This window comes from Moschus berezovskii, chromosome Y (genome assembly GCF_049115385.1).
Source record: "Moschus berezovskii isolate FMDL1 chromosome Y, NW_MosBer_1.0, whole genome shotgun sequence".
NCBI classification, from domain to species: Eukaryota; Metazoa; Chordata; class Mammalia; order Artiodactyla; family Moschidae; genus Moschus; species Moschus berezovskii.
Genome location: NC_142489.1, coordinates 13,739,866 through 13,811,954, shown reverse-complemented (window position 1 = coordinate 13,811,954; position 72,089 = coordinate 13,739,866). Strand labels below are relative to the sequence as shown.

The window sequence follows — 72,089 nt, the reverse complement described above, 5'->3', positions numbered from 1 at the left end:
AGTCAGCATCTGCAGTGATTTTGGAGCCTCAAAAACCAAAGTCTGACACTGTTTCCACTGTTTTTCCATCTATTTCCCATGAAGTGATGGGACCAGATGCCATGATCTTTGTTTTCTGAATGTTGAGCTTCAAGCCAACATTTTCACTCTCCTCTTTCAGTTTCATTAAGAGGCTTTTGAGTTGCTCTTCTCTTTCTGCCATAAGGGTGGTGTCATCTGCATATTTGAGGTTATTGATATTTCTCCCAGCAATCTTGATTCCAGCTTGTGTTTCTTCCAGCCCAGCATTCCTCATGATGTACTCTGCATATAAGTTAAATAAGCAAGGTGACCAGATACAGCCTTGGCGTACTCCTTTTCCTTTTTGGAACCAGTCTGTTGTTCCATGTACAGTTCTGACTGTTGTTTCCTGACCTTCATACAGGTTTCTCAACAGGCAGATCAGGTGGTCTGGGATTCCCATCTCTTTCAGAATGTTCCACAGTTTATTGTGATCCACACAGTCAAAGGCTTTGGCATAGTCAATGAAGCAGAAATAGATGTTTTTCTGAAACTCTCCTGCTTTCTCCATGATCCAGCGGATGTTGGCAATTTGATCTCTGGTGCCTCTGCCTTTTCCAAAACCTGCTTGAACATCTGGGATTTCACGGTTCACATACTGCTGAAGCCTGGCTTGGAGAATTTTAAGCATGACTTTACTAGTGTGTGAGATGAGTGCAATTGTGCAGTAGTTTGAGCATTCTTTGGCATTGCCTTCCTTTGGGATTGGAATGAAGACTGACCTCTTCCAGTCCTGTGGCCACTGCTGAGTTTTCCAAATCTGCTGGCATATTGAGTGCACTACTTTCACAGCATCATCTTTCAAGACTTGAAATAGCTCAACTGGAATTCCAGCACCTCCACTATCTTTGTTCGTCATGAGGCTTTCTAAGGCCCACTTGACTTCACATTCCAAGATGTCTGGCTCTAGGTCAGTGATCACATTATCGTGAGTATCTTGGTCGTGAACATCTTTTTTGTACAGTTCTTCTGTGTATTCTTGCCGTCTCTTCTTAATATCTTCTGCTTCTGTTAGTTCCATGCCATTTCTGTCCTTTATTGAGCCCATCTTTGCATGAAATGTTCCCTTGGAATCTCTAATTTTCTTGAAGAGGTCTCTTGTTTTTCCTATTCTGTTGTTTTCCTCTATTTCCTTGCATTGATCACTGAGGAAGGCTTTCTTATCTCTCCTTGCTATTCTTTGGAACTCTGCATTCAGATGCTTATATCTTTCCTTTTCTCCTTTGCTTTTCGCCTCTTTTCTTTTCACAGCTATTTTTAAGGCCTCCTCAGACAGCCATTTCGCTCTTTTGCATTTCTTTTCCATGGGGATGGTTTTGGTCCCTGTCTCCTGTACAATGTCACAAACCTCTGTCCAGAGTTCATCAGGCACTCTATCAATCAGATCTAGTCCCTTAAATCTATTTCTCACTTTCATTTGATTGAGGTCATATCTGAATGGTCCAGTGGTTTTCCCTACTTTCTTCAATTTAAATCTGAATTTCGCAATAAGGAGTTCATGATCTGAGCCACAGTCAGCTCCCGGTTTTGTTTTCGCTAACTGTATACAGGTTCTCCATCTTTGGTTGCAAAGAATATAATCAATCTGATTTCGGTGTTGACCATCTGGTGATGTCCATGTGTAGAGTCTTCTCTTGTGTTGTTGGAAGAGAGTGTTAGCTATGACCAGTGCGTTCTCTTGACAAAACTCTATTAGCCTTTGCCCTGCTTCATTCCGTGTTCCAACGCCAAATTTGCCTGTTACTCCAGTTGTTTCTTGACTTCCTACTTTTGCATTCCAGTCCCCTATAATGAAAAGGACATCTTTTTTAGATGTTAGTTCTAAAAGGTCTTGTAGGTCTTCATAGAATCGATTAACTTCAGCTTCTTCAGCATTACTGGTTGGGGCATAGGCCTGCATTACTGTAATATTGAATGGTTTGCCTTGGAAACGAACAGAAATCATTCTGTCATTTTTAAGATTGCATCCAAGTACTGCATTTCGGACTCTTTTGTTGACCATGATGGCTACTCCATTTCTTCTAAGGGATTCCTGCCCACAGTAGTAGATATAATGGTCATCCGAGTTAAATTCACCCATTCCAGTCCATTTTAATTCACTGATTCCTAGAATGTCGACGTTCACTCTTGCCATCTCCTGTTTGACCACTTCCAATTTGCCTTGATTCATGGACCTAACATTCCAGGTTCCTATGCAATATTGCTTTGTACAGCACCGGACCTTGCTTCTATCCCTGGTCACATCCACAACTGATATTGGTTTTGCTTTTGCTCCATCCCTTTATTCCTTCTAGAGTTATTTCTCCACTGAGCTCCAGTAGCATACTGGGCACCTACCGACCTGGGGAATTCCTCATTCAGTATCCTATCGTTTTGCCCTTTGATACTGTTCATGTGGTTCTCAAGGCAAGTATACTGAAGTGGTTTGCCATTCCCTTCTCTAGTGGACCACATTCGGCTGTGGTCCATGTGATCAGATCGGTTAGTTTCCTGGACTGATTCAGTGTGTCTGCCCTCTGATGCCCCCTCGCAATACCTACTGTCTTATTTGGGTTTCTCTTACCTTGGTCATGGGAAATCTCTTCACAGCCACTCCAGTAAATTGCAGCAGCTGTACCTTACCTTGGATGAGGGGTATCTCCTCAAGGCCGCCCCCCGGACCTTGAACGTGGAGTAGATCCTCTCGGCCCTCCTGCGCCCGCACAGCCACCGCCTGTTGGACGTGGGGTAGCTCCTCCCTGCCGCTGGCCCTGGCCTCAGGCGTGGGGTAGCTCCTCACAGCCGTGCCTCTTTGCGTGGTTCTTTGCCCCAGGGCCGGCGTCTCTCGCTTCTGCCACAAAGCTACAGTCATCAAGACAGTATTCTACTGGACAAATACGGCAATATTGATCAATAAAATGAAGCAGAAAGCCAAGACATAAATTCAGACAGCTATGGACACTTTCTCTTTGACAAGACGGCAAGAATATACAATCAAGAAACAACAATCTCTTTACCAAATGGTGCTGAGAAAACTGGTCAACCACTTGTAAAAGAATGAAATTTGAACACTTTCTAACACCACATTAAAAAATAAACTCATAATTGATTAGGTATCTAAATATAAGACGAGAGAGTCCAAAACTCTTAGAGGAAAACAAAGGCAAAATATTTTCTGACATAAATCACAGCAAGATAGTCTATGAACAACTTCCCAAAGTAATGGAAATAAAAGCAAAAAATAAACAAATGAGAATTAAGTAAAGTTAAAAGTTTTTGCACAATGAAGAAACCTATAAGCAAGGTGAAAAGCAGCCTTCAGAATGGTAGAAAGTATAGGAAACTAAGCAACTGACAAAGAATCAACTTCAAAAATATACATGCAATACATTCAGCTCAATTTTAGAAAAATAAACGATGCATTCAAAAAGTGGGCCAAAGATCTAAATAGATCGTTATCCAAAGAAGACATACAGACAGCTAACAGCCACATAAAAAGATGTTCAATATCCCTCATAACCAGAGAAATGCAAATCTAAAGCACAATGGGGTACCATCTCACACCAGTCACAACGCCTGCTATCAAAAAGTCTTCATACAATAAATGCTAGAGAGGGTACAGAGAAAAGGGAACCCTCCTACACTGTTGGAGGGAATGCAAACTAGCACAGCCAGTATGGAGAATGGTTTGAGGATTCCTTAAAACCCTGGAAGCAGATGTGACATATGACCCAGCAATCCCACCACTGGGCATAAGACACACTGAGGAAATCAGAATTGAAAGAGACATGTTCACCCCAATATTCAGTGCAGCACTGTTTACAAAAGCTAGGATATGGAACCAACCTAGATGTCCATCGGTACACGAATGGGTAAGGAAACCTGGTACATATACACAATGGAATATTATTCAGCTGTTAAAAACATTTGAATCGGGTCTAATGAGGTGGATGAAACCGGAGCCTTTTATAGAATGAAGTAAGCCAGAATGAAAAACACCACTACAAAACACTAATGCATATAAATGAAATTTAGAAAAATGATAACAATGAGAGACATTGCTGTCCCTATGTGTGAGACAGCAAAAGGGACTCAGATGCAAAGGACAGACTTTTGGATTCTGAGGCAGAGGATCACATTGAAACATGTATATTGCTATATGTGAAACAGATTTCCAGTCTCGGTTTCATTCATTAGACAGGATTCTCTGTGCCAGTGCACTGGGACAATGCTTGTTGGTGGGATGGGGAGGAATGTGGGAGGTGGGTTCAGGATGTGGGACACATGTGCACACATGGCAGATTCATGTCATTGTATGGAAATAAGCACTACAATATTGTAAAGTAACTAGCCTCCACTTAAAAAAATTAATTGAAACAGAACAAAACAAACACTAATGGTACACCAGAGAGGAACCCCTTCTGACAGGAGGAGGGGCAGTAGAGAAGAGCCAAGGTAATCTCAAACTCAATGAGTGGCAGGAGGCCGTAGATTGGCAGAACCTGGGGAATACTGATCCTGACAAAGGTGCTTAATTCAACCTGCCTGCATCAGGATCACCTAGGACTCTCATGCTATAACTAGAGATGCTTTGTGTGAGATTTGGACACAGGAAGTCCCCAAGACCCCCAACACAGACTGTCATCATCTACCTTCATGATCCGAATCCAGGCTCGGCAGCCATCCTGCATGAGTCTAGCTTCCCCATTTGGGAAAGGAGAATGTCCCAGATTCTACAAGTCTGTGACTTCAGGGACCACCTCCTGTTTCTCTCAAAACCTGTGTTCCTATCAGATACCTTTAATGGCAGAACTTTCCTCCCAGGGGTAGTACTCTATGGGATCGACCCACAGGTCATCGGAGACAAACTGCTGGCAACATGAACAAGGGTAGAATACGTCTGAAGAGGCCCCAAACCTTCCCATGTGTATCCAAGAACTCCAATATCCATCTCCAATTCTGGGGAAAGCCCAGAGGGATACCACATCTGCAATCTTGATCAATCCTGGTCAGTTATGGTTTGACAACCAGTTGAGGAAGTAAAGGCTGCTGATGTCCAGACTGAGGCTAGGAGCTCCCCATCCATAATCCCAGAACCAGTGGACTGGAGTGGAATGATATACCCTATACCCTGGAAGTGGACAAGTGGGACAGGGAAAGATCACACAGGAGGAGCATCCACTCCCTCCACCACCCACCCACAGTGACTGGGAGCCACATCATACCAGTGATGTAATGGTAGTACTCCTTCATGATGACTGCATTCCAGAAGCAAGGGTTGTCACAAAAAGACAAGATCAGCTTGCAATTGGAAAGGGGATGGACTAGTTCCTGCAAATGCCAGGACCAGGAGGAGGGAAAAGGTGCAAGCTTCTAGGGTCCTCGGCTTGCATGCCAGGAAGGCATCACCGCATTCTGCTTCTCTTCTCCAAACACTCACATTGCACATGCACAGATAATATGATACCCCCCCTTCCCCCACCCTCCCTTCCCAGCACCCCCATCCACCTGTCTTCAGCCTTCCTCACTCACCTTCATATTAATCATGTCCATAAGGAAGTCTTTATCTTTGTCACTGATCATGAGACACATCTGGGGGTGGTTCATAATGTGCCTTAGATCAAGGAGCCAGTACAAGAGCAAGTACAGTGGAACAGACATCGTCAAAGGATGTGGGCATTCCTGCTTGCTGGACTGCCCCACTGGCATCTCTATCCCCTGGCATACCATCAAATATGCTCATAGTTCTGTGTTCCCTATGGTCCTCTAGGTCCCTTCTCTACATCCACGAAGGGAGGGTCTGTGTCTTACGGTTTCTGATTTCTGCCTAGTCTGTGTGTGCTAGGTAGTGGCATGTCACTGCTTAAAACATCAGTATCTGCAGTCCCTGTGGCATGCCTTGTCTACAGGCACGTGTATCCTGTGTGTTGGTGCACGTGTGTGTGCATGTGAGTGTATGTGTTTTGCAAGAGATCCCTAGGACTCTGAACTGCTCCCTGTCTGCACCATAGGGCATGCGGATATGTCTGAAGTGGTGTGGCCCTAACTAGGGATGAAAAGAGTGGCTCCTTCCTGCTCCACCTTAGGTGAGTGGACAATGTCCTACTTTTACACAGCAGTAGTTGGAACAACTACAGGGGCTCTGAATGACCAGGATGGGTTATGGGACTCTGAATGTCTCTGCTGCTTTCCCAGATAATCTATAATTACGGTAATAAGTCTTAGAGAATGCTGTTCTGGCATACTGTCTCGGGTCACACAGAGTTCCAGCCCCAGGGTACCACTTCCATTCAGATGCAGTCCAAGAGGAGTCACCCACAGTCATGGCTCAGACACACACAAGTGGAGACATGCCCTAGCTTTGCTGGCACTGTGACTTTGGAGCGTGCCACTCTTCCCAGCCCCCACTTCCTTCCACCCCATGGGTTTGCCTGTGCCCTCACCCACATTCCTCCTCCTGCTCCTTCTCTCCTCCTGAACAACAGACCCTAAGAAGCGTTAGTAAGGATATGACTTTGCCCCAGGATGCAGGAATGCTCTGGATGATTCCACTTCTCCGAGACAAGCGACAGTTTTCCTCTGATGGTTCTTCCACCTGAGTGGAAAGTAGGCCCTGCAGTAATTTTCACTCCTACAGCTCAGCTCTACCTGTGGGAAAGCCAGTGCCTCCACTTCCCAAAGTGGGGGCAGTGGGAGCCAATCTCTTAGGGCTCCATGGTTTGGGTGTACCTGGTCCTGCTCCTCTGGGTTCTCCTCACGCTCTTGAAAGGACAGCAGCTCCTGTTCCTTGCCAACCGACACCAGCTTCACCTTCTCCATGATGTCTTCCACCAGCGGCTGGAGGTCTTGCTGGAACCGCACCATCTCTCCTTCCTGCAAAGTTTCTGCTTCCTCCACCGCCTCCATCCTGAAGAGGGTGCCCACCTTGACTGGCGCCCCCTGCCCCCCGCTCCCTGTAACGTCCCTGATTGCTCCACCGAGCAGGCAGGTTGCAGGGCCCATGTGGCCTGAAAACCAGTCTCACAAGTAAGAAGATTCAGGCTCCCAAGAAAACTTCAGCCTTCCACTGGTCTTCCTTTCCTTGTGGCCCTTACCATGTTCCAGGTTTGTGAAGGAGGTGGGCCTGGAAGCACAGCAACTGGATGGCACAGTGGGCCCACAGGCTTCAATCACTCCCCACCAATGGATTACTTGCAGACACTACCAGAAGGGAAGGTGAGACACACAGGAAGATCATTGTGTCATCACCCATGTGTAGTAAGTTAGTGGGAAGGGCCTGGCTTATACAGGCTGACCTTCCAAACACTTCAAGAGCCAATCAAATGGAGATTAAAGGCATTTCCTCAGAGGCACTCTGGCTGCAGTGAGCCTGTGCCCATCTCTGATCAACACAGTTCAGTTCAGTTCAGTTCGGTTCAGTCACTCAGTCGTGTCTGACTCTTAGCGACCCCATGAATCACAGCACGCCAGGACTCCCTGTCCATCAACAACTCCTGGAGTTCACTCAAACTCATGTGCACAGAGTCGGTGATGCCATTCAGCCATCTCATTCTCTGTCATCCGCTTCTCCTCCCGCCCCCAACCTTTCCCAGCATCAGAGTCTTTTCCAATGAGTCAACTCGTCGCTTGAGGTAGCCAAAGTATTGCAGTTTCAGCTTTAGCATCAGTCCTTCCAATGTACACCCAGGATTGATCTCATTTAGAATGGGCTGGTTGGCTCTCCTTGCTGTCCAAGGGACTCTCAAGAGTCTTCTCCAGCACCACAGTTCAAAAGCGTCAGTTCTTCGGCTATCAGCTTTCCTCACAGTCCAACTCTCTCATCCATACATGACCACGGGAAAATCCATAGCCTTGACTAGACGGACCTATGTTGGCAAAGTAATGTCTCTGCTTTTTAATGTACTATCTAGGTTGGTCATCACTTTCCTTCCAAGGAGTAAGCGTCTTTTAATTTCCTGTCTGCAATCAGCATCTGCAGTGATTTTGGAATCCAAAAATATAAAATCAGACACTGTTTCCACTGTTTTTCCATCTATTTCCCGTGAAGTGATGGGACCAGAAGCCAAGATCTTAGTTTTCTGAATGTTGAGCTTCAAGCCAATCTTTTCACTCTCCTCTTTCACTTTCATCAAGAGGCTTGTGAGTTCCTCTTCTCTTTCTGCCATAAGGGTCGTGTCATCTGCATATCTGAGGTTATTGATATTTTTCTCAGCAAACTTGATTCCAGCTTGTGCTTCTTCCAGCACAAGTATCATTTTGAAGCGTTCCTCATGATGTACTCTGCATATAAATTAAATAAGCAAGGTGACCATATACAGCCTTGACATACTCCTTTTCCTGTTTGGAACCAGTCTGTTGTTCCATGTACATTTCTGATTGTTGCTTCCTGATATGCATACAGGTTTCTCAAGGGGCAGGTCAGGTGGTCTGGTATTCCCATCTCTTTCAAAATTTTCCAGTTTATTGTGATCCACACAGTCAAAGGCTTTGGCATAGTCAATGAAGCAGAAATAGTTGTTTTTCTGGAATTCTCTTGCTTTCTCCATGATCCAGCGGATGTTGGCAATTTGATCTGTGGTGCCTCTGCCTTTTCTAAAACCTGCTTGAACATCTGGGAGTTCACGGTTCACATATTGCTGAAGTCTGGTTTCGAGAATTTTGAGCATGACTTTACTAGCGTGTTTGATGAGTGAAATTGTGCGGTAGTTTGAGCATTCTTTGGTATTGCCTTTCTTTGGGATTGGAATGGAGACTGACCTTTTTCCAGTCCTGTGGCCGCTGCTGAGTTTTCCATATTTGCTGGCATATTGCGTGCAGCACTTTCACAGCATCATCGGAGCAGCTGTGGAGAGATATCCCAGGACCAAGGTAAGAGAAACCCAAATAAGATGGTTGGTATTTTGAGGGGACATCAGAGGGCAGACACACTGAAATCATAATCACAGGAAACTAGTCGATCTGATCACATGGACCACAGCCGAATGTGGTCCACTGGAGATGGGAATGGCAAACCACTTCAGTATACTTGCCTTGAGAACCCCATGAACAGTATCAAAGGGCAAAATGATACGATATTGAATGTGGAATTCCCCAGATTGGTAGGTGCCCAGTATGCTACTGGGGATCAGTGGAGTAATAACTACAAAAGGAATGAAGGGATAGAGCAAAAGTAAAACCAATACCCAGTTGTGGATGTGACTGGTGATAGAAGCAAGGTCCGGTGCTGTAAAAAGCAATATTGTATAGGAACCTGGAATGTTAGGTCCATGAATCAAGGCAAATTGGAAGTGGTCAAACAGGAGATGGCAAGAGTGAAAATAGACATTCTAGGAATCAGTGAATTAAAATGGACTGGAATGGTTGAATTTAACTCGGATGACCATTATATCTACTACTGTGGGCAGGAATCCCTTAGAAGAAATGGAGTAGCCATCATGGTCAACAAAAGAGTCCGAAATGCAGTACTTGGATGCAATCTTAAAAACGACAGAATGATTTCTGTTCATTTCCAAGGCGAAGCATTCAATATTACAGTAATCCAAGCTTATGCCCCAACCAGTAACTGACGAAGCCAAAGTTGAACGGTTCTATGAAGACCTACAAGACCTGACTGATCAACACAAACATGCCCTAAATGGAAGTTGTTTTCATGAGCAACAGTGTCAAAGTGGAAATAGGGAAGGCAGGTATTTCTGTGGCTGAAGACCCAGTGATTCTTATGAAATATAGAGATTTCCATATTCCTTACAGGAAAATCTCATTTCTGATCTTCAATTGTGAAATATAGAGAAGCCCTACTTCCATGAAGGAGGATTAACTGAGATATTGATACAAGAAATACAGAGAATTCCGTATTTCAGGGTGAAAATTTGTTCTCTTTATATATATTTGAGCAATACCAAGAATTCCATATCTCTTGAAGAAAGAGTGGTGGCCAGATTTTCATTTGCAAAATAGAGATGATTTCAATTCCATAACGATTCTCTGTATCTTAAGAAAACCAATGCCAAGGTTTTCATATGTTAAATATAGATAATTCCATATTTCATTTACGAAAATCACTACCCAGATTTTCGTATATGATATATGGAAAACTCCACACTTGGGGTAAGAAAATAGCATGATACAGGATGCTTGGGGCTGGTGCACTGGGGTGACACATGGGATGATATGGGGAGGGAGGTAAGGGGGGATTCAAGATGGGGAACACATGTAGACCCGGGGCAGATTCATGTCAATGTATGGCAAAACCAATAAAATAATGTAAAGTAATTAGCCTCCAATTATAATTTAAGAAAATTAAAAAAGAATATGATGAAACATGATTTAAAAAGGAAGAAAACCAATGCTAAGGATTTCATATGTGAAATATAAAGGATTCCATTTAAAAATATCACCACCCAAATTTTCATGTATGATATATAGAGGAATCCACATTTTGGGTAAGAAAAATAGCATCCAGATGCTTATAACGTCAAATGCCAGAAAATTCAATGTATTGTGGAATAAAATCAGCACCAAGATTTTCACATGTAACATATACAGAGTTTGATATTTAATTGAGTAAAATTGTCACCATAATTTTTTCAGATGTGAAATATACAGAATTCCATATTTTATGTAGGACTATGACTGCACTGATTTTGGTGTCTGAAATGTATAGAATCCTAGATTTCATGTGGAAATGATTTTTCATATGTGATGTATATAAATTTCAGTCTTCATCTAGGAAAATTTTAGCAGATATTTTTGTATGTGATATAGAGAGTATTTATATCTCATGTAGATAATGTGTGGTCAGATTTCAAATGTGAAAAATAGAGAATTCCATATTTCATGTGGGCATTTTCATATACTAAATATAGAGAATGTTTTCCATGGTTTTTGCAGTAATACCTGGGACATGATTTCCATATGTCATAAATGAAAAAATTCATATTTCTTGCCTGATAATCAGTTCACACATTTCTATAGAAGACATGGAGACTTTTCCTACTTCATTAGGAAAGGCTATCTCCAGATTTCCATATGAGAATTATAGAAAATTACATATTTATGTCAGAAAATCATAATACAGATTTTTTATCATGAAATATTCAGAATTTCATATGGCAAGGAAATATACATATGTATATGTATATATATATTTTCTAACTGTCATCTGTAAAATAGACCTCATCCCATGTTTTCTTTAGGAAAATCTATACTTTGATTTCCACATGTGAAACATATCGAATTCCATATTTCACATTTGAAATTGAATGCCTCGAAAACGCTAGCTAATATTTAATTGTGTGAAGTATAGAGAATTCAATATTGAAGGCAAGAAATATGAATGCCCATATTTCCAATGGTAACACAAAGAATTACATATATCATGTAGGGAAATATGCACACAGATATTCATAAATGTATGTAAAGAATTCAGTGTTTAATTCCTCTATATACCATATCCACTATATACCATACCATAACTCCATATTTTATGCAGGAAAATCTGTGCCTGGATTTTCAAAAGAGATATTTAGAGAATTCCATCTCATTATCTATTTTCCTTAATGTAACATCACCCATATTTTCAAGTGTGAACTGTAAAGAACCACATATTTCAAAAACTAAACCTGTGCTCATATTTTGATAAGGGTCATACAGAGAATTCCTTATTTCATGCAGGGAAGTCTACACCCATCGTTTCATATGTAACATGTAGCAAATTGTGGAGAAAAATCAGTGTCCAGATTTCATAAATGAAATTATAAAGATTTTATATTTCATGTCATTGTATCTGAGCTATTTCCATTTTTGATGAATAGAAAATTCCATATCATGTACAAAAGCTTCACTCAGGTTTTCATATCTGTATGATACACAGCCTATGTGCCTTGTCAGAAAATCTGCACCCTGTTTTTTTTATGTAAAATGAACAAAAATCCATATTTCTGTGACAAAACTTGCTGAACAGGTTTTTATATTTTAAATATAGAGAATTCCATATTGCAAGCAGGTAAATCTGCTTGCAGATCTAAACAGTGAGATACAGAGAATTCCATATATCAGCTAGAGATAACTGCACCTAAATGGTGAAATATGAAATGTAAAGAATACCATATTTCATGTAGCAAAGTGTGTGACTTGATTTTATATGTGAGATTTAGAGGATTCCAAAATGCACATGAGACTATCTACACCCATATTTTCCTGAATGAATTACAGAGATTCTATATTTCATGTGAGAAATCTTCGCTCAGATTTTCAAATGAGAAATAGGAATGATTCCATATTTCATGCAGAGAAAATGACATCCAATTTTCGTATGTGAAATATACAAGTTTCCATAGTGCATGCGGGAAATCCAAAACCTAGAAATCCAATTGTTACTATAGCAAAGTTCACATTTTCATGTAGAAAAATGGCACCCAGATTTTCATGTGTGAAATATAGTTGATTACATATTTCTTTTTTTCTGCTTTATTTCTTTTTTTAATGTAAAGTAATTAGGCTCCAATTAAACTAAATAAATTTAATAAATAAATAAATATTACATATTTCATGTTATGAAATCTTCACACGGACTTTCATAAGAGAAATCCAGAGAATTGTAAATTTCAATAGGGAAATCAGGGACAAGACACTGATAAAAGAAATAAGTTGATCCTTTATTTGATTGCGTGCCCCAGATCTTATTTCCTGAATCATGGACAATTCCAGTTTTAGTGTGAAAATCCTGACACAGGTTTTCAAATGTTAATAATAGAAGCTCTATAATTCATATGAGCAAACGTATCCTCAGATTTTCAAATGTGAAAAATACTGAATTCCATATTTCATGTTGGAAGACCTTTACAGTGAAATATAGAGAATTTTATAGCTCAATCATGAAAATCATATTTTCTCAAATCAGACAAAGGATTCTGTATTTCTTGTAGCAAAATCGATGTCGTTTTTCAAATATGAAACCCACCGCATTCTGTATTCATAAAAGAAAGTAACACACAGATTTTCAAATGAGAAATGTGAAATTTACATTATAATTACATTATGTGATTGAACTCTGGGAGTTGGTATTGGACAGGAAGGCCTGGCGTGCTGTGATCCGTGGGTCGCAAAGAGTTGGACACAACTGAGCGACTGAACTGAACCTAACTGAACTGAATTACATTTAGATAATTGCAATGTCAATATTTTCCAATTTCATGACAAAAGTTCTGTGTGCATACTTTCATATGGTATACAGATATCCCCAGATTTTCGTATGTGAAATATAAAATTTCATATTTCATGTAATAAAATCTGCATACAGAGTTTCATATGTGAAGCTGAGAATTTCGTCTTTTATGTAGTACTAGATTTCAATAAATGAAACATAAAATTCGATAGAGCATCCATAATCATATGATATTTCATATAAGAAAATGTACCCCTAGATGTTCACATTTGAAATGTAAAATATTCCATGTCATTTTTCATATCCATATTTCATGTCAATAAATTTTTATTCAGATTTTGATGCATGAAGTGTTGAAACTCTTTTAGTTTAAGAGGGAAGTTCTGCATGCAGATGTTCATTAATGAAACAGAGAAAAATTCCTTGTTTCAAGCAGGAATATCTAATTTTTCTATGGAAAATTCCATGTTTCAGGTTCGATTGATATATGTGAAATAAAGTCATTGATGTTCAGTCATTCAGTCATTCCTAACTCTTTGCACACTGTGGTGTCCAACCATCTGATTCTCTGTCATCCAGTTCTCCTGTCTTCAATCTTTCCCAGTAACAGGGTCTTTTACAGTGTCAGCTGTTCATATCAAGTGTCCAAAATATTGAATTTTCAGCTTCAGCATCCGTCCTTGCATTGAATACTCATGACCAATTTCCTTTAGGATTGACTGGTTTAATCTCCATGCAGTGCAGGACTGCTGAGTCTTCTCAATACTATAGTTCAAAAATGTCAGTTCTTCTAGTGTTCAGCTTTATGGTCCAAAATCCACAGCCATACATGACTCCTGGAAACACAATAGCTTTGACTAGATGGACATTTGTCAGCAAAATATTTTCTGTGGATTTTCAATAATGTCTATATTTGTCACAGATTTTCTTCCAAGGAGCAAGCGTCTTTAATTTCACTGGTGCAGTCGGCATCTACAGTGATTTTGGAGCCCAGAAAGCAAAGCCTGACACAGTTTCCAGTGTTTCCCCATCTATTGAACATAAAGTGGTGGGACCAGATGCCATGATCTTCATTTTTCGAATAGTCACTTTTAAGCTACCTTTTCAACTCCTCTCTTTCTCTTTCATCAAGAGGCTTTTTAGTACCTCTTCACTTTCTGCCTGAGAGTGGTATCATCTGCATATCTGTGACTATTGACATTTCTCCTAGCAAGCTTGATTCCAGCTTGTGCTTCATCCAGCCTGGCATTTCACATGATGTAGTCTGCATTTGAATAAATTGGTGACAATATAGAGCCTTGAGGTACTACTTTCCCCAACTCTGGAACCAGTCTATTTTTTCCAAGTCCATGATACTGTTGACCCTTGATCTGCACACAGATTTCTCACGAAGCAGGTCAGGTGGCCTGGGATTCCCATCTCTTGAAGAATGTTCCAATTTTTCATGTTCCACAAGTCAAAGACTTTGGCATAGTCATTAAAGCAAAAACAGATGTTTTTCTGGAACTGACTTGCTTTTTCAATCACACAATGGGTGTTGGCAATTTAGTCTCTGGTTGCTCTGCCTTTCCTAATCCAGCCTGAACCTTGAACCTCTGGAAATTCTTCATTTGTTGAAACTTTCCTTGGAGAATGCCAGGCATTACTTTTTGCTCTGTGTGAGATGAGTGCAATTGTGCATGAGATCAAACAGTCTTTGGCATTGCCTTTTTTGGGATTGGAATGAACTGATCTTTTCCAGTTCTTTGGCCACTGCTGAGTTTTCCAAATTTGCCTGCATAATGAGTGCAGCATTTTCACAGCATCATCTGTTATAATTATACATAATTCAAGTGGATATTCATCACTTCCAACAGGTTTGTTCTTGCTGATGCTTCCTAAGGCCTATTTGATTTTGCATTCCAGGATGTCTGGGTATGCCAGGATGCATTCAACTTTAAGGAATACAATATATTGTCTTCTCTGTGTTCTGTTTCTCAAGGACTCTATGTTCCTTATCAGTTCCTACAATGCAGGAAAGATCAGAGCTGCACGCAGTTCTCAGGACTGAGATCATGGGAAAGGACACCTGCTTGGATTCCCTGCAGTGACTCACTTCAGTGACTCCCTTCAGTGACTTTATACTGAAATGACTATCCACTTTGTTGCAACTGGTGGAATTTCAGTCTTTTTCATAGCTGAGTAATCATTTTACTGAAGATATAGAAACATGTGTTTCTTCAAATAAAGTACCCTTGTTTCACTCAACACTTGGGTCCCCTGCATCCTTTTCATCAACTCCAGTCCCCAGGTCCTGGTCTACGCTGACGGTGACAACTGGTGCCCTAACAGGGACCTGGCGAACACCCTTGGCAAGCAGACTGAGTGACGTTAGGACCTATGGAGTTTGGTAAGTGTGTGGTTATGAGAGAAACGGCTGGAAATCCCCACCACCTTTCTACTTTGCTTCATCATTTATTTAAGTTTTAACGACTTTTGGTTTCTCATCAGCAGATAAAAGCTTGTCTCCAAACAGTGCTTGAATAGGATCCCTGGTTCCCTGATGAAGGCAGTTTGGATTTAGAAATTTGAAACCTGGTTAAAGAAAATGTTGAATGAGACACAAGATGGGGAGTAAATAGTCCAACAAATTTCTGACACTTGTGGGCCCTCATTAAAGCCATGATCTTTTCATTCCAAGGAATTCTAACCACAACCCCTATATTCATCAAGAAGTTAATGCTCATTACACTTATACAAATTAGATGATGAGATTTTACAAAAAGCCCAATTAGAGCAACATAGAATGTTTCAAAACTTTCCTACCATCCCTTTACCAGCTGTCCCAAGCGCTCCTCCTCCTCTTTTAATGGATACGAAACAGAAGGTCCCCCGTTTCGAGGACAAGATGAATCTGATGTTGATATTTCTGATGCTGTCTTTGACACTAAAGCCAACTATATATGTATATGTGTATGTGCATGTATATGTATGTGTATATGTATATATAACAATGATAACCAACCCCCTAACACAAACTCTTATTTACAAAAGCAGATGATCCACTCATTCTCCTTCACTACAAAGGCTTTCTGATTTACTGGATTTGCAATTACGAGTCTCTGAGGCTGATGATCTTTTTCTCTATCCTGTGTTAAGAAATGGTAATCCTCAAGGGTAACTAATGCCTCAATACAAAGGCGTTGATTTTTCTCACATACAGCAAATGAAAAAGGCTGTAAATATGTACAGCCCTCCCTCACATTTTACTAAAGAACTTCTAAACACTATGGCATCTTCTATGGGAAATTTTATTTTATTCTTTAGACAGACTGGGAGTCGTTATCTCTTGTAGTGTTGTCCAAAATGAGGCCAAAATGCAATTTGAAAAACTGCTTGTATTTGGAGAATGAAAATCAGGAATGTGAGAGAGACTGATTGTCACGAATCACTCTGATTTGTGAGACCAGGAATGTTCTTGATTATTTGAAGTCTTGTTGCAACTTAGGGTCAGAAACTCAGAAAATGCAAATGTTAGCTGAAGCAATGGCTACCTCCTTTAAAAAGGGGAATGAAGGACGGTTTTTATGTGGGGATAAGAGCTATTAAAAACAAAACAAAACAAACTGATTGCCCTAAAAAACACACAGAAAAAATTAAAACTACTAAAAAGCCTCCAGGAGTCTGCCCTCAATGTTGTAAAGGGGTACATTGGACTAAAACCTTGATCTAAATATGCTCTTGAAGGGAACCCTATTTTGGGAAACTCAAAGATGGGGACTCCCCGGGTCCCCATTAACAAAAATCAAGGGCAAATTCCATCCTTTCCCTCAAACCTTCAACATGTGGCAGGGCTATTGTCGATATACAAGCTTTGAATTATTTTCTTTTTTTCCTCAAACAGTCCCTTCTCGAATACCTACCACACTTCATGGACACTTAACTTCCACAAATCTTTGGCCTTATATTTGATGGATATAGTCTGAATTCTAAGGGAAATTCTATTCATTCTGGAAGAATTGATTCAGAGTATAAGGGAGAAATTAAAATTATGATATCATCTCAGAAACTACGGAAATTCAAAAAGGGGAACAAATTGCCCAGTTACTTCTTTTAACTTACATTTCTATTAACTCATTTAATGCTAACAGTTCAATCACCTAATGGCAAATAGATAGGGAAACAGTGGAAACGGTGGCTGACTTTATTTTTCTGGGTTCCATAATCACTGAAGATGGCGATTGCAGCCATAAAATTAAAAGACTCTCCCTTCTTGGTGGGAAAATTATGACCAACCTAGAAGGCATATTAAAAAGCAGAGACATTACTTTGCCAACAAAGTCTGTCTAGTCAAGGCTATGCTTTTCCCACTGGCCATGGATGAATGTGTGAGTTGGACTATAAACAATATTCAGCATCGAAGAATTGGTGCTTTTGGACTGTGGTGTTGGAGAAGACTTAAACGCCCCTGGGACTGCCAGGAGATCCAACCAGTCAATCCTAAAGGAGATCACTCCTGGGTGTTGGAAGGACTGATGTTTAAGCTGAAACTCAAGTATTTCAACTACCTGAAGTGAAGGGCTGGCTCATTTGAAAAGTCCCTGATGATGGGAAAGATTGAGGGCAGGAGGAGAAGGGGACGACAGAGGATGAGACCGTTGAATGGCATCACTGTCTCGATGGATATGGTGGGTTTACTTTGGGAGCTGGTGGTGGATAGGGAGGCCTGGTGTGCTTCAGTTCATGGGGTCTCAAAGAGTTGGACATGACTGAGTGACTGAACTAAACTGAACTGAATGAAATACAGACAGGAGAATTAGGTAATACAGATCGAAAGCAATCCTTGTGGACATCAACAGTATCTGAATATGCAAGACCAAATATAAGTATCGAAATTAATTGCAAAAGATTTTCTGGTCTTCTTGCTACTGGATCCGATATTACTATTATTACAAAGCATTTATTGCCCAAACCCGGGTTTTCACAAATACATTCTTGCCAAATTACAGGGGTACCTCAAAGTAAAGTACAGGAGGTTTACTAAAATGTCCAAATATATCCACGTGAGGAAACAGAATGCCAACCTGCAACTTTACAAACTTATGTGATAGTTGTGCCACTTAATTTAATAAGAAGCGATTTACATAATGCAATGACAAACTCAGATATATATTCCACATTTTTCCCAGCGGCCACTGCTCATTTAATAAACAATACAGTTATTAAAATAACTTTGAAATATGACGAGCCTATTTGGAGAGAGCAGTGCCCTTACAAAAGTTGGATTGTGAAGAAAGCTTATCACCGAAGAATTGATGCTTTTGAACTGTGGAGCTGGAGAAGACTCTTGAGAGTCCCTTGGACTGCAAGGAGATCCAACCAGTCCATTCTAAAGGAGATCAGTCCTGGGTGTTCACTGGAAGGACTAATGGTAAAGCTGAAACTGCAATACTCTGGCCACCTCATGCGACGGGTTGACTCACTGGAAAAGACTTAGCTGCTGGGAGGGATTGGGCGCAGAAAGAGAAGGGGACGACAAAGAATGAGATGGCTGGATGGCCTCACCTACTCGATGGACATGAGTTTGAGTGAACTCCGGGAGTTGGTGATGGACTGGGATGCCTGGTACGCTATGATTCATGGGATGGCAAAGAGTCAGACATGACTGAGCGACTGAACTGAACTGAACTGAAGGAACCACAATGGAGGATACACAATTGAAATTGAAACATATTGAGGAATCATGTTCCCCTTGGAATATTCCCATTTTTGTGATAAAGAAGAAATCTAACAGATGGCGTATTTCAACTGACTTTCAAAATGTTAATGCATCCATGAAACCTATCGGTGCATTGCAATCATGAATTCCATCACCTGCCACTGTTCGTCAAAACTAGCATATTATTATCATAGGCTTGGAGGACTGATTTTTTATTATGCTTTTACCAACCCTCTAGACCGAGAAAGATTTACTTTCTCCCTTATTGTAATCATATCGGGCCTCACAAACAGTATCAATGGACTATATTGCAGCAAGGAATGATAAATTCTCGCACCAAGTTTCAATATTGTGTAGCCAATGCTCTTGAACCTGTGTGACTTTGATACTGTTCACTATACAGATGATATATTGTTTTCAGCTCCTTCTATTTTAGAAAGTCAACAGATGTTTCACGTAGCTCAACAATACTTACAAGATTCCCGATTAATCATTGCCCCTGAAAAGATTCAAACCTCTGCACCGTACCATTCAGTTCATGCACTGTGTTTGTGACATCATATTCACTATATATGACATTACAGCCCATATATCTGACATCACACACTTTCATGTCAACACACCCGCTATATCTGACATCACATCCACTATATCTAATTTCACAACTAGCATATCTAAGATCACACCCACTATATATGACACCAAACCCACTGTTTTTATGACATCACAGCCACTATATTTGACATCACACCCACTGTAAGACATCATATCCACTATATATGACATCACACCACTCTATTCATGACATCACATCCAATGTATGTATGATATCACACCCACTGTATGGCATCATACCCAAAACCTATGACATCATACCCACTATAGATGAGATTACTTCTACTGTATCCATGACATCATGTTTGCTGTATTTAAGACGTTACACCCACTTTATCTATGATGTCACACCCCGTATATACGACATAACCTCCAATTATATGAGACATTCACCCACTGTATCTATTACCTCACACACACTCTAAGACATCACAACCACTGTATCTATGACATCATTCCTACTATATTTGTGACATCACACCCACTATACAGCATCAACCCACTGTATATCACATCCCACCCACTATATGGCATCACATCCAGTGCATATGATATCACACCCACTTTCTATAACAACAAACCCACCTATCTGACATCACATCCACTATTTCTCTGACATCAAAACCACCATGTCTATCACCACACCCACTGTATTGATGACATCCCATGCACTGTGTTTGTGACATCATGTTCACTATATATGACATCACAGCCCCTATATCTGACATCACACACTTTCATGTCAACACATCCGCTATATCTGACATCACATCCACTATATCTGACTTCACAATCAGCATATCTATGATCACACCCGTTATATATGACAACAAACCTACTGTTTTTATGACATCACAGCCACTATATTTGACATCACACACACTATATGACATCATATCCATTATATATGAGATCACACAACTGTATATGTTTCATCACACCCACTTTATTTATGACATCACATCCAATGTATGTACGACATCACACCCACTCTATGGCATCACACACACTACATATAACATCACACCCACTATAGATGAGATCACTTCTACTGTATCCATGACATTATGCCTACTCTATTTAAGACATCACACCCACATTATCTATGATATAACACCCCGTATATCCGACATCACATCCAATATATATTTGACATCACACCAACTGTATCTATTACCTCACACACACGCTACAACATCACATCCACTGTATCTAGGACATCACTCCTACTGTTTTTGTGACATCACACCCACTAGATTTGACATCACACCCACTATAATGCATCATACCTACTGTATATGACATCCCACCCACTATATGGCATCATATCCTATACATATGACATCACATCCACTATATGTGATATCACATCCACTTTCTTTAACAACAAACCCACTTATCTGACATCACATCCACTATATCTGTGACATCAAAATCACCATGTCTATCACCACACCCACTGCATTGATGATATCACATGCACTCTGTTTGTGACATTGTTCACTATATATGACATCACAGCCCCTATATCTGACATCACACACTTTCATGTCAACACATCCGCTATATCTGACATCACATCCACTATATCTGACTTCACAATCAGCATATCTATGATCACACCCGTTATATATGACAACAAACCCACTGTTTTTATGACATCACAGCCACTATATTTGACATCACACACACTGTATGACATCATACCCATTATATATGAGATCACACAACTGTATATGTGACATCACACCCACTTTATTTATGACATCACATCCAATGTATCTATGACATCACACCCAGTCTATGGCATCACACCCACTACTTGTGACATCACACCCACTATGGAAGAGATCACTTCTACTGTATCTATGACATTATGCTTACTGTATTTAAGATATCACAGCCACTTTATCTATGATGTCACACCCCATATATACGACATCACATCCAGTATACATGTGACATCACACCCATTTTCCATAACTACAAACCCACTTATCTGACAAGACACCCACTATATCTGTGACATCAAAACCACCATATCTACTACCACACCCACTGCATTGATGACATCACATGCACTGTGTTTGTGACCTCATGTTCACTATATATGACATCACAGCCCCTATATCTGACATCAACACTTTCATGTCAACACACCCGCTATATCTGACATCACATCGACTATATCTGACTTCACAACCAGCATATATATGATGACATCCGCTATATATGACACCAAACCCACTGTTTTTATGACATCTCAGACACTATATTTGACATCACACCCACTGTATGACATCTTATCCATTATATGTGACATCACACCACTGTATATATGACATCACACCCATTTATTTATGACATCACATCCAATATATGTATGACATCACACCCTCTCTATGGCATCACACCACTACATATGACATCACACCCTCTCTATGGCATCACACCACTACATATGACATCACACCCACTATATATGAGATCCCTTTTACTGTATCCTAGACATTTTTATGCCTACTGTATTTAGATGTCACACCCACTTTATCTATGATGTCACACCCCGAATATCCGACATCACCTCCACTGTATATGTGACATCACACCTGCTGTATCTATTACCTCACACACACTCTATGGCATCAAAACCACTGTCTATGACATCACTCCTACTGTTTATGTGACAACACATTGATTATATTTGACATCAAACTCACTAAATGGCATCATACCCACTGTATATGACATCCCACCCACTATATGGCATCACATCCACTACATATGACATCACACCCACTACATATGACATCACACCCACTATATATGATATCACAGTCAATTTCTATAAAAGCAAACCCATTTATATGACATCACATCCACTATATCTATGACATCAAAACCACCATGTCTATCACCACAGCCACCGTATTGATGACATCACATGTACTGTGTTTGTGACATCATGTTCAATATATATATGACATCACAGCCCCTTAATATGACACCACACACTTTCATGTCAACACACCCGCTATATCTGACATCACATCCACTATATCTGACTTCCCAACCAGCATATCTATGATCACACCCGCTGTATATGACACCAAACCCACTGTTTTTTTTACATCAGAGCCACTATATTTGACATCACACCCACTGTATGACATCATATCCACTATATATGACATCACACCACTGTATTTATACATCACACCCACTTTATGACATCACATCCAATGTATGTATGATATCACACCCACTCTATGGCATCTTACCCAAAACGTATGACCTCATACCCACTATAGATGAGATCATTTCTACTGTATCCATGACATCATGTCTGCTGTATTTAAGACGTTACACCCACTTTATCTATGATGTCACGCCCCATATATACGACATCACGTCCAATATATATGTGACGTCACACCCACTGTATCTATTACCTCACACACTCTAAGACATCGCAACCACTGTATCTATGACATCATTCCTACTATATTTGTGACATCACACCCACTAGATTTGACATCGACCCACTATACGGCATCATACCCACTGTATATGATATCCCACCCACTATATGGCATCACATCCAGTGCATATGACATCACACCCACTTTCTATAACAACAAACCCACTTATCTGACATCACATCCACTATTTCTCTGACATCAAAACCACCATGTCTATCACCATACCCATTGTATTGATGACATCCCATGCACTGTGTTTGTGACATCATGTTCACTATATATGACATCACAGCCCCTATATCTGACATCACACACTTTCATGTCAACACACCCACTATATCTGACATCACATCCAATATATCTGACTTCACAATCAGCATATCTATGATCACACCAGCTATATATTACACCAAACCGCATGTTTTATGACATCACAGCCACTATATTTGACATCACACCCACTGAATGACATCATATCCACTATATATGACATCACACCACTGTATTTATGACAAAACACCCACTTAATTTATGACATCACATCCAATGTATGTATTATATCACACCCACTCTATGGCATCACGCCCACTACATATGATATCATACCCACTATATATGATATCACTTCTACTGTATACATGACATTATGCTTACTATATTTAAGACATCACACCCACTTTATTTATGATGTCACACCCCGTATAAATGACATAACATCCACTATATATGTGACTTCACACCCGCTGTATCTATTTACTTACACACACTATGTGACATCACAACGACTGTATCTATGACATCTCTCCTACTGTATTCGTGACATCACACCCACTATATTTGACCTCACACCCTCTATATGGCATCACACCCACTTTCTATAACAGCAAACCCAGTCATGTGACCACATCCACTATAAATGTGACATCAAAACCACCATGTCTATCACCACACCCACTGTATTGATGACATAACATGTACTGTGTTTGTGACCTCATGTTCACTATATATGACATCACAGCCCTGATCTCTGACATTACACACTTTCATGTCAACACACCCTCTATATCTGACATCACACACACTATATCTGACTTCACAACCAGCATATCTATGATCACACCCGCAATATATGAGATAAAAACCCACTGTTTTTATGACATCACAGCCACTATATTTGACATCACACCCACTGTATGACATCATATCCACTATATGTGACTTCACACCACTGTATTTATGACATCACACCCACTTTATGACATCACATCCAATGTACGTGTGACATCACACACAATCTATGGCATTACACCCACTACATATGACATCACACCCACTATATATGAGATCACTTCTACTGTATCCATGACATCGTTATGCCTAGTGTATTTAAGACATCACACCCATTTTCTATATGATGTCACACCCCGTATATATGATATCACATCCATTATATATGTCACATCACACCCACTGTAACTATTGCCTCACTCACACTCTGTGACATCAAAACCACTGTATCTATGACATCACTCCTACTGTTTTTGTGACATCACACCCATTATATGGCATCATACCCACTGTATATAACATCACACCCAGTATATGGCATCACATCCACTACACATGACATCATACCCACTATATATGACATCACACCCACTTTCTATAACAACAAACCCACTTAGCTGATATCATTTTCACTATATCTGTGACGCGAGAGACCCTGGCCCCGGTGGCGCAGATGCAACGCGAGAGACGCCGCCCCCGGAGCAACGAACCACTCAAAAAGGTGCGGCAGTGAGGAGCTACCCCACGCCTGAGGCCAGGGCTGGCGGCCGAGAGGAGCTACACCACGTCCAACAGGCAGTGGCTGCGCGGGCGCAGGAGGGCCGAGAGGAGCTACTCCGCGTTCAAGGTAAGGAGAGGCGGCGTTGAGGAGATACCCTTCGTCCAAGGTAAGGTACAGCAGCTGCACTTTGCTGGAGCGGCTGTGAAGAGATTTTCCACGACCAAGGTAAGAGGAACCCAAATAAGACGGTAGGTATTGCTAGGGGGCATCAGAGGGCAGACAAACTGAAATCATAATCACAGGAACCTAGCTGATCTGATCACATGGACCACAGCCGAATGTGGTCCCCTGGAGAAGGGAATAACAAACCACTTCAGTATACTTGCCTTGAGAACCCCATGAACAGTAACAAAAGACAAAATGATAGGATACTGAATGAGGAATTCCCTAGGTCGGTAGGTGCCCAGTATGCTACTGGAGCTCAGTGGAGAAATAACTATAGAAGGAAAAAAGGGATGGAACAAAAGCAAAACCAATACCCAGCGGTGGATGTGACCAGTGATAGAAGCAAGGTCCGGTGCTGTAAAGAGCAATATTGCACAGGAACCTGGAATGTTAGGTCCATGAATCAAGGCAAATTGGAAGTGGTCAAACAGGAGATGGCAAGAGTGAACGTCAACATTCTAGGAATCGGTGAATTAAAATGGACTGGAATGGGTGAATTTAACTCGGATGACCATTATATCTACTACTAAGGCAGGAATCCCTTAGAAGAAATGGAGTAGCCAACATGGTCAACAAAAGAGTCCGAAATGCAGTACTTGGATGCAATCTTAAAAATGACAGAATGATTTCTGTTCGTTTCCAAGGCAAACCATTCAATATTACAGTAATGCAGGCCTATGCCCCAACCAGTAATGCTGAAGAAGCCGAAGTTAATCGGTTCAATGAAGATCTACAAGACCTTTTAGAAGTAACACCCAAAAAAGATGTCCTTTTCATTATAGGGGACTGGAATGCAAATGTAGGAAGTCAAGAAACACCTGGAGTAACTGGCAAATTTGGCCTTGGAGCACAGAATGAAGCAGGGCAAAGGCTAATAGAATTTTGCTAATAGAATGCACTGGTCATAGCAAACACCCTCTTCTAACAACACAAGACATCACCAGATGGTCAACACCGAAATCAGATTGATTATATTCTTGCAACCAAAGATGGAGAAGCTGTATACAGTTAGCAAAAACAAGACCAGGAGCTGACTGTGGCTCAGATCATGAACTCCTTATTGCGAAGTTAAGACTTAAATTGAAGAAAGTAGGGAAAACCACTAGACCATTCAGATATGACCTCAATCAAATCCCTTATGATTATACAGTGGAAGTGAGAAATAGATTTAAGGGTCTAGATCTGATTGATAGAGTGCCTGATGAACTCTGGACCGAGGTTCGTGACATTGTACAGGAGACAGGGACCAAGACCATCCCCATGTAAAAGAAATGCAAAAGAGCGAAATGGCTGTCTGAGGAGGCCTTACAAATAGCTGTGAAAAGAAGAGAGGCGAAAAGCAAAGGAGAAGAGGAAAGATATAAGCATCTGAATGCAGAGTTCCAAAGAATAGCGAGGAGACATAAGAAAGCCTTCCTCAGTGATCAGTGCAAAGAAATAGAGGAAAACAATAGAATGGGAAAAACAAGAGACCTCTTCAAGAAAATTAGAGATTCCAAGGGAACATTTCATGCAAAGATGGGCTCGATAAAGGACATAAATGGTATGGACCTAACAGAAGCAAAAGATATTAAGAAGAGGTGGCAGGAATACACAGAAGAACTGTGCAAAAAAGATCTTCACGACCAAGATAGTCACGATAACGTGATCACTGACCTACAGCCAGACATCTTGGAATGTGAAGTCAAGTGGGCCTTAGAAAGAATCACTACGAACAAAGCTAGTGGAGGTGATGGATTTCCCGTTGAGCTATTTCAAGTCTTGAAATATGATGCTGTGAAAGTGATTCACTCACTATGCCAGCAGATTTGGAAAACTCAGCAGTGGCCACAGGACTGGAAGAGGTCAGTATTCATTCCAAACCCAAAGAAAGGCATTGCCAAAGAATGTTCAAACTACTGAACAATTGCACTCATCTCACACGCTAGTAAAGTCATGCTCAAAATTCTCCAAGCCAGGCTTCAGCAGTATGTAAACCGTGAACTCCCAGATGTTCAAGCAGGTTTTGGAAAAGGCAGAGGCACCAGAGATCAAATTGCCAACATCCGCTGGATCATGGAGAAAGCAAGAGAGTTTCAGAAAATCATCTATTTCTGCTTCATTGACTATACCAAAGCCTTTGACTGTGCGGATCACAATAAACCGTGAAACATTCTGAAAGAGATGGGAATCCCAGACCACCTGACCTGCCTCTTGAGAAACCTGTATGCAGGTCAGGAAGCAACAGTCAGAACTGGACATGGAACAACAGACTGGTTCCAAATAGGAAAAGGTGTACGTCAAGGTTGTATATTATCACCTTACTTATTTAACTTATATGCAGAGTACATCATGAGGAACGCTGTGCTGGAAGAAGCACAAGCTGGAATCAAGATTGCTGGGAGAAATATCAATAACCTCAGATATGCAGATAACACTACCCTTATGGCAGAAAGTGAAGAGGAACTCAAAAGCCTCTTGATGAAAGTGAAAGAGGAGAGTGAAAAGGTTGGCTTGAAGCTCAACATTCAGAAAACAAAGATCATGGCATCTGGTCCCATCACTTCATGGGAAATAGATGGAAAAACAGTGGAAACAGTGTCAGACTTTATATTTTTGGGCTACAAAATCACTGCAGACGCTGAATGCAGCCATGAAATTAAAAGACGCTTGCTCCTTGGAAGGAAAGTTATGACCAACCTTGATAGTATATTAAAAAGCAGAGACATTACTTTACCAACCAAGGTCCGTCTAGTCAAGGCTATGGTTTTTCCCGTGGTCATGTATGGATGTGAGAGTTGGACTGTGAAGAAAGCTGATCACCGAAGAATCGATGCTTTTGAACTGTGGTGTTGGAGAAGACTCTTGAGAGTCCCTTATACTGCAAGGAGATCTAACCAATCAATTCTAAAGGAGATCAATGCTGGATGTTCATTGGAGGGACTGATGCTAAAGCTGAAACTGCAATACTTTAGCCACCTCATGAGACAAGTTGAGTCACTGGAAAAGACTCTGATGCTGGGAAAGGTTGGGGGCGGGAGGAGAAGGGGACGACGGGAATGAGATGGCTGGATGGCATCACGGACTCTGTGCACATGAGTTTGAGTGTACTCTGGGAGTTGGTGATGGACAGGGAGGCCTGGCGTGCTGTGATTCATAGGGTCGCGGAGAGTTGGACACGACTGAGTGACTGAAATGAACTGAACTGAACTGAACTGATATCTGTGACATCAGAACCACCATGTCTATCACCACAACCACTGTATTAATGACATCACATGCACTCTGTGATATCATGTTCACTATATACGACATCACAGCCCCTATATCTGACATCACACAGTTTCATGTCAACACACTCGCTATATCTGCCATCATATCAACTATATCTTACTTCACAGCCAGCATATCTATGATCACACCCGCTATATATGACACTAAACCCACTTTTCTATGACATCACTGCCACTCTATTTGATATCATACCCACTGTATGACATCATATCCACTATGTATGACATCATATCCACTATATATGACATTACACCCCTGTATTTATGACATCACACCACTGTATTTATGATATCATATCCAATGTATGTATGACATCACACCCAAACTATGGCATCACACCCACTACATAGGGCATCACACCCACTATATATGAGATCACTTCTAGTATATCTATGACATTATGCCTACTGTATTTAAGCTATTACATCCACTTTATCTATGATGTCACACTCCGTATATACGACATCACATCCACTATATATGTGACATCACACTCGCTGTATCTATTACCTCACACACACTCTATGACATCACAACCACTGTATCTATGACATCACTCCAACTGTTTCTGTGACATCACACCCACTATATTTGACTTTATACCCACTATATGGTATCACACCCACTGTATATGACATACCACACACTATATGGTATTACATCCACTAGATATGACTTCACTCCTACTATATATGACATCACACCCACTTTTAATAACAACAAACCCACTTATCTGACATCACATCAACTATATCTGTGTCATCAAAGCCACCATGTCTATCACCACAGCCACTGTATTGATGACATCACAGGCACTTTGTTTGTGACATCATGTTCACTATATGACATCATAGCCCCTATAAATGACATTAAACACTTTCATGTCAACACACCCGCCTATCTAACATCACATCCACTATATGTGACTCCACATCCAGCATATCTATGATCACACCTGCTATATATGACACCAAACCGTCTGTTTTTATGACATCACAGCCACTATATTTGACACCACACCCACTGTATGACATCATATCCACTATATTTGACATCCACACACACTGTATGACATCATATCCAGTATATTCCTTTCAGGGACACCGAAAAAAAATGAAGGACATTCAGAGAGAAGACTCAATATTTTCAGATGGGGATGAGAGGAATGGGAAGTGCTTGCCATGAATCCAGGCTTTGCTGGGAAATGGTGGTTGGGGATAGAATGAGTGTGTCTGAATGTAGACAGTGGTGATGCTTACACAGCATTGTGAAGGCCTCCATATTCCTAACTGGCATCAAGGAAGGAAATTTTATTGACACACACTTTCGAGCAAAATAAACAAAACGCCATAAAATACATAAAAGATGAGAAGAAAGATGCCTAGGAGCCTGATGAAAATCAACTAAGGGGACAGGAAGTCAAACTCCCCTGGGTGGGGAGGAGTGGACAGCGTCCACGGGAATACTCAGGGAAAGAGGCCGCAGATCCAACCACTCCCCTGGACGAGGAATTTGATGAAAGGGCTCTAGTCCTCTATCCAGAGCAGGGTCCTGTTCTCCCTGCAGGGGTGGGACAGTCAGGGTGTGTGTCTGAGTCTTTGGCAGGAGCCATGGTAGGCTGCCCCTGCACAGGTGGTCACTCAAGCCCTGACTCGCGTTCTGCCGCAAAAGCCAGAGCAGGTGCAAGTGCACGTGGAGGTGGAGGTTCAGAAAGCGGGGTGGGACACCATGGTTTGGGGCTGAGGGTGGTGCTGCCACAGAGTTCTGATGTGCTGAGGGTACTGGCCAGTATCCGGCTGGCCCCGTGTCTTTGGGATGGGACGTCTCAGGTCTTGATCTCCCCTCAGTGGATCCCTGGGTCCTGCCCCTGGAGTTCCCACCTCCTTAGGGACAGGTCTTGGACGTGGATGCCATCTGAGTTTGATGGCCATAGGTAGAGTGAGGGGAGAAGAAAAGTTTGCCACGGGCCAGCCTTGCCATGTGCCTAAGTGGGCACGAAAGCTTCCTGGAGATTCGCTAAGAAGGCCCAGCACTGGAGTCTTCTCTGCTGTCTCCAAGAAGGGTGGTGTGAGGCCAGCCTTTGGTCCAGGCCCAGCCCCAGCTTAGGGGGACTCCTGCCTGTGTGGCTCAGCACCGCCTCCCCACGCTCACATGCAGCAGCCCCAGCCTCATCACCTCAGTGCTCTCCCGTGCTGGGATCCAGGTCCTCCTGCTGAATCTGAGGAAGGATGTCTGTGAGCTTTGGGTCAGAGATGGCTGTGCTAAGCTCCGTGGCAGCCTGAGACTAGGCCCCAGGATGTGTGTTGGGTGGCGTCTGGAGAGCAGGTCTTGCCCGCTCCCTCTTCATCGCCAGTTAGGCTGAGCTCTCTCCGTGGCCACTTTCACCTGGAGCCTGCAAAGGGCCTCCCTGGCAGGGGGCTGGTGCTTTGAGACCTCCCTCTGGGAGGTGGATGGGGTACGCCCCTCAGGGGCCACCTTTGGTGGGACGCTCTTCAATGACAGTGACCATCAGTCAGGCCTGCTTCGATATCTCTGAGCTGAGCCTGGCCAGGGTGGCAGCTGCTTCTGCCCATCTGCCCTTCTGCTCCCAGAAAGAACAGAGAGACGGGTGTCCTCTCAGATACCCACCCAGGAGGACAGAGACCCCCCTGAGGGCATAAGGTCAGCCTGGTCAACCGGCTCTGCCTGGACTCTCCCCATGCCACCCAACCTGATCTCCCCTGCGGTGTGGACACAGGCGGCCCACGGGCTCCTGACCCACATGAGGCTGGGCTTCCTTGAGGCAGACACACCCCGAGAAACCCCCGTCTACACACAGGAAAAAGCCCCAGGATTCCCCGAAAGGTACGGGAGATGTGGCCGGGCCTGGCCTGGGTCTCAACTGTTACCTTTCCGTTCCTTCGGGCAAAGGGCTAGAGGCCTCTCAGCGGGGCCCTGAATGAGCGTCAACCGAGTTCCCACACACTTTGCCTGTGAGCTCGCCTGAGGCCCCGGCCTCTGGGCAGGAGCAAACAGCAGAACATCTTAACAGCAAGTGATCAGGCTGGGGGTTCCTATCCGCCCTGGAGGCCTGGATACCCGGGTTGCGGGTTCTGTTGGCATGAAGTGACATCATTTTCTGGGTTCTTGGCTGAGGTTCCTCCCACAAATATCCCCAAGGGAACCTCTGCGTTTCTGGCTGTCCCCCACACCCTTAGGCCACTTGCAGGCACAATGACACCCACACAGCCCATCCCACAGCCTTGGGGAAACCTGGGTGCAGCCAGGGCCTAAGCTCTGAGGACACAGCTGCTTTCAGCCCAGGCTCCTTCTTCTCAGAAGTGATGTTGCCCTGGGCAAGCCATGTTCCCCACAGGGTTTCCCCAGTCTACCAATCTGCAGAGTGGGGGTCACTCTCCCATCTCCCATCTATGTCTGTTAGCCTACGAACAGCTCCAGTGCCTGTTCAAACTGCCGGCCGCTATCACGTGGAGGTTGAACACTGAGACTTCCCAAAGAACGGATTCCACACAGGGCTGACCTAGCACAGAATGGGGCAGAATCAGGCATGGAATGGCTCTCGGACCTGGGAAAAGGAATTCCCCTTCCTGCCTATTTCTTGACCCCGCATTGGTAGCACCGAAAAGTCATATTCAGACTTCGCCCCCTCTGATGTCAACCTTCCTCGTCCTCCTCAATTGTCACACTCAGCCTCGAGGGGTGGGGGAGCCTGCCCCAATAGTGGCTCCCTGCATCCTTGTCTTTGAGTGTCATCATCGTGTGTCATTTTCCACTTTGCAGGGGGAATAGGCACTGTCATTGTTTCCAACCTCAAGAGAGATTCATGTAAATTCTGTGAAATTGACTCATTTCCTCACTCCATTGTTCAGTCTCTCCATCCTTCCGTCTTTTTCTTCACCTTTCCAAATTTAGTGTGTCTCTTCCCTTCTGGATCTCTTCTGTGGATGCTTGCATGCCTGTGAATACATGTACGTGTGTATATTGTTGACCTAGAGTGAGCCTTTAGGATTTCATTTCGAGTGAGGAAATGTTTGGGGTTGGAGTTGGTACTAGGGGAGGGGATAGGACTGGGGTTTGTTCTGGGAGATGTAGTGGTGTGAGTTCTCAGTCTCTTTTACACAGGAACCCCTTCTACAATATTCTGCTTGCAAATATGCTTTAATATTCAATCTGTTCCACAGTTTATTGTGATCCACACAGTCAAAGGCTTTGGCATAGTCAATGAAGCAGAAATAGATGTTTTTCTGAAACTCTCTTGCTTTCTCCGTGATCCAGCGGTTGTTGGCAATTTGATCTCTGGTGCCTCTGTCTTTTCTAAAACCTGCTTGAACATCTGGGAGTTCACGGTTTACATACTGCTGAAGCTTGGCTTGGAGAATCTTGAGCATGACTTTACTAGCGTGTGAGATGAGTGCAATCGTGTGGTAGTTTGAGCATTCTTTGGCATTGCCTCTTTTTCGGATTGGAATGAAGACTGACCTCTTCCAGTCCTGTGGCCACTACTGAGTTTTCCAAATCTGCTGGCATAGTGAGTGCAGCACTTTCATAGCATCATCTTTCAAGACTTGAAATAGCTCAACGGGAATTCCATCACCTCCACTAGCTTTGTTAGTAGTGATGCTTTCTAAGGCCCACTTGACTTCACATTCCAAGATAGCTGGCTCTAGGTCAGTGATCACGTTATCATGAGTATCTTGGTCGTGAAGATCTTTTTTGTACAGTTCTTCTGTGTATTCCTGCTACTTCTTCTTAATATCTTCTGCTTCTGTTAGGTCCATACGATTTCTGTCCTTTATCGAGCCCATCTTTGCATGAAATGTTCCCTTGGAATCTCTAATTTTCTTGAAGAGGTTTCCTGTTGAACATTCTGAAAGAGATGGGAATCCCAGACCACCTGACCTGCCTCTTGAGAAACCTGTATGCAGGTCAGAAAGCAACAGTTAGAACTGGACATGGAACAACAGACTGGTTCCAAATAGGAAAAGGTGTATGTCAAGGTTGTATATTGTCACCTTGCTTATTTGACTTATATGCAGAGTACATCATGAGGAACGCTGGGCTAGAAGAAGCACAAGCTGGAATCAAGATTGCTGGGAGAAATATCAATAACCTCAGATATGCAGATGACACTACCCTTATGGCAGCAGAAATTGAAGAGGAACGCAAAAGCCTCTTGATGAAATTGAAAGAGGAGAGTGAAAAGGTTGGCTTGAAGCTCAACATTCAGAAAACAAAGATCATGGCATCTGGTCCCATCACTTCATGGGAAATAGATGGAAAAACAGTGGAAACAGTGTCAGACTTTATTTTTTGGGGCTCCAAAATCACTGCAGATGCTGATTGCAGCCATGAAATTAAAAGACGCTTACTCCTTGGAAGGAAAGTTATGACCAACCTTGATAGTATATTAAAAAGCAGAGACATTACTTTGCCAACAAGGTCCGTCTAGCCAAGGCAATGGTTTTTCCCGTGGTCATCTATGGATGTGAGAGTTGGACTGTGAAGAAAGCTGATCACCGAAGAATCGATGCTTTTGAACTGTGGTGTTGGAGAAGATTCTTGAGAGTCCCTTGGGCAGCAAGGAGATCCAACCAGTCCATTCTAAAGGAGATCAATCCTGGATGTTCATTGGAGGGACTGATACTAAAGCTGAACCTGCAATACTTCGGCCACCTCATGCGACGAGTTGACTCACTGGAAAAGACTCTGATGCTGGGAAAGGTTGGGGGCGGGAGGAGAAGGGGACGACGGAGAATGAGATGGCTGGATGGCATCACCGACTCTGTGCACATGAATTTGAGTGTACTCTGGGAGTTGGTGATGGACAGGGAGGCCTGGCATGCTGTGATTCATGGGGTCGCGGAGAGTCGGACAAGACTGAGCGACTGATCTGATCTGATCTGATTTGATTCAGTCTGTTACCATTTTGATTGGTGAATGCTTAGCTTTTCTGTTGCAAAGCTGTTCAAGTGGATGGAAGTCCGAGGGCGTCCTTTGGTTTCCTGTTTCCTTTATTTGAAGAGCCCCAATTTTGCTTCCCCCTGCCCACACAAACATGTTGAGAAGTCCCTGACATTAAGGAGCCTATGGCCCGTGCTCATTTCCAGGAGTTTCATCACTTCAGGCTTTGCGTTTGTATGTTTCACTGAATCTGAGGTGCTATGAGAACAAAAGCCAACGTGATTGTTCAGATGGCACCATCTCCAATTCCCATGGGCTTTCGTTGCAGAGACTCTTGTTCCCATTTGTATCGCCGCCCCTCCTTTGGCATCACGTAATTGAACGTAGAAGCTTGGGTTTATTTCTGTTCCCTCAATTCCATTCCATGGATCTGATTCTGCATGTTTGATTTCTTCCCAGTACCATGCTGTCCTGATGATCCTAGTGTGATAGTCTAATAGGCTATCAGGCAGCCTGCTATGTCTAATTCAGGGCTTTGCCCATATTGCATTGACGCTTTTGACTCCTTTGTGTTTCCATAGACATTTTGGAATTCTTTGGTTATAATGCCCTGAGAGCACCATTGATATTTTTAGAGGAAGAGCGTGGACCCTCTGGATTGCCCCACAGTGGGGTCGGGGGAGGGGGACGTGAATCATCTTACCAGGAGGAATTCTTCTGATCCGTGAGCACAGCTTCTTTTCCATTGGATTGGTGGGGTTCACCTTCTTTCATCCATCTCTTGCAGTTCTCTGAGAAGATGGGCTTCCCTCCTTGGTTAGAAGGAGTCCTAGCTATTGCCTTTCAGGGAATGTCGCTGACGGTGGGTTTGATACTTCCCTTCTCCTTCTAAACGTTTGCTGTGAGTGTTAGAAATGCCAAGTATTTCTCTTCCCCTTCCTCACTGTCCATCACTCTGAGCCTTCAGGTAGAACAGGCTTAGTCCAGCATCCATCCCACTGGGCTCAGGGAGTGCAGATAGACCATGTTTTTCAGGCCCGCAGTGCTGGACATTATTCGGTGTCCTCTCTGTGTCCGTTTTTTCGCTTATTGTCCCTTCAGACCTCTTCTTCAGGCTCGTTTGTGATCATGCAGCTTATGTATTATGAGCCAAATCCTGCCTAAGGACTGTATATGCAAACAGTTGACGCCCAGCTTGGTAGGGGTTATTTGCGCTTTTGAGATGGTCTTTCCCAGAGTCCAAAATTGGATTTGACAAAGTTCACTGTGTTCCATGGTTAGTCTTTGTGTAGTGCCTTTCCGTATTGTGTGTGAAGACTCAGAGCTCATGTCTAATTTCTGCTCTATTTTCTTCTGGATTTGTGAACCGTTTTGCATGGAACGTATGTCTAGGAATCATTTGAAGTCCATTTGTTCAGAGGTGTCAAGTGTCCCATGGACACGCATGTCATCCCCTCTGGTTTCCTAAGGCATTGTTCCTAAACTCTTTTGGAGACCTTCTCGGAAAGATGGGTGTTTTTTAGCTTGCATTTCCACAGTTGAATGGAATCAGCAGCTCTAGCAGCAAGGATGCTGTGTCCAGTGAAAGGGGAGTCGGGTGCAGCCTCCCTTTCAGCACTGAATTCCAGGTCGAGTTGACAGAGCACTGATCTTCCATCTGTGAGCCAGGGGCCACAGGCATCCTTGTGTGCCCTTGGCTGTGTGACCAGCTGAAGGGAGTTTCATCTCCGCAGGTGCCCAGAAGGCCTGTGGCTTCTGACCGCCAGAAGTGAGCATCTCAGAGGCCAGGAGCCACCGTGCCAGAAGTGGAGTGGGATCCACCCTGAACGTGGGCACTGATCGTCAAGAGATGCTCCTGTGGCACTTTAATGGGTCCAGCTCACTCTTCTCCCTGAGAGCGAGAGAGATGTCTATGGGCTCTGCTAGGCCCTCTGCTCCCTCTTGTGGTCCCGAAGGCTGGTTGTCACCATTCTGAGCACCTAGCTCTGAGATGATGACCACCGCCACCTGCACTCTGTTTCCCTTTGTCTGCATGTCCATGAGAAGCATCAGGCCGTCTCTGAGGTACACTAGCCATGTGCATTGACTCTCATTGGACCTGCACATGTTTCTTCTGTTTCCTTCCCAATCACTGATTTTCTCGAGCTTGTGGGGGGCCACACGGATGGTGGTTATTTCTCTGGCCTTGTTTTCTGAGGAACACTTGTCCTTTTGTTGGTTTGGGTTTATGTTTGCATTTCCCCTGCCTGGTTTATTGTTGTGTTTGTTTGTGCTGGTGGAAGAACTCAGCATTTCCCTTGTGCCTGAGGTGTCCCATTACAACAGCACTGCCTACCTGGAGATTATAGGCACATTTGCCGAGAGGGCTTCGTTTGGCAGATGACATCTTGAAAGAACCTACACTGTCCTTTCAGATACCCAAAGGCTCCTTCAAATGACAGAGAAACCAGAATTCTCCAATTTCATCTTCCAATATGTCGGGAGTCAGAGCAATCCCCCGGAGAAGGGAAAAGCTACACACTCCAGGATTCTGGCCTAGAGAATTCCATGGACTGTAGAATTCATTGGGATCCAAGACTCTAACAATACTGAGAGACTATAACTTTCACCTTCAGTCAGAGCAAAATACAGTATCCTATCATTTTAGTGATTTTCATTGATTGGGGAATCCAAAAGGATGGGAGGAAATGCAGACAGAAGAAGAATCAATGTTGTCAGGTGGGGAAAAGAAGAAGGGGGAGTGCTTGCCATGAATCCAAGCTTTGCTGGGAAGTGGGGGGGAGGGGGGGATAAATGACTGTGTCCCAATGTAGATAGTGGTAATGCTTACAAAGCATTGTGAAGGCCTCCATATTCCCAAATGGCATCAAGGAAGGAAACTTTATTGACACACACTTACGAGCAAAATATACAGAAAGCCATAAAAGACATAACAGATGAGAAGAAAGATGCCTAGGTTCCTGATGAAAATCAGCTCAGGGGAAGGGAAGTCAATCTCCAATGGGTGGGGAGGGAGTGGACAGCGCCCACAGGTTACACACAGGGATGGAGGCTGCAGAGCCAACCGCTCCCCTGGACAAGGTTTTCGCCAAAAGGCTCTGGGCCTCTGTCCAGAGCAGGGGCCTGTTCTCCCTGTAGGGGTGGGACAGTCCTGGTGGGCGTCTGAGTCCTTGGCAGGAGCCAGGGCAGGCTGTCTCTGTGCAGGTGGTCACTCAGGCCCTGACTCGGGTTCTGCCGCCAAAGCCGAGCAGTTGCAAGTGTATGAGGAGGTGGAAGTTCTGGAAGGCGGGGTGGTACATCTGGGCCTGGGGCTGGGGGTCGTGCAAGCACAGAAATCCGATGTGCTGAGGTTGCTGGCCTGTATCTGGCTGGCCCCAGGTCTTTGAGAGGGGACTTCTCATTTCTCGATCTCCCCTCAGTGGATCCCTGGGTCCTGCACCTGGACCTACCACCTCTGTAGGGAGAGGTCTTGGACGTGGAGGCTGGATGAGTTGGACGGCCAGTGCTAGAGCTGGGGGAGGATAAAAGTTTGCCACAGGCCAGCCTTGTCATGTGCCTAAGTGGGCATGAAAGCTTCCTTGAGATTCGGTAAGAAGGCCCAGCATCGGAGTCTTCTCTGCAGTCTCCAAGATGGGTGGTATGAGGCCAGCTTTTTGTCCAGGCCCACCACAGCTCTGGGGTACTCCTCCCTGTGTGGATCAGCACCGCCTCCCCACGCTCACATGCAACAGCCCCAGCCGCCTCACCTCTGTGCTTGCCCGTGCTGCACTTCAGATCCTCCTGCTGCATCCAAGGCAGGGCTTCTTGGAGCTCTGGGTCAGAGCTGGCTGAGCTGAGTTCCGTGGCAGGCTGAGACTGGGCCCCAGGGTGTGTGCGCTCTGGCATCTGGGCAGCAGGCCTTGTCCGCTTCCTCTTCATCGTCAGCTAGACTGAGCCCTCGGTGGCCACGCTCACCTGGAGCCTGCACTGGGCCTCCTGGACAAGGGGCTGGTGATCTGAGCCATCCCTCTCGGACGAGGATGGTGTGTGCCCCTCAGGGGCCACCTCGAGTGGGACACTCTGCAATACAGTGACCATCAGCCAGCCCTGCTTCGATATCCTGAGCTGAGCCTGGCCGGGATGCCTGCTGCTTCTGCCCATCTGCCCTTCTGCTCCCAGAAAGAGCAGCGACAAGTGTCCTCTCAGATACCCACCCAGGAGGACAGAGATCCTCCTGAGGGCGTGAGGTCAGCCCGGGCAACCGGCTCTGCCTGGACTCTCCCAATGCAACCCAGCCTTCTCTCTCCTGTGGTGTGGACAAAAGCGGCCCACAGGCTCCTGACCCACATGCAACTGGGCTTATTTGAAGCAGACACACCTGGAGAAACCACCATATACTCACAGGGAAAGGCCTAAGGCTTCCCCGGGTGGACAGGAGAGGTGGCTGGACCCGGCCTGGCACTCGCCTGTTATGTTTCTACTCTTTGGGCAAAGGGACAGAGGCCTCTCGGGGGGGACCCTGAGCCATCGTCGACCGTGTCCCCACACACGCTGCCTGTGAGCTCGCCTGAGGCCCCGGCCTCTGGGCAGGGGCAAACAGCAGAACATCTTGACAGCAAGTGATCTGGCTGGGGTCTCCTCTCTGCTGGGGAGGCCTGGATACCCAGGTTGCAGGTTCTGTTGTGTTCTGTTGCAAGGAAGTGACATCATTTCCTGGGTTCGTGGCCGAGGTCCTTTCCACCAATCTCCCCAAGGGAACCTCTGAGTTTCTGTCTGTTCCCCCATGCCCTTAGGCCACGTGCAGGACTGTGACACACACACAGTGCACGCCACAGCCTTGGGAGACCTGAGTGGAGCCACGGCCTGAGCTCTGAGGACACAGCTGCTTTCAGCCCAGGCTCCTTCTTCTCAAAATTGGTATGGCCCTGGGCAAGCCATGTGACCTGCAGGCTTTCCCCAGTCTCTCCATCTGCAGAGTGGGGGTCACTCTCACATCTCCTGCCTAGGGCTGTCAGCATATGAACAGCTCCAGTGCCTGTTCAAACTTTGGGCCGCTGTCACATGGAGCTTGGACACTGAGACTTCCAAAAGGACGGATTCCATACAGGGCAGACCTAGTACATAATGGGGCAGAATCAGGCATGGATGGGCTCTGGGGCCTGGGAAAAGCAGTCCCATTCCTACCTATTTCTTGACCCAGGCATTGGGAGGACCAGAAGGTCATATTCAGATATCGCCCCCTCTGATATCAACCTGCCTCGTCCTCCTCAAGTGTCCCATTCATCCTCTAGGGGTAGGGGAGGCTGCCCAAACAGTGTCTCCCCATATCCTTGTCTTTGAGTCTCATCATCGTGGGTCATTTCCCCCCTTGCAGGAGGAATAAGCACAGTCAATGTTTCCAATCTCAAGAGAGATTCATGCAAATTCTGTGAAATCCACTAATTTCCTCTCTCCATTGTTCATTCTCTCTCCCTCCTTCCGTCTCCTTCTTGACCTTTCCAAATTCAGTCTGTCTCTTCCTCGCTGTGTCTCTCCTGTGGATGCTTGCATGCCTCTGAATGCATGTACGCATGTATATTGTTGACCTGCGTGAGGCTTTAGGGTTTCTTTTCGAGTGAGGTATAGGTTTGGGGTTGGTGTTGATGTTAGGGAAAGGGATAGGTCTAGGGTTTGTTCTGGGTGGCGTCGAGGTGTGAGTTCTCAGCCTCTTTAATGTAGGAATCGCTTCTCTGATAATCTGTTTGCAAATATTATTCTGTGTTCAGTTTGTTACAATTTTGATTTGTGAATGTAAACTTTTCTGTTGCAAAGCTGTTCAGGTGGACAGAAGCCGTGGGTGTCATCTTGTTTCCTGTTTCCTTTACTTGAAGAGACCCAATATTGCCTCCCCACCGACACACATATTGATTAGTCAATGATGTTAAGGAACCTGTGGTCTGTGCTTATTTCCAGGAGGTTCATCACTTCAGGGATTGCATTGATGTGTTTCACTGAATCTGAGGTGCTGTGAGATCAAAAGCCAAGGTGATTGTTCAGATGGAACCATCTAATTCTCACAGACTTTCGTTGCAGAGTCTCCTGTTCCAATTCGTATTGTCCCCCTCCTTTGGCGATGAGGAATTGACCATAGAAGCTTGGGTTTATTTCTGGCCCCTCAATTCCATTCCATGGATCTGGTTCTGCCTGTTTGATTTCTTCCCAGTACCATGCTGTCCTGATTATACTAGTGTGATAGTCTAATTGGCTATCAGGGAGCCTTCTATGTCCGTCTCAGGGCGTTGCGGCAGATTGCATTGACTCTGTTGACTCCTCTGTGTTTCCATAGACATTTTGGAATTCTTTGGTTATAATGCCCTGAGAACAGCTGTTGGTATTTTGAGAGGAAGCACATGAACCCTCTGGATTGCCCCATGGTGGGGATCTGGGGGAGGGGGAAGTGACATCATCTTACCAGGAGGAAATCTGATTCGTGAGCACAGCTTCTTTTCCATTGGATTGATGGGCTTCATCTTTTTTCATTCATTCTTGCAGTTCTCTCAGAAGAGGGGCTTTCCTCCTGGCTTAGATGGACTCCTAGCTATTACCTTTCAGGGAATGTCACTGTCACTGTGGTTGATACTTGCCTTCTCCATCTAAGCATTTGCTGTGAGTATTAGAAACGTCAAGGATTTCTCTTCCCCTGCCTCACTGACCTTTACTCTGAGCCTCCAGGTAGAAAAGGCCTCGTCCAAGGTCCTACGGGGCTCAGAGAGGGCAGATAGACCATGTTTCTCAGGCCTCTGTGATGGGCATCATTCGGGGTTCTCTCCGTGTACCTTCCTTGGCCTGGTGTCCCTTCCTTTGCCTGGTGTCCCTTCAGACCTCTCCTTCAGGTTCGTTTGTGTTCATTTGTGTATTAGGAGTCAAATCCTGCCTAAACTATGTGTATGCAAACAGGTGTCTCCAAGCTTGGGAGGTGTCGTTTGCATTTTTCAGACGGTCTTTCCCAGAGTCAAATCTTGGATTTGACAAAATTCACTGTGTTCGCTGGTTACTCTTTGTGTAGTGCCTTTCTGTATTGTGTGTGAAGACTCAGAGCTCATGTCTAATGTCTGCTGCATTTCCTTCAGGATTTGTGAACCGTTTTGCATGGAATGTATGTCTAGGAATCCTTTGAGGTGCATTTGTTGAGAGGTGTCAAGTTTCCATGGAAATGCATGTCATCCTCTCTGGTTTCCTAATGCATTGCTCCTAAACTCTTTTGGAGACCTCGGAAGATGGCTGTTTTTTCAGCTTGCATTTCCACAGGTGAATGGATTCAGAAGCTCTAGCAGTAGGGACACTGTGTCCAGTGAAAGGGGAGTCGGGTGCAGCCTCCCTTTCAGTACAGATCCCCAGGTGTTGTTGACAGGGCACTAATCTTCCATCAGTGAGTGAGAGGCCACAGACATCCTTTTGTGCCCTTGGCTGTGGGAGTTTTGTCTCCACAGGCGACCAGCAGGCCTGCAGCTTTGGACCGCCAGAGGTGAGCATCTCAGAAGATAGGAGCAACCATGCCAGAAGTGGAGTGGGATCCACCCTAAGGGTCGGCACTGATCGTCAAGAGATGCTCCTGTGGGAATTTGATAGTTCCAGCACACTCTTCTCTCAGAGATCAAGAGAAATGTCTATGGGCTCTGCTGGCCCTCCGGTCCCTATGTGGTCCCAAAGGCTGGTTGTCACCATCCTGAGCACCTAGCTCTAAGATGATGACCACCGCCACCTGCACTCTGTTTCCCTTTACCCGTGTGTCCATGCGAAGCGTCAGGCTGTCTCTGTGCTGTATGGGCCATGTGCATTGCCTTTCATTGGCCCTGCACAGGTTTCTTCTGTTTCCTTCCCGATCACTGTTTTTATCGAGCATGTGGGGGCCACAAGGATGGTGGGTCTTTCTCTGGCCCTGTGTTCTGAGGAACACTTGTCCCTTTGTAGGTGTGGGTTTATCTTTCCATTTCTCCTGCCTGGTTTAGTGTTGTGAGTTTGTTTGTGGTGAAAGAAGAACTCATCATTTCCCTTGTGCCTGAGGTGTCCCACTTACAACAGCACTGCCTACCTGGAGATTCTGAGCATATTTGCCGAGAGGGCTTCATTTGGTAGATGACCTACCCTGTCCTTTCCGATACCCAAAGTCTCCTTCAAATGGCATAGAAACCAGAATTCTCCAGTTTGGTCTTCCAATATGTGGAGAGTCAGAACAATCCTTGGGAGAAGGGAAAAACTACCCACTCCAGGATTCTGGCGAAGAGAATTCCATTTACTGTAGAATTCATGGGGATGCCAAGACTCTAACAAATCTGATAGACTATAACTTTCACCTTCAGTCAGAGCTAAATCCAGTTTCCTATCCTTTCAGTGATTGGCATTGATTTGGGACAACGAAAGGATGGGAAGAATTGCAGAGACAAGAAGACTCAATATTGTCAGGTGGGGGAGAGAGGAACGGGGAGTGCTTGCCATGAATCCAGGCTTTGCTGGGAAATTAGGGGGGAGGGGATAGAAAGAGAGTGTCTCAATGTAGACAGTGGTGATTCTTACACAGAATTTTGAGGGCCTCCATATTCCAAACTGGCATCAAGGAAGGAAACTTTATTGACAGGCACTTACGAGCAAAATACACAGAAAGCCATAAAAGACATAAAAATTGAGAAGAAAGATGCCTTGGAGCCTGACGAAAATCAGCTCAGCTGAAGGGAACTCAGTCACCACTGGGTGGGGAGGGAGTGGGCGGCGTCCATGGGGAACATACAGGGAATGCAGAGCCAACCTTGCCCTGGACGAGGTGTTTGCCAAAAGGGCTCTGGGCCTCTGTCCTGAGTAGGGGACTGTTCTCCCTGCAGGGGTGGGACAGTCATGGTGGGAGTCTGAGTCCTTGGCAGGAGCCAAGGCAGACTGTCCCTGTGCAGCTGTTCACTCAGGCTCTGACTCGGGTTCTGCTGTCAAAGCCCGATCTGGTACAAATGCACATGGAAGTGGAGATTCTGGAAGGTGGGGTGGGACATCTGGGCCTTGGGCTGGGGATGGTGCAGGCACAGAGATCCGATGTGCTGAGGGTTCTGGCCAGAACCCGGCTGGCCCTGTGGCTTTGGGAGGGGACGTCTCAGGTCTCGATCTCCCCTCAGTGGATCCCTGGGTCCTGCACCTGGAGCTCCCACCTCTAGGGATAGGTCGTGGACGTGGAGGCTGGCTGAGTTTGATGGACAGAGCGAGAGCTAGGGGAGAACAAAAGTTTGCCACAGGCCAGACTTGCCATTTGCCTAAGTGGGCAGCAAAGTTTATAGAGATTCGCTAAGAAGGCCCAGCATCGGAGTCCTGTCTGCAGTCTCCAAGATGGGTTGTGTGAGGCCAGACTTTGGTCCAGGCCCAGCCCCAGCTCTGGGGGAATCTTCCCTGTGTGGTTCAGCACCGCCTCCCCACGCTCACATGCAGCAGGCCAGACGCCTCACCTCTGTGCTCTGCCGTGCTTTGCTCCAGTTTCTCCTGTTGCATCCGAGGCAGGGTTTCTCAGAGTTCTGGGTCAGAGCCCTCTGTGCTGAGCTCAGTGGAAGCCTGAGACTGGGACACAGGGTATGTGTAGGTGGCATCTGGGCAGCAGGCCTTGCCCGCTTCCTCTTCATCGCCAGTTGTGCTGAGCCCTCCGTGGCCACGCTCACCTGGAACCTGCACTGGGCATCCCGGGCAGGGGGATGGTGCTCTGAGACCTCCCTCTGGGAGGTGGATGGGGTGTGCCCCCTCAGGGGCCACCTCAGCTGGGATGCTTGGCAATGACAGTGACCATCAGCCAGACCTGCTTCAATATTTCTGAGCTAAGCCTGTCCAGGAAGGCTGCTGCTTCTGCCCGTCTGCCCTTCTGCTCCCAGAAAGAGCAGAGAGACGAGTGTCTGCTCAGATACCCACCCGGAAGGACAGAGACCCCCCCTGAGGGCATGAGGTCAGCTTGGGCAGCCGGCTCTGTCTGGACGCTCCGCATGTCACCCAGCCTGCTATTCCGTGGGGTGTGGACACAAAGGGCTCACGGGCTACTGACCCATAGGCAGTTGGGCTTGCTTGAGGCAGACACACCCCAAGAAACACCCATCCATACAGGGAAAGGCCTCAGGCTTCCCTAGGAGGGATGGGAGAGGTGGCTGGACCTGGCCTGGGGCTCCCCTGTTACCTTTCTGTTCCTTCGGGTAAAGGGCCAGAGGCCTCTTGCAGGGGCCTTGAGCCAGGATTGACTGCGTTGCCACATAATCTGCCTGTGAGATCGACTGAGGCCCCTGCCTCTGGGCAGGGGCAAGTAGCAGAACATCTTGACAGCAAGCGATCTGTCCAGGGGCTCATCTCCCCTGAGGCCTGGACACCCGGGTTTCGGGTTCTGTTGTCTTCTGATGCCAGGAAGTGACATCATTTCCTGGGTTCGTGGCCGAGGTCCCTTCCACAAAGCACCCCAAGGGAACCTCTGGGTTTCTGGTTGTTCCCTCATGCCCTTAGGCCACGTGCAGGCACATTGACACCCACACAGCCCACGCCACAGCCTTGGGGAAACCTGGGTGCAGCCAGGGCCTAAGCTCTGAGGACACAGGTGCTTTCAGCTCAGGCTCCTTCTTCTCAGAAGTGATGTGGCCCTGGGCAAGCCACGTGCGCCGCAGGGTTTCCCCAGTCTCTCAGTATGCAGAGTGAGGGTCACTCTCCCATTTCCTGCCTAGGTCTGTCAGCTTACGAACAGTTCCAATGCTTGTTCAAACTTTGGGCCGCTTTCACGTGGAGCTTGGACACTGAGACTTCCCAAAGGACGGATTCCACACAGGGCTGACCTAGCACAGAATGGGGCAGAATCAGGCCTGGATGGGTTCTGGGTCCTGGGAAAATGCAGACCCCTTCCTGCCTATTTCTTGACGCAGGCATAGGGAGGACCGGAAGATCATATTCAGACAGTGTCCTCTCTGATATCAACCTTCCTCGTCCTACTCATGTGTCCAACTCAGACACAAGGTGTGGGGGAAGCTTCCCCCAAATTGGATCCCTGCATCCTTGTCTTTGAGTCTCATCATCGTGGGTTATTTTCCCTTTGCAGGGGGAATAGGCACTAGCATTGTTTCCCGCCTCAAGAGATTCATGCAAATTCTGTGAAATCGACTCATTTCCTCTCTTCTTTGTTCAGTCTCTCTGCCTCCTTCCTTCTCTTTCTTAACCTTTCCAAATTCAGTCTGTCTCTTTCTCTCTGTTTCTCTCCTGTGGATGCTCGCATGCCTGTGAATGCATGTAAGCATGCATATTGTTGACTTAGGGTTAGCCTTTAGGATTTTTTTCGAGTGAGGTAAAGGTTTGGGGTTGGAGTTGGTGTTAGGAGAAGGGATAGGTCTGGGGTTTGCTCTGGGACAGGTAGTGGTGTGAGTTCTCAGTCTCTTTTGGTAGGAACACCTTCTGGAATAGTCTGCTTGCAAATATTCTTTTGTGTTCACTTTGTTACCATTTTGATTTGTGAATACAAAGCTTTTCTGTTGCAAAGCTTTTCAAGTGGATGGACGCCCGAGGGTGTCCTTCGGTTTCCTGTTTCCTTGAATTGAAGAGACCCAATTGTGCTTTTCCCCCACACACATGTTGAGAAGTCCATGACATTAAGGAATCTATGGCCCGTGCTTATTTCTAGGAGTTTCATCACTTCAGGGTTTACGTTGAAGTGTTTCACTGAATCTGAAGTGCTATGAGACCAAAAGCCAATGTGATTGTTCAGATGTAACCATCTCCAATTCCCATGACCTTTCGTTGCAGAGGATCTTGTTCCCATTCATATTGCCTCCCTTCCTTTGGCGTCGAAGAATTGTCCGTGGAAGTTTGGGTTTATTTCTGGACCCCCAATTCCATTCCATGGATCTAGTTCTGCGTGTTTGACTTCTTCCCAGTACCATGCTGTCCTGATGATCCTTGTGTGATAGTCTAATTGGCTCTCAGGCAGCCTGCTTTATCCATTTCAGGGCTTTGCAGCATATTGCATTGACTCTATTGACTCTTCTGTGTTTCCATAGACATTTTGGAATTCTTTGGTGATAATGTCCTGAGAACAGCCATTGGAATTTTGAGAGGAAGTGCGTGGACCCTCTGGATTGCCCCACGGTGGGGGTCGGAGGCAGGGGAAGTGATATCATCTTACCAAGGGGAATTCTTCTGATTCGTGAGCACAGCTTCTTTTCCATTGGATTGGTGGGATCACATTCTTTCATCCATCTCTTGCAGTTCTGTGAGAAGAGGGGTTTCCCTCTTGGGTTAGAAGGACTCTTAGCTATTGCCTTTCAGGGAATGTCACTGTCAGTGGGGTTGGACCTTGCCTTCTTCTAAGCGTTTCCTGTGAGTGTTAGAAATGCCAAGGATTTCTCTTCCACTTCTTCACTGTTCATCTCTCTGAGTCTCCAGGTAAAACAGGCCTTGACCAGGGTCCCACAGGACTCAGAGTGTTTAGCTAGATCGAATTTGTCAGGTCCTCGATGCTGGGCATCATTCAGTGTACTCTCCGTGTTGCTTCATTGGCCTAGTGTCCCTTCCGACCTCTCCTTCAGACGCATTTATGTTCATGTCTTTTTTTTATTAAGAGCCAAATCCTGCCTAAGATCTGTGTATGCAAACAGTTGTCTCCCAGCTTGGAAGCTGTTGTTTGCATTTTTTAGACGGTCTTTCCCAGAGTCCAAATCTTAGATTTGACAAAGTTCACTCTGTTCCCTGGTTACTCTTTGTGTAGTGCCTTTCTTTATTTTGTGTTTTGACTCAGAGCTCATTTCTAATGTCTGCTCCATTTCCTTCTAGATTTGTGAACCGTTTGCATGGAACGTATATTTAGGGATCCTTTGAAGTGCATTTGTTGAGAGGTATCAAACTTCAATGGACATGCATGTCATCCCCTCTGGTTTCCTAATGCGTTGCTCCTGAACTCTTTTGGAGACCTTCTCGGAAAGATGGGTGTTTTTCAGCTTGCATTTCCACAGTTGAATGGATTCAGCAGCTCTAGCAGCAGGGACGCTGTGTCCAGTGAAAGGGGAGTCGGGTGCGGCCTCCCATTCAGCACCGATCCCCAGGTTGGGTTGACAGGGCGCTGATCTTCCATCAGTGAGCCAGAGGCCACAGGCATCCTTGTGTGCCCTTGGCTCTTTGAGCATCTGAAGGGTGTTTCATCTCTGCAGGCACCCAGCAGGCCTGTGGCTTCGGACCGCCAGAGGTGAGCATCTCAGAAGACAGGAGCAATGCTGCCAGAGGTGGAGTGGGATCCACACTGAGGGTGGGCACTGATCGTCAAGAGATGCTTCTGTGGGACTTTGATGGGTCAGGCACACTCTTCTCCCGGAGAGTGAGAGAGATGTCTATTGGCTTTGCTAGGCCCTCCGCTCCCTCTTATGGTTCCAAAGGCTGATTTTCATCGTCCTGAGCACCTAGCTCTGAGATGATGACCACTGTTACCTGCACTGTGTTTTCCTTTTCCTACGTGTGCATGCAAAGCGTCAGGCCGTCTCTGAGCTACACTAGCCATGTGCATTGCCTCTCATTGGACCTGAACATGTTTCGTCTGTTTCCTTCCTGATCACTGATATTCTGTAGCATGTAGGGGCCACAAGGATGGTGTCTCTGGCCTTGTGTTCTGAGGAACACTTGTCCCTTTGTTGGTGTGGGTTTATCGTTCCAATTCTTCTGCCTGGTTTAGTATTGTGAGTTTGTTTGTGATGGCAAAAAAACTCAGCATTTACCTTGTGACTGAGGTGTCCCACTTACAACAGAATTGCCTTCCTGCAGATTCTGAGCACATTTGCCGAGAGGGCTTCATTTGGCAGATGACATCTTGAAAGGATCTACACTGTCCTTTCAGATACCCAAAGCCTCCTTCAAATGACAAAGAAACCAGAATTCTCCAGTTTGGTCTTCTAATATGTGGGGCATCAGAACAATCCCCTGGAGAAGGGAAAAGCTAGTCACTCCAGGATTCTGGCCTAGAGAGTTCCATGGACTGTAGAATTCATGAGTATGCCAAGACTCTAACAATAATGAGAGACTATAACTTTCAACTTCAATCAGAGAAGAATCCATTGATTGGGGACCCTGAAAGGATGGGAAGAAATGCAGAGAAGAGAGGAAAGAGGAGTGCTTGCCATGAATCCCAGGTTTGTTTGGAAGTTTGGGGGGGATAGAACGAGGATGTCCGAATGTAGACAGTGGTGATGCTTACACAGCATTGTGAAGGCCTCCATATTCCCAAATGGCATCAAGGTAGGAATATTTATTGACAGACAATTACAAGCAAAATATACAGAAAGCCATAAAAGCCATAAAAGATGAGAAGAAAGATGACAAGGAGCCGGATGAAAATCAACTCAGGGGAAAGGAAGTCAATCTCCCCTGGGTGGGGAGGGAGTAAAGGGGGTCTAAGGGGAACACACATGGATGGAGGCTGCAAAGCCAACCACGCCCCTGGATGAGTTGTTTGCCGAAAGGGCTCTGGTTCTCTGTCCAGAGCAGGGGTCTGTTCTCCCTGCAGGGGTGGGAGAGTTATGGTAAGCGTCTGAGTCCTTGACAGAAGCCAGGGCAGGCTGCTCCTGCGCAGGTGGTCACTCAGACTCTGACTCGGGTTCTGCCGCCAAAGAACAAGCAGGTGAAAGTGAACATGGAGGTAGAGGTTATGGAAGGCGGGGTGGGACATCGGGGCCTGGGGCTGGCTGTCGTGCAGTCACAGATTGCGATGTGCTGAGGGTGCAGGCCAGTACCCAGCTGGCCCTGTGTCTGGGAGGGGAAGTCTCAGGTCTCGAACTCCCCTCAGTGGATCCCTGGGTCCGGCACCTGGAGCTCCCACCTCCGGATGGAAAGGTGTTGGACGTGGAGGCCGGCTGAGTTTGACGGCCAGAGCTAGAGCTGGGAGGGAAGAAAAGTTTGCCACAGGCCAGCCTTACCTTGTGCCTAAGTGGGCATGAAAGCTTCCTCCAGATTCGCTAAGAAGGTCCAACATTGGAGACTTGTCTGCAGTCTCCAAGATGGGTGGTGTGAGGCCAGACTTTGGTCCAGACCCAGCCCCAGCTCTGGGGGACTCCTCCCTGTATGGCTCAGCACCGCCTCCCCACGCTCACATGCAGTAGCCCCAACCGCCTCACCTCTGTGCTCTGCCTTGTTGGGCTCCAGGTCCTCCTGCTGAATCAGAGGCAAGACTTCTTGGATCTCTGGGTCAGAGCCAGCTGTGCTGAGCTCCGTGGAAGCCTGAGACTGGGCCCCGGTGTGTGTGCTGTGGGGTGCCTGGACAGCAGGCCTTGCCCGCTTCCTCTTCATTGCCAGTTGGACTGAGCCCTCCGTGGCCACGCTCACCTGGAGCCCGCACTGGGACTCCCGGGCACAGGGATGGTGCTCTGATACCTCCCTCTGGGAGATGGATAGGATGTGTCCCTCAGTGGCTCACTCGGGTGGGACGCTATGCAATGACAGTAACTATCAGCCAGCCCTGCTTCGATATTTCTGAACTGAGCCTGGCCAGGATGTCTGCTGCTTCTGACCGTCTACCCTTCTGCTCGCATAAAGAGCAGAGAGACAATTGTCCTCTCAGATACCTACCCGGGAGGACGGAGACTAGCCTGAGGGCGTGAGGTCAGCCTGGGCAGCAGGCTCTGCCTGGACTCTCACCTTGCCACCCAGCCTGTGCTCCCCTGTGGTGTGGACACAAACTGCCCAAGGGCTCCTGACCCACAGGCGACTGGACTTGCTTGAGGCAGACACACCCTGAGAAACCCCCATCTACACACCGGGAAAAGCCTCAGGCTTCCCCGGGTGGACGGGAGAGGTGGCCATACCTGGCCTTGGTGACCTCTGTTACCTTTCTGTTCTCCAGGGCCAGCGGCCTCTGGAGGGGACCTGAGCCAGCGTCGACCTCGTTCCCACAAACCCTGCCTGTGAGCTCGCCTGAGGCCCCGGCCTCTGGGCAGGAACAAACAGCAGAACATCTTCACAGCAAGTGATCTGGCCTGGGGCTCCTCTGCGCTGGGGAGGCCTGGACACCCATCTTGTGGGTTCTGCTGTGTTCTGTTGCCAGGAAGAAATGTTCCCATCATTTCCTGGTTTCGTGGCCAAAGTCCCTTCCACAAAGCTCCCCAAGGGAACCTCTGGGTTTCTGGTTGTTCCCCCACACCCTTAGGCCAAGTGCAGGCACAGTGACACCCACACAGCCCACCCTACAGCCTTGGTGAGACCTGGGTGCAGCCAGGGCCTGAGCTCTGAGGACACAGCTGTTTTCAGCCCAGGCTCCTTCTTCTCAGAAGTGATGTGGCCCTGGGAAAGCCATGTGCCCCACAGGGTTTCCCCAGACCCTCCATTTGCAGAGTTAGGGTCATCTAATGCCTAGGTCTGTCAGCCTACGAACACTTCCAGTACCTGTTCAAACTTTGGGCCGCAATCACGTGTAGGTTGAACACTGTGAATTTCCAAAGGACGGATTCCACACAGGGCTGACCTAGCACAGAATGGGGGCAGAATCAGGCCTGGATCACTCTGGGACCTGGGAAAAAGCTGTCCCCTTCAGGTCTATATCTTGACCGAGACATTGGGAGGACCGGAAGGTCAAATTAAATCATCACCCCTCTGATATCAACCTTCCTCGTCCTATGGAAGTGTCCAACTCAGCCTCGAGGGCTGGGGGAGGCTGCCCCAAAAGTGGCTCCCTGAATCCTTGTCTTTCAGTCTCATCATCGTGGGTCATTTTCCCCTTTGCAGGGGGAATAGGCACTGTCATTGTTTCCAACCTCAAGAGAGATTCATGCAAATTCTGTGAAATCGTCTCATTTCCTCTCTCCATTGTTCAGTCTCTCTCCCTCCTTCCCTCTCCTTCTTGACATTTCCAAATTCATTCTGTCTCTTCCTCTCTGTTTCTCTTCTGTGGATGCTTGCATGCCTGTGAATGCATGTACACATGTATATTGTTGACATAGGGTGAGGCTTTAGGGTTTCGTTTTGAGTGAGGTAATGGTTTGGTGTTGAAGTTGGTTTAAGGGGAAGGGATAGGTGTGGAGTTTGTTCTGGGAGACGTAGTGGTGTGAGTTCTCAGTCTCTTTTACGTAGAAACCCCTTCTCCGATATTCTGCTGGAAAATATTCTTCTGTGTTCAGTTTGTTACGATTTTGAAATGTGAATGCTTAGCTTTTCTGTTGCAAAGCTGTTCAAGTGGACAGAGCCCGAGGGTGTCCTCTGGTTTCCTGTCTCTTTGACTTGAAGAGACCCAATTTTTCCTCCCCCCACCCCACATACATTTTGAGAAGTCCCTGACGTTAAGGAGCCTGGAGCCCGTGCTTATTTCCAGGAGTTTTATCACTTCAGGCTTTGCGTTGATGTGTTTCACTGAATCTGAGGCGCTATGAGAACAAAAGCCAATGTGATTGTTCAGATGGAACCATCTCCAATTCCTACAGCCTTTCGTTGCAGAGGCTCTTGTTCCCATTCTTATCGCCTCCCCTCCTTTGGCGTCGAGGAATTGAACGTAGAAGCTTGAGTTTATATCTGGACCCTCAATTCCATTCCATGGATCTGGTTCTGCGTGTTTGATTTCTTCCCAGTACCATGCTGTCCTGATGATCCTTGTATGATAGTCTAATTGCCTATCAGGCAGCCTGCTGTGTCCAATTCAGGGCTTTCCCCATATTGCATTGACGCTTTTGACTCCTTTGTGTTTCCATAGACGTTTTGGAATTCTTTGGTTATAATGCCCCGCGAGCACCATTGATATTTTTAGAGGAAGAGTGTGGACCCTCTGGATTGCCCCATGGTGGGGGTTGAAGGGAGGTGGAAGTGACATTATTTTACCAGGAGGAATTCTTCTGATCCGTGATCATAGCTTCTTTTCCATTGAATTGGTGGGCTTCATCTTCTTTCATCCATCTCTTGAAGTTCTCTGAGAAGAGGTGCTTCAATCCTTGTTAGATGGACTCCTAGCTCATGCCTTTCAGGGAATGTCACTGTCGGTGGTGTTTATCCTTGCCTTTTCCTTCTAAGCGTTTTCTGTGAGTGTTAGAAATGCCAAGGATTTCTCTTCCCCTTCCTCACTGTCCATCTCTCAGAGCCTCCAGGTAGAACAGGACTAGTCCAGTGTCCCACAGGGCTCAGGGAGTGTAGATAGACCGTGTTTCTAAGGCCCTCGGTGCTGGGCATCATTCGCTGTACTCTCCGTGTCCCTACCTTCGCCTGGTGTCCCTTCAGACCTCTCCTTCAGGTTCGTTTCTGTTCATGTGGTTTGTGTATTACGAGCCGAATGCTGCCTAAGCCTGTGTATGCAAACAGTTGTCTCCCAGCTTGGTTGGTGTCAATTGCGTTTTTCAGAGCGTCTTTCCCAGAGTCCAAATCATGGATTTGACAAAGTTCACTGTGTTCCCTAGTTACTCTTTGGGTAGTGTTCTGTACTTTGTGTGAGGACTCAGAGCTCATGTCTAATATCTGCTCCATTTCCTTCTGGGTTTGTGAACCGTTTGGCATGGAACGTATGTCTAGAAATCATTTGAAGTGCATTGGTTGAGAGGTGTCAAGTTTCCATGGACATACATGTCATCCCATCTGGTTTCCTAATGCATTGCTCCTATACTCTTTTGGAGACCTCGAAATATGGATATTTTTCAGCTTGCATTTCCACAGTTGAATGGATTCAACACCTCTAGCAGTAGGGACGATGTGTACATGAAAAGGGGAGTCGGGTGCTGCCTCCCTTTCTGCATGGATCCCCAGGTTTGGTTGACAGGGTGCTGATCTTACATCTCTGAGCCAGAGGCCACATGCACCCTTGTGTGCCCTTGGCTGTGTGAGCATCTGAAGGGAGTTTTGTCTCTGCAGGCGCCCAGCAGGCCTGCGGCTTTGGACCACCAGAGGTGAGCATCTCAGACGACAGGAGCAACGGTTCCAGAAGTGTAGTGGGATCCATCCTGAGGGTGGACACTGATCCTCAAGAGTTGCTACTGTGTGACTTTGATGGGTCCGTCACACTCTTCTCCCGGACAGCGAGAGAGATGTCTATGGCTTCTGACAGGCCCTCCGCTCCTCTTGTGGTCCCGAAGGCTGGTTGTCACCATCCTGAGCACCTAGCTCTGAGATGATGAGCACCGCTACTGCACTGTGCTTCCATTTGCCCGCGTGTTTATGCGAAAACTCAGGCCATCTCTGAGCTACATTAGCCATGTGCATTGCCTTTCATTGGACCTGCACATGGTTTTTCTGTTTCTTTCCAGATCACTGATTTTCTCGAGCTTGTAGAGGCCACAAGGATAGTGGGTCTTTCTCTGGCCTTGTGTTCTGAGGAACACTTGTCCCTTTGTTGGTGTGGGTTTATCTTTCCATTTCTCCTGCCTGGTTTATTGTTGTAAGTTTGTTTTTGCCGGCGGAAGAACTCAGCATTTCCCTTGTGCCTGAGGTGTCCCACTTACAACAGCACTGCCTACTTGGAGATTCTGAGCACATTTGCCGAGAGGGCTTCGTTTGGTAGATGACGTCTTGAAAGTACCTACACTGTCCTTTCAGATACCCAAAGGCTCCTTCAAATGACAGAGAAACCAGAATTCTCCAGTTTGGTCTTCCAATATGTGGGGAGTTAGAACAATCCCCTGGAGAAGGGAAAAGCTTCCCACTCCAATATTCTGGCCTGGAGAATTCCATGGACTGTAGAATTCATGGGGATGCCAAGACTCTAACAATACTGAGAGACTATAACTTTCACCTTCAGTCAGAGCAAAATCCAGTTTCCTATCATTTCAGTGATTGGCATTGATTTGGGACCCCGAAAGAATAGGAAAAAATGCAGAGAGAAGAAAACTCAGTTTTGTCAGGTGGGGGAGAAAAGAACGTGGAGTGCTTGCCATGAATCAGGCTTTGCTGGGAATTATGGGGTGGAAGAGAATGAGGGTGTCCCAATGTAGACAGTGGTGATGCTTACAGAGCATTGTGAAGACCTCCATAATCCCAACTGGCATCAAGGAAGGAAACTTTATTGACACGCACTTACGAGCAAAATATACAGAAAACGTTAATACACATAAATGATGAGTAGAAAGATGCTTAGGGGCATGATGAAAATCAGCTCAAGGGAAGGGAAGTCAATATCCCCTGGGTGGGTATGAAGTGGACTGCGTCCTCGGGGAACACATAGGGATGGAGGTTTCAGAGCCAACCGTGCCCCTGGACGAGGTGGTTGCTGAAAGTGCTCTGGGCCTCAATCCAGAGCAGGGAATGTTCTCCCTGCAGTGGTTGGACAGTCATAGTGGATGTCTGAGTCCTTGGCAATAGCCAGGTCCGGCTGCCCCTGCTCAGGTGGTCACTCAGGCCCTGACTCGTGTTCTGCTGCCAAAGCCCGAGCAGGTGCAAGTGCACGTGGACGTGGAGGTTCTGGAAGGCTGGGTGGGACACCAGGGCCTGGGGCTGGGGGTCGTGTGGGAACAGAGATCCGATGTGCTGAGGGTGCTGGCCAGTACCCGTCTGGCCCTGTTTCTGTGGAAGGGGACTTCTCAGGTTTCGATCTCCCCTCAGTGGATCCCTGGGTCCTGCACCTGGAGCTCCCACCTCTGTAGGGACAGTTCTTAGACGTGGAGGCTGGCTGAATTTGATGGCCAGAGCTAGAGCTGGGGGAGAATAAAAGTTTGCCACAGGCCAGCCTTGCCATATGCCTAAGTGGATATGAAAGTTTCCTAGAGATTCTCTAAGAAGGCCCAGCATTGGATTCTTCTCTGTAGTCGCCAAGATGGGTTGTGTGAGGCCAGACTTTGGTCCAGGCCCAGCCCCAGCTCTGGGGGTGGTTCAGCACCGCCTCCACACACTCCCATGCAGCAGCTCCAGCCACCTCACCTCTGTGCTCTGCTGTGCTGGGCTTCAGTTCCTCCTGCTGCCTCCAAGACAGGGCTTCTCGGAGCTCTAGGTCAGAGCCGGCTGTACTGAGCTCTGTGGCAGCCTGAGACTGGGCCCTGGGGTGTGTGCTGGGTGGCGTCTGGGCAGTAGGCCTTGCCCACTTCCTCTTCATCACCAGTTGTGCTGAGTCCTCTGTAGCCACGCTCACCTTGAGCCTGCACTGGGCCTCCCGGGCAGGGGGCTGGTGCTCTGAGACCTCCCTCTGGGAGGTGGATGGGGTGTGCCCCTCAGGGGCCACCTCAACTGGGATGCTCGGCAAAGACAGTGACCATCAGCCAGCCCTGTTTCAATATTTCTGAGGTGAGCCTGGCCAGGACGGCTGCTGCTTCTGCCCATCTGCCCTTCTGCTCCCAAAAAGAGCAGTGAGATGAGTGTCTGCTCAGATCCCCACCGGGGAGGTCGGAGACTCCCCTGAGTACATGAGGTCAGCTTGGGCAGCCGGCTCAGTCCGGACGCTCCCCATGCCACCCAGCCTGCTCTCCACTGCGGTGTGGACACATGCAGCCCACGGGCTCCTGAAACACATGTGGCTGGATTTGCTTGAGGCAGACACACCCCGAGAAACCCCCATCCACAGAGGGAAAGGGCTCAGGTTTCCCCGGGTGGGACAGGAGAGGTGGCCGGACCCGGCCTGGGGCTCCCCTGTTACATTTCAGTTCCTTCTGGCAAAGGCCCGAGGCCTCTTGGGGGGCCCTAAGCCAGCGTCAACTGCATTCCCACACACTGCCTGTGAGTTCGCCTGAGTCACCGGCCTCTAGGCAGGGCAGACAGCAGAACTTCTAGACTGCTAGCCATCCGGCCGGAGGCTCCACTCTGCTGGGGAGGCCTGGATACCCGGATAGCGGGTTCTGTTGGGTTCTGTTGCCGGGAAGTGACATCTTTTTCTGGGTTCGTGGCCGAGGTCCCTTCCACAAAGCTCCCCAAGGGAACCTCTGGGTTTCTGGCTGTTCCCCCAAGCCTTTAGGCTACGTGCAGGCACAGTGACACCCACATAGCCCACCCTATAGCCTTGGGGATACCTGGGTGCAACCAGAGCCTGAGCTCTGAGGACACAGCTGCTTTTAGCCCAGGCTCCTTCTCCTCAGAAGTGATGTGGCCCTGGGCAAGCCATGTGACCCAACAGTTTCCCCAGTCTCTCCATCTGCTTAGTGGGGGTGTCTCTCTCATCTCCTGCCTAGGTCTGTCAGCCTACAAACAGCTCCAGTGCCTGTTAAAACTTTGGGCCGCTATCACATGGAGCTTGGACACTGAGACTTCCCAAAGGACAGATTCCACACAGGGCTGACCGAGCACAGAATGGGGCAGAATCAGGCCTGGATGGGCTCTGGGACCTGGGAAAAAGGCAGTCACCTTCTTGCCTATTTCTTGGGCCTGCATTGGGAGGACCAGAAGGTCATATTCAGACATCCCCCCTGTGATATCAACCTACCTCATCCTCGCCAGGTGTCCCACTCAGCCTCGAGTGGTGGGCGAGGCTGCCCCAACAGTGGCTCCCCACATCCTTGTCTTTGAGTCTCATCATTGTGGGTCATTTTCCCCTGCAAGGAGAATAGACACTCATTGTTTCCAATCTCAAGAGAGATTCATGCAAATTCTTTGAAATCCACTCATTTCCTCTCCATTGTTCAGTCTCTGGACCTCCTTCCATCTCTTTTTTGACCTTTCCAAATTCAGTCTGTCTCTTCCTCTCTGTTTCTCTCCTGTGGATGCTCACATGCCTTTGAATGCATGTACGATGTATATTGTTGACCTAGGGTGAGGCTTTAGGGTTTCGTTTCAAATAAGGTAAAGGTTTGGGGTTGGATTTGGTGTTAGGGGAAGGGTTAGGTCCGGGGATTGTTTTGGGAGAAATAGTGTGAGTTCTCACTCTCTTTTACATAGGAACTCCTTCTCCGATATTCTGCTTGCAAATATTCTTTTGTGTTCAGTTTGTTACCATTTGATTTATGAATGCTTAGCTTTTCTGTTGCAAAGCTGTTCAAGTCGATGGAAGCCCGTGGGTATCCCTTGGTTTCCTGTTTCCTTGACTTGAAGAGACCCAATTTTGCTTCCCCCCGAAACACGTGTTTAGATGTACCTGACATTAAGGAGCCTATGGCCCTTGCTTATTTCCAGGAGTTTCATCACTTCAGGCTTTGCGTTGATGTGTTTCCCTGAATCTGAGGTGTTATAAGACCAAAAGCCAATGTGATTGTTCAAAATGAACCATCTCCAATTCCCACAGCCTTTCGTTGCAGAGGCTGTTGTTCCCTTTCATATCGCCTCCCTTCCTTTGTTTGTAGTAATGCCTTCTAAGGCCCGGTTGACTTCATTCTCCAGGGTGTCTGGCTCTAGGTTAGTGACCACACCATCGTGGTTATCTGAGTCATCAAGGCTTTTTTTTTTTTTTTTTTTTTTTTGGGGGGGGGGTACAGTTCTCCGGCATAGGAAATGGCAACCCACTCCAGTATTCTTGCCTTGGAAATTCCAAGGACTGAGAAGCCTGGCAGGCTACAGTCCACAGGGTCCCAACGGGTTGGACAGGACTAAGCAGGCATGCATGCAGTGATATTTATCACAGGAAGATGTAGTGTATATATCTGGTTTTGGATCTTAAATGGCTTTAGCACTGATGACCACTCTTATAATTTCATCTAAATTTCCTTGAAAGCCAAGTGAGCAAAACTTATATCAGACTATCTGTCTTGAGCATGAATCTTATTATATAAATATCAAACTGTTCAGTTCTATGGATGGTTCCAAGGAAAAGAGAAAGTTATTAGAACTCAAGGACAGTTAAGACATTTAGAGAGCAGTGTCCAATCAGAATCACTCTCCTTTTTATTTTTTTTAAACTTTATTTTATATTGGAGTATAGTTGATTAACAGTGTGGTGACAGTTTCAGGAGTACAGCAAAGTGATTCATTTATACATATACATGTATCTGTTCTTTTTCAAATTCTTTTCCCATTTAGGTGGTTATATTGAGCAGAGTTCCTTGTTATCCATTCACAAGTCTCCTTTTTGAAATCAAGCTAATGAAAAGAAATCCAGTGAAATTTGTTTAATCTAAAATATGTATTGATTTTAAAACATTTATTATAAAGGTCTTCGTGTTCATTTTAGACTCGACCCACTGCCTGGCCTCCAGTAGACCACGGCACAGCAGTACTAACCCTCTGCACCTCTGTCCTCGGCCTCTCCTTTATTTGCCGCTGTTCTGTGTTGATATCCCTGGAAAATTCAGAAAAGCACATAAAAGCACAATATTATTGCTTTTCATTTTGTTCACCGTTATTTTGGTGTATGTCTTATTTAATGCATGCACTTGAATTTTAAAATTGAATCCAAACTTTGTGATTGGATTCCATTACTTTGAGAAGTAAAATATATTTCTTATTAACTTTCACTTGGATTCATATCAATGCATTTCCATCCATGTATTTTGTGGTATATAATATCAGATTCTGGGTGAAAATCTGGAAATTTTCTTGTAGAAACTCCTTGTTGGATGGCCAGTTCATATGTTTTTTGTCAATCCCTAGCACCTCGTCCCCACCACATGTAAACCACCACCATCTTTCACTTGAACTTTTGCCTTTCTGATCTCCTTATTTGCCTTCTTGTAGTGTCTTCTCCACAGAGGCCAGAGTAAATTTTCAATAATACAAAGCTAAAACCTGCATTCTCAATGTACACGGTGGAATAAATCTGAACTCCTTTCTGGGATCTACATGTCCTTGCAGAATCTGGGCCCTGGCCTCCTCTTCAGCTTTGTTCCATGTCATCTTCCCCTTGTCCACATGGAAGATGTAGTGGATATTTGCTCATTGAGCCAAAATTTTAAAGGACTTGACAATTCCAAGTTTGAGCAAGATGCGAAGCAACTGAAACTCCCTTATGTTGAGGATGGGAGGATAAATAGGTACTTCCTCTTTTGAAAACTAACAATTTTTTCTGAAGTTAAAGGTTTGCCTGTCCTATGGTCCAGCAGTCCTATTCCTGGGTGTATATCCAACATAAATCAGTGCCAATGGCCACCCAAAGACATATGTAAGAATGCTCAGAATAACTATAATAATTAAACTTGGAACTATTTGTAGTAAAAATTGGAAACAATATTCAACAATAGAATACATTAATCTATTTTGGTATATTCCATTGATTCAGTGGAATTGCATGAAGAATGAGAAAGGACTGCCACTATAGATACAGTGATATGGATGACTCTCACAAATGATGATGAATGAAGGAAGTCAGGTGTAAAAGGTCCCTATTCTATGATTTAGTTTATAGGATGTTCCCAAATAGGCAAACCTAACATTGCTGTTAGCAGTCAGGGTGGCGGCTACTCTTGATGGAGTTTTCTGATCAGAAGTGGGAATGCTGCTGGGCATGGCGGTAGAATGTAGAATTTAGAATGTCCACAAGGCTCACTGCCCTTACCAAGATTCAGCCATTTTTCTTGAATAAATCCTATTTGGATTGTCATTTGGTTAATATACAGAGATCTGAAAAAGCTGAATTTGACGATTTCTGCAGGAGTGGCTTTTCAGAAGCTTGTGGTTCATTCCCACGGATGGCACTTCACGTGTGTCTTTTACCCTTGTAGTATCTCCTAGACAGCTTGGGGTACCATTACAAAACGTCATAGATTGAGAGGCTTAGAAAACGGACATTTATTTTCTCACAGTTCTGGAGGCTGGAAATCCATGGTTGGTGTGCCAGAATGGCTAGGTGCTGGTGAGGGCTCTCCGCCTGCTTCGCAGACCTTGTCCCTGTATCCTCACCATGTTCCTCAGCATGTGTACAGAGAGACACGACTGATCTCACTTCTTATAAGTCCACCAAGCCTGTCAACTAAGACCCTATCCCTTAACAATCTCATTTAACCTTCATTAATTCCTAAACGCCCTGTCTCCCAAGTATAGTCTCATTGAGGGCTAGAGCTTCACTATATGAATTTGAAGAGGATATAGTTCACACACCGCCTGATACATCTCAGTGTGGACTAGCCACACTGACGTGGAGGGCAAAAGACATCGGGCTGCCAGATAATTGTGTTCAATAAGACAGTCCCTTAGCTGTATTTAAAGCTTACCACTAACAAGTGGAAAATCCCATGGACAGAGGAGCCTGGGAGGCTGTAGTCCCTGGGGTCGCTAAGAGTCAAACACGACTAAGCAACTTCATTTTCACTTTTCCCTTTCATGCATTGGAGAAGGAAATGGCAACGCACTCCAGTGTTGTTGCCTGGAGAATCCCAGGGACGGAGGGAGCCTGGTGAGCTGCAGTTTATGGGATCGCACAGAGTCGGAAACGACTGAAACGACTTAACAGCAGCAGCAGCAGCTAACGAATGGAAGACTTGTGCGTTTAGAATATTTTTTACTGTTTATTTACTTTGGCTCTACGGGGTCTCAGTTGCAGCGCACGGGATCTTCTGCATTGGCACGTGGGCTTCTCTCGAGTTATGGCACACGGACTAGAGTGCACAGGCTCCGTAGGTGCGTGTCTTGGGCCCAGCTGCCCCACAGCGTGTGCAATCTTAATTCCCTGACAAGGATTGAATTTACGTGCCCTGCATTGCAAGGCAGATTCTCAACCACTGGGGAAGTCCCTGCATTTTTAATATAAGAAAGTAATCACTGATTACAGTTGCAATATTAGTATCATTAGTATCGTGCAATGAAGAAGATTCTTTGATGCTCTTTATATATATGATGATATTTATACTGAACATGTGCCCCTGGCAGCAAAATCTTGGACTCCTAACCACAGGACTTCCAGGAAATACCCTGAAGCTTATAAAATGCTGTGATTCAAAGACACTAATTTATCTGTGTGTGACCTGGAGCTAATACTCAGTTTGGATGACAGTTACTATAAGGCAAGGGCCCTTGCTCAACTAGCCAGGAGGTCACATACATTTTTGAGACTAGTGACAGGAGGTTCAGTGTGTAGCTTGTGATATAAAAGGTAGCATCTTAAAGGTCTTTAATTTTATCAAGCTTTGAACTCAAAGAAAAAATTGGTACAGATTTTTCTTCTTCTTCTTCAGTCACTCAGTCGTGTCTGACTCTCCGCGACCCCATGAATCACAGCACGCCAGGCCTCCCTGTCTATCACCAACTCCCGGAGTACACTCAAACCCATGTCCACAGAGTCGGTGATGCCATCCAGCCATCTCATTCTCGGTCGTCCCCTTCTCCTCCCGCCCCCAACCTTTCCCAGCATCAGACTCTTTTCCAGTGAGTCAACCCGTCGCATGAGGTGGCCAAAGTATTGCAGATTTTTAAACCTCGAATATTATTTTAAATTATTTTTATAAATGAGTATAGAACCTGCAAATTAAAATCAATCATATTCTCCCAGCTCTACTAGTCTCAGTGGGTATAAATATTAGAAATCTTGCTTTTCACAGTATGGTTTTAAGTGGAAATTTCATGAAAAAATTGTAGTGGGTTGGAAACCATTTCCAAGAAAACACAATCAGTGCTATTTTTCCTGTTTCTTAGATTTCTGCTCCAAATGAATTTGATGTTAAGTTCAAACTGGAGGTTCCCCGAATTCAGCTGGAAGAATATTGCAACAGTAGTGCTCATTACTTTGTGAAATTCAAAAGAAATCCCAAAGGAAGTCCTCTGGATCATTTCTTAGAAGGGGGAATCTTGTCGGCTTCTAAGATTCTGTCCAGGTTAGGAAAATCATTAAGGAAGAAATTAAAAATATTGAGGGTAAGATTTTTGACTTTTGATTCTTTACAGTCTAATCATACCTACTAATTTCCTTTCCTGATCTTTTTTGATTTCTCTGCAGCAGACTGTTGACTGCATGCATGCCAAGTCATTTCAGTAATGTCCGACTCTTTGAGACCCTACAGAAACGGTAGCCCACCAGGCTCCACTGTCCATTGGATTCTCCAGGCAAGAATACTGGAGTAGGTTGCCATGCCGTCCTCCAGGGGATCTTCCCGACCCAGGGATTGAACCGCGTCTCTTATGTATCCTGCATTGGCAGGTGTGTACTTTACCACTAGCACCACCTGGGAAGCCCAGACTACAAGCTTTTGCCCTTAATTTTAGTCTACTGAATTTTCTTGGTATTCATCCTAAATGTTGATTGGCTCTATTTAATTTATTTATTTATTTATTTATTAGCCAGACCACGTGGCCCTTGGGGATCTTAGTTCCCTGATCAGGGATTGAACCTAGGCACCTGGTGGTGAAAGCACGGAGTCCTAGCCACAGGACCACCAGATAATTTCTAGTTGGATATGTTTTGATCTTCACTGAATATTTGCTGAGAAGCTGCCTGCACCCTTGGGTGTAGGTGGTTGAGTCACATCAGTGGGACTCCCCTCCTGAATTTTCAAAAGCAAATTACAGTGTGTGCTTTGAAGGGGATGAACTGGGAGACACGGTAGCAGTTGGTATAGAGTGGGTGGTGTAGTAAAGCCCTGTCGCAGAAAAGAGCTCGAGGAACAAACAGAGGGCCAGGTGTACAAGTGGAAGCGTGACGTGAAATGAAGTGACGGTGGCTAGGGGCCAGATCCTAGAAGGACTTGCAGATCCTGGAAACGAGCTCAGAGTTTATGCCGTGTTCATTGAGAATTCAGGTCTTAATTAGAGGGTAATTGATTCCCTTGTGGCTCAGCTGGTAAAGAATCTGCCCGCATTGTGGGAGACCTGGGTTCATCCCTGGGTTGGGAAGAGCCCCTGGGGAAGGGAAGGGTTACCCACTCTAGTATTCTGGCCTGGAGAATTCCATGGACTGCATAGTCCATGGGGTCACAATGAGTCAGACTTGACTGAGCGACTTTCGTTCATTAATGATTGATTGGCCTCACACTTTAAAAAAATTTGCTCTAACTTCTGTGAAGAAGATAGTTTAAGAAGGTAGTTGATAGTTTGGCTTTGGATAAGTTAGAGGATCCTATGGTGAAAAAGTATAGTAAATTGAGAAGGTTCAGGAATGCTGGGGGTTGGCCTGGGGCAAATTGCCGTATTAAGCAGAGTGGTAAGAAGAGGATCTCATTAGGGGCTGGAGAGGAGAGAGGGAGCAAATAGAGACTATGCGTGTTTTGCAGGTGTGGTCAGTGTTTACAGTGCACTAGCGTCCAGGTCATGTTTGCACTTGGTCTTCTGTTTGTTTCTTGGGGGTTTTTGGTAGGTTTGACTCAGAAGTTTCAGCACATGAGAGAGAAGGGCAGGGAGGCTGTAGAGACTGCATAATCATAACTCTTCAGAAAGTGTTGGCTGCAAAGGAAGTGGAAGGATGGGCAAGTGGGATGCAGCGTAGATGCAGAGCCAATGGAGAGCGTCCGTTAGGATGAGGGACACTGGGTCCCCTTTTCATGAAGACAGGAATGACCCGGTAGGAGGGGAGGCCACCGATGCAGGAGAGGAAGTGATGGAAGGAACGAGGCAAGAAGGAAGCGATCCAGAGACCATGTGTGCGGGCCTCTGAAAGGTGGATGGACACTCCTGGGTGGTAATAGGACTAAAAGAGACGTCATGGGTAAGACGGAGTTGGGTTTCTGGATTTAGTGACAAAGAAAATGAGGGTATGGGCTGGGATTTCCTTCTTGGAGATATGTCCTCTCTCCCATGTGGTCCTTTCCGAAAGTCTTATCTGGGAGACGTCTTTCATTACTGCTTGTATACCCCGCACCCCAAAGCCAGTATATCTCCTCTAGAAGACTTTCCCAAATTTCTGGCCAGTGACCATCTCCAGTTGGGTGTCCCACATGCACCTAGAACTCAGGGTAGATGAAGTGAAGTTCATCTCAATCCAGTCTTTCTTCCTTCAATTTAAACAGTAGACTCTGAATCAACCATTTTCCAGGTCAGCGTCATGGGATGGCCTTCCCGACTCCTACCTTCTCCCTTGCCTCACAGATTCAGTTTTATCTACCAGTTCTATTAATTTTAACCTCTTATTGCTTTCACTTCCACTCCATGGGTCTTTTTCGAAAATAAACATTGTCCATACTCAAGGTGAACAATGTGATGTTTTGATACACACATTGATCTGACTAGCAGAGTCAAACTCATTAGCATCTTCTCCCAGAGTTGCCTTTTTTGTGTGTGAACTGAGAGTATCTGAAATCGAGTCTCTTGGCACATGGCTCGTAAACAGTACAGTTGTATTAATAGTCACCACGCTGTATGTTAGATCTCTAGGCTTACTCGAGCTACATCTAACTGCAACTACTCTTTGATGAGTGTCTTCCCATTTCCCCCACCTGCCCACTACTGGCAACCACTGTTCTACAGTCTGCTGCTATGTGTTCGACTTTATTAGATCCTTTATGTCAATGAAGTCATGTGTTTTGCTTGGCACAATGACTTCCACTGCTGCCCTGTGCCTCCACAAGATACATGCAAACACAGCTGTCTCAGTTTCTATGGGGTCTCTGGGTTCTGGATCGCACAAGGTTTGTTTGAGCCCTCTGAGCATCTCAGGCAGGTATGGTGTTCGATTCTAAATGTGATTTTGCCCCTCCTACCATCTTGCTGGGGCTTATCCCCTGCCCCTGGATGTGGGGTAACTCCTCAAAGACACTCCAGTGCCTCTCAGCCTCTGCACTGAGAGCGAGAGATCTTAGCCACTACACTGCCAGGGCTGTCCCCAAGTGTCTTCTGAGTGGCACCCATGTTCCCTGAGATGGAGGGTTCATACTCAGACCTGGAAAATAGACAGGGCTGAGTGACGGGTGAGTTACCTGCTTCCACAACCAGGGTTTCAATGCAGGCATGACACACACTAACATGTGAAGCACTCAGGTAGCCTGCCCAAGATGCCGAGACTGGATAGGGAGTGGGGTATCCTGATTCTCGCCCTGCTCTGTCCCTTTCTTGGTAGGGGATCCCAGCACGGCTGGTGGAGCTTTGTCCCCCAGGCTCTAGCTCCCTCTCCCTCTGTGTCACTGGCTGGGCAAGGGTCCATCCTCCCCAAAGGTTTGCTTGTATCTGGTTCACTCTCTTCCCTCTTCCTTTCTTTCCTTTTACACGTTTATCCTAATCCCTTGAAGCCCCTGAGGCCTCAAGCCTAGACCTTTTCAGCCTCTTTTAAATGTTCAAGCTGGATTTAGTAAAGGCAGAGGAACCAGAGATTAAATTGCCAACGTCTGCTGGATCATCAGAAAAACAAGAGAGTTCCAGAAATATGTCTTCTTCTACTTTATTGACTGTGCCAAAGTTTTGACTGTGTGGATCACAACAAATTGTGGAAAATTCTTCAAGAGATCGGAATACCAGACCAGCTGACCTGCCTCCTGAGAAATCTGTATTCAGGTCAAGAAGCAACAGTAAGAAATGGACATGGAACAACAGACTGGTTCCAGATTGGCAAAGGAGTCCTTCGAGGCTATATATTGTCACCCTGCTTATTTACCTTATATGCAGAGTACATCATGTGAAATGCAGGACTGGATGAAGCACAAGCTGGAATCAAGATTGCCAGGAGAATTATCAATAACCTCAGATATGCAGATGACACCACACTTATGGCAGAAAGCGAAGAACTAAAGAGCCTCTTGACGAAGGTGAAAAAGGAGAGTGAAAAAGTTGGCTTAATGCTCAATATTTGGAAAACTAAGATCATGGCATCCAGTCCCATCACTTCATGGCAAAGAGATGGGTAAACACTGAAAACAGTGACAGACTTTATTTTGGGGGGCTCCAAAATCACTGCAGGTGGTGATTGCAGCCATGAAATTAAAAGATTCTTGCACCTTGGAAAAAAAGCTATTACCAACCTAGCCAACATATTAAAAAGCAGAGACATTACTTTGCCAACAATGGTCCATCTAGTGAAAGCTATGATTTTTCCAGTAGTCATGTATGGATGTGAGAGTTGGACTATAAAGAAAGCTGAGCACCAAAAAATAGATGCTTTTGAACTGTGGTGCTTGAGAAGACTTTTGAGGGCTCCTTGGACTGCAAGGAGATCCAACCAGTCTATCCTAAAGTAAATCAGTCCTGATCGGAAGGACTGATACTGAAGCTGAAACTCTCATACTTTGGCCACCTGATGAGAAGAACTGAGTCATTTAAAAAGACCCTGATGCTGGGAAAGATTGAAGGTGGGAGAAAGGGATGACAGAGGATGAGATGTTTGGATGGCATCACTGACTCCATTACCGAGAGTTTGAGTAAGCTCCGGGAGTTGGGGATGGACAGGAAAAGCCTGGCATGCTGCAGTCCATGGGGTCGCAAAGAGTAGAACACAACTGAGTGACTGAACTGTATTGAATGACACATTTATGCACATTGTTACAAATGGCAGGGTTTTCTCCCTTGTTAAGGCTGAAAAATATTCTATTGTTTGTGTATGCCACACTCTCTCTGTGCCGTATTTTCCATATATTTATTATCTGTATATTGCGTATGTTATATGCTTTATTCTGTCCCCCCAGAATCACTGTCCATGGGCTTTATACCATTATGTCATACATAATGTCACTTTATAAGTCTCAATATTTGCTTTCCCAGTCTGTCATTCTTCAACAGTGTTTTAGATATTCTCGACACTTTGTTATTTTTATAAAAATGTTGGTATTGTCAAGTTCCACAAACACTTCCTTTCTGGAGTTTGGATTGTGAGAGTGTTGAATCTGTAGATGAATGTGGGAGATGTGATGTATTTATAAAAATGAGTCTTTAATTCATGTGCAGGTGCACATCTCTGTTTATTCAGATTGCCTTTAATAGTTTTCAGTAAAGTTTACAGAAAATTTGTATATCTTTTATCAGATTTACTCATAGGCAGCTGTAACACTATGAAAAATTGTAAAACAGAAAAGTAGACTGAAGAATATATGGAGCTCACACATCCCTGTCATTCCATTTCTTTTGTATTTTCTATATACACCATTATATCATCTATCAGTCATGATGGCTTTGTTTCTCTCTTTCCAGTGCTAGCACCCTATTTTTCCTTCTCTTACTGTGCTTGCTACAATAGCCATCGCACGTCAAACAGAATGAGGATAGTAGCCTGCCTTCCTCTTTTCAAAGAAAAAACTTCAACATTTTATGTTAGAAAAGGTGTTTTAATGATGAATGGATGTTAAATTTTATTGGCTGCATTTTCTGCTTCCGTTGAGTTGGTCATATGTTTCTCCCCTGTTCTGTTAATGCGACAGGTTGTGCTGATAGATTTTTAAAATGAAAAACAAATTCCTGGTATTAAAACTCAACAGTGATAGGATGGGTCAGAGCTATCCATAGTAAAACTTGGGGAGACGGGGGAAATAATTCTGTCCTTACATAAACGTCCAAATAATAATAATAATAAAGGAAACGTTCCCTGATTCATTTTGCATAAATATTAAAACTTTGCAAGGAGAGTATGAAAGAATAAACAAAAAAATTCAATCAATACAAATTATTATAGAGACAAAACATCAGCAAAAAGAATTTAGGAACACACAAAAAGCAATAGATCTTACCATGGCTCACTATATTAAGCTCTGACTTCTTCTCCTCGTTGTTCTCTATCTCGGCCCATTGTTTGATTGGTCAAATCACTTGTTTTAATATGTAATCACATTATTTATCCATTTACTTCTTTTGGTCTATCTCCCCGTAGAAATATTTCAGAATTAAATTTTAAAGAAGGAAATCACTTAAATATTTGTTGTTCGTAAATGGATGTTTTTGGCAAAGTGCTTTTCTGTTTTTCTTTTGGATATTAAGAAGAAACACGGCGCCTATCCTTCTCTTACTTTGAAAAGGCCATTTTGATAAATCACAGACAATCGAAAACATGCTGTGAAGTTGAAGGAGTAAAATGTTGCACGTAACCTCCTTATTTTGTCAATGACAGTCATACCAATAGAATTCTTAGTTCTTTCCTTAGTTCTTGAAACCTGAAGATTACTGCTGCTTGGTTGCGTTCTGGGGGCGGCACATGGCTGGATTGACCAGGGGTACTGGAGTGTAAGCATGAAATCAAGGTTGCCGGGTCGAAGGAACTAAGGAAAGTGTTGTTAGAAGGCAATGCTGGGACCTCCCTGGTGGTCCAGTGGGCAAGGCTTCAGCTTCCAGTGCAGAGCGTGTGGGTTCTAATCCTGGTCGGGAAGCTAAGACCCCAAGTGCCTTGAGGCACAAAACCGAAAACATAAAACAGAAGCAGTATTGTAACAAACTTGATAAAGACTTTAAAAATGATCCACAATAAAAAAAATCTTAAAAAAAAAGGGACTGCTGGGGGGCATTGACCTGAACCTGGTTGCTGTGGACGTCTGAGAGGAGGAAAGAGTGGAGGGTGTGAATACTAGTCATGACTAGCTATGACAATTGGGTTTGCCTTAGTGTTCTGGTTGGTTTAAGACAATGAATAATAATGTTGAATAATGGGAAGAGACCAAAGGACCACTCTTATTGGATGGTGGTGCTTGCTTTGAGATGGCTTAGCTATGAGGAAGGCTAGGGAATGACAAGCCAAGTTTGAAACAACACAAAGATGTGGGTAATTATTTTTCTTGATTAGCATACTTACCATAAGGAACTGAGTTTTGAAAAGAATAATTCATTTCAGTCTCTAGAATTGGGCTTTCCTGATAGCTCAGTTGGTAAAGAATCTGCTTGCAATAAAGGAGACTCCGGTTTGATTCCTTGGGTTGGGAATATCTGCTGGAGAAGGGACAGGCTCCCTGCTCTGGTATTCTTGGGTTTCCCTTGTGGCTCAGCTAGTAAAGAAACCGCATGCAATGCAGGAGACCTGGGCTCAATCCCTGGGTTGGGAAGATCCCCCAGGGCAGGGAAAGGCTTATCCACTCCAATATTCTGGCCTGGAGAATTCCATGGACTGAATATAGTCCATGGAGTTGCAAAGAGTCGGACATGACTGAACGACTCTCACTTTCACTTTCTAAACTGAATAGAATAAGGATCACAAAAGTTAAAAGTTTAAAACAAGAATGCCCAAAGTGTGAGCACAGGGGGTTCTTTAAGGCTTCACGTACAGGCTTTGAAGCAAGCATTAAGAAAAGTATATTGTTGGTAAGGCCTAATAATTTTATAAACATTAAATTTTGTCAACTACCAAAATAACTGAATGATTAATGTAAATAAAAATAAGACAATGATTTTATAAAAATTAAACAAGATTTTTCTAAATACTAAACTCGAAGAATAATGTAAATATCTGCTAGTTTTCGTGTAGTTGAATTAATCCTAATAGAATACAATACTTAAGCTAGGAAAGGGGAAGAGGGAAGGAGAAAATGTTTTTGAAACTTTTAAAGTATGTATTTGAAAAAATGATTAGGTTTTAGAATGACTCTAATTGTATTATTTATACATATTTTTGGGCTTCCCTAGTAGCTCAGCAGTAAAAAATCCACTTGCCATGCAAGAGATGTGGGTTCAATCCCTTGGTTGGGAAGATCACTTGGAGGAGGTCATGGCAATCGACTCCAGTCTTCTTGCCTGCAGAATCCCATGGACAGAGGATCCTGGTGGGGTACAGTAAGTAGGGTCAGAAAGAGTCCTACAGGACTGAAGTGACTGAGCACACACGCACACATACATACCTTTATTGTCTTTGTATCTATAAAGCTGTATTTTATATCTGTATTGTTTATTGTGTCTTTGTATGTTTCTCCTGTAAGATGCCTAAAGTTCTTTGTGGAATGAAGAAGGTTGTAAAGATATAAAAATGAATGCTTCTCTTTTCTGTTTAACAGGAAAGACTGTTTAAAGGTGATGAAATATCTTTTATAACAACTGAAAAAAAAGTTTGGAAACGGAAGGGAACTGGATCAGTTCTGTTCTTACCATGTGAAGACCGCCTTCTTTCACGTCTGTACCCAGGACCCATAGCACAATCAGTGGCACCACAAAGACCTGGAGCTCTGCTTTGATAACTGTGTGACATACTTTCTTCAGTGCCTCAAGACAGAACGCCTTGAGCACTATTTCATTCCTGATGTCAATCTCTTCTCTCGAGACCATATTGACAAGCTAAGTAAAGAATTTCTGTCAAAGCAAATTGAATATGAGTGAAACAATGGATTTCCATTTTTCGATGAATTTTGAAATTTTGTTTTTAAGAAGAATCCAAGAATTAGAGTGACTTGATAATAATTGAAATGTATCACAACAGTGATTGGTTAAAATGAATATAATTATTCAGCCATCAGTTTGTCTTCATCAAGTCTAATCAATATGAAAGGGTGGATTATCCTAGAGAAGAGATTATTTAATAGAAGCAAAGGAGTATTTAAAGGTTTCCCTGCTGGTCCACTGGTTAAGAATCCACCTGCCAATGCAAAGGACATGAGTTTGATCTTCGCTCTGAGAAGATCCCACGTGCCCCGGGGCAACTCACCACTACTCACCACTGCTCACAACTATTGAGCCTGAGCTCTGGAGCCTGCAAGTCGCAACTGCTGAGCCCATGTGCTACAGTGCCCCCTAGAGCCTGTGCTCCATAACAAGAGAAGTCACTACAGGGAACGATCCTCTAACTACTGGAGAATAGCTCCCATTCTCTACAGCTAGAGAAAGCCCTCGAGCAGCAAGGAAGACCCAGCCATAAATAAGTAAAGAAATAAGTAAATCGTTTAAAAACAAAGAAGTATTTAAAATATAAAAGCTTTCTCAGAGTGGCGTGAAAAGAAGAACGAAATGCAGATCACCTCAATTAAATTCATCAAGCACTTACTGAACAGCTCTCCTCACCTAGCACAAATGTGTGGAAGGTGGCAAGAGACAATGTTAGAAGTGGTCATTGCCTCTATGAACGGGTAGATTTTGTTGAACATACAAATATATTTGGAAGCAGTGTCCTGTCCTATGTGTTAGGATAGGTTAAGAAGGAAATGAAAAAATTGGTTCTTCATGTCTTGGGAAATTGATTATCTTTTATAGAAAAATATACTTTAGTACATGGCTCAATATAAAACTTAACTTACTTTCTTTTACTTTCAGTAATACTTTTATATGTATTTCTGAAAAGTCAATAATACACATATGGTACAAAACTCAAAGACTATGAAAATGTTACCCTCTCTCCTCTGTACTCAGGCAGCATTCAACCTGAGGGAGCTGCTGCTTGTTAACTTTTTTCTATTCATGCATTTTACACATTTTCTTATTGGCTGTTTTTATTGTTTTCTCATCGTCATTTTATTTTGTTGTAATTCTCATGTAATGAATAACTTCTGTGTGGATTGTCTGTATCATTTTTTGTGTCTTTTAGTGAGTGAGGTTTTAAAATTTACTTCTTGAACTTATCAGTCTTTATGCGAAATTTTATGTATCTTGTTTAACAACCTAATGTGTTTGAACATACTAATAATTGGACATTTGGAGAAAAGATTCAGTGATAAATAAATAGAAAATCGGGCACACAATCAAGCTTCTTTTAACTCCAGGAAAAATTGTGTGTGAGAAAAGAAAATTAATCATCGTCTAGTTTGAGAATATTGCTCAACTGTATTTATGAAGCCAAAGTAATATTATAACTATTTTCTATTAATTTTCTTAGAGTTATGTTTAGTCATATGGAGAAGACAGGATAATAATCCGAGTGCTTCTGTGTAACAACAATGGTGGAGAAAGTTGGGCTCTATTGGTTTTCTACTGCTGCATTAAACTTACCATGAAATTAGTGGCTTAAACCATACAAATTTATTATCTCACTGTTTCTCCGTGACAGGATTCTGGGATGGTTCTGCACAACATCTCACAAGACTTCAATCAAGGTGTAAGGGGGTTGCAGTCTAATCTGAGGCTTGACTGGATAATTCAGTTTCTTACGGTTGTAAGACTGAAGACTTCAGTTTCTTGCTGACTGTTGGCCAGAGATTGTCATCAGCTGCTAGAAACTGCCTTCAGTTCCCTGCCATGTGAACCGGCCAGCATTGGCCGCCCTCAGCATGTCAGCAGTTCACTGCTGGCAAAGGAGGGAAAAACTCCAACAAGAGGGTGCAACAGTCTTATTTTACCTAACAGCGAACACGTGATCGTGTGTATCTCATAACCTTTCCCACATAATTGGTTGGAAGCAAGTCACTACTTCCACCCATATTCAAGGGGAGGGGAATC

At 45.0% G+C, this 72,089-nt stretch overlaps 1 protein-coding gene and 1 pseudogene across 1 annotated transcript; one reads left to right on the top strand and one right to left on the bottom strand.

Moving 5' to 3' along the window:
* Positions 1 to 47,543: 47,543 nt before the first annotated feature.
* On the bottom strand, positions 47,544 to 56,480 carry LOC148773063 (uncharacterized). Its single transcript, XM_088834393.1, has 7 exons — positions 56,476 to 56,480; positions 54,987 to 55,297; positions 54,317 to 54,763; positions 49,973 to 50,081; positions 49,806 to 49,884; positions 49,494 to 49,547; positions 47,544 to 47,630 (listed from the first exon to the last, which is right to left on the bottom strand). Exons 1-7 carry the CDS (start codon positions 56,478 to 56,480, stop codon positions 47,544 to 47,546), a joined length of 1,092 nt encoding a protein of 363 aa, XP_088690519.1.
* Positions 56,481 to 59,421: 2,941 nt separating this feature from the next.
* LOC129557920 (cyclic GMP-AMP synthase-like) lies at positions 59,422 to 70,076 on the top strand (annotated as a pseudogene).
* Positions 70,077 to 72,089: the final 2,013 nt, after the last annotated feature.

What these genes read in the sequence shown, in the direction of transcription:
- LOC148773063 (XM_088834393.1), bottom strand. An exon ending in CCACCTCGTCCAGGGGCACG is followed by an intron (nt 50,082 to 54,316) that starts GTTGGCTCTGAA and finishes CCGGGGCCTCAG; the next exon opens with GCGAGCTCACAGGCAGGGTT. An exon ending in ACAGAGGTCACCAAGGCCAG is followed by an intron (nt 49,885 to 49,972) that starts GTATGGCCACCT and finishes GTCTGCCTCAAG; the next exon opens with CAAGTCCAGTCGCCTGTGGG.